At 39.6% G+C, this 72089-nt stretch overlaps 1 non-coding gene across 1 annotated transcript; it reads right to left on the bottom strand.

Moving 5' to 3' along the window:
- Nucleotides 1-43195: 43195 nt before the first annotated feature.
- Nucleotides 43196-43329, bottom strand: LOC119046628 (small nucleolar RNA SNORA51). The gene has a single exon (XR_005082022.2). It is a non-coding gene; the product is annotated as a small nucleolar RNA SNORA51 (small nucleolar RNA).
- Nucleotides 43330-72089: the final 28760 nt, after the last annotated feature.

The following is a 72089-nucleotide window of genomic DNA, read 5'->3' as shown; positions in this document are numbered from 1 at the left end:
AAAGGTGTGGGTTTATTTCTGGGCTCTCTATTCTCTCCCACCAATCTATACGTCTGTTTTTATTTCCACATACCAGACTGTTTTTATTATTATAGCCTTGTAGTATAGTTTGACATTAAGTGGCGTGATTCCTCCAACTTTGTTCTTTGTCAGGATCACTATTGCTATGTGGGGACTTTGGTTATTCCACATAAATTTTTGAAATATTTGTTCTAGCTCTGGGAAATACATCATTGGAATCTTGATAGGAATTGTACTGAATCTATAGGTTGCTTTGTGTAGTGTGGACATTTTAACAATGCTACTTCTTCCTATCTGTGAACACAGCATGTGCTTCCACTTATTTGTATCTTCTTTAATTTCTTTCTTCAGTGTCTTATAATTTTTTGAGTACATGTCTTTTACATCCTTGGTTAGGTTTATTCCTAGGTATTTTATCCATTTTGAAGCAATTGTGATTGGGATTTTTTTTTTTAATTTCCCTTTCTGTTAGTTCATTATTGGCATATAAAATGTAACTAATTCCTGGATGTTAATTTTGTATCCTGCTACTTTGCTGAATTCATTTAGAGTAGTTTCTTGGTGAAATCTTTGGGGTTCTCTCTGTACAGTATCATGGCATCTGCAAATTAAAGACAGTTTTACTTCTTCCTTTCCAATTTGGATGCCTTTTATTTCTTCTTCTTCTCTGGCTACTGTGGCTAGGACTTTCAGTACCACATCGAGTAAGAGTGGTGAAAGCAGACAGCCCAGTCTTGTTCTGGACCTTAAGGGGAACACTTGTAGTTTTTGCCCATTGGGTATGATGCTGGCAGTGTGTTTGCCATATATGGACTTCATTATGTTTAGGTATGTTCCCTCTATTCTGATTTTGCTGAGAATTTTTATCATAAATGGGTGCTGGATTTTATCAAATTTTTTTCACTGCAGTGTCCCTCACAGCTAGAAAAGTTTTTGGTGTATAATAAGTGTATAAGAAATGTATGTTGAATGAGTGAGTGGATGAATTGATGAATGAATGAAAGAAATAATTTATCAAATGGAACTTTGAAAACACTGAGTAAAGTAGCTACCACTTGAGAAGCAAAATGAAGATGAGATTACCTGAAGGATGAGATTGTCAAAGCAGTCTGCTAGGAGTCAGTATCAAGAAATTGTATTCACTATCAAGTTTTATTGGTCATATTAGGGACACGTGTCTACAAGAGAAAAAGATGAGGCAGAGTGAGGTCTAGAATCACTATCACCCCTTTTCGGGTTCTTCTTACCACATCAGAAGCTCTCTGGCTTAGATTCATGTGAGGTCCCTAAGCGATGTGTTAGATTAGATTACTTACAGAGAGTTCCGTCTCCTACACAACACACCCAGTTTTTATTCAGTTTATGTGGTATTTTCCAGGGAACTACACTCCACAAATGCATATATTTCATGTTAGTTTATGATAGGCAATCCTAGGCAAACAGCTACATCCTGCTTAAAACATTCCATAGATAATGATTCTCCTGCCATCAAATACCATTAGGTTGTTTGCCAGGAGGTCTGACTTTACCTGATATATAAGAAAATTAGAATAAGTTATCTGCCTTTCCTTTTTCCTGAAGACATTTACTTTATATATTCCTCATAACTCCCATAGTAAAGTATGGGAGTATCAGATGTATTGAATATTGGATTCAGAATTATTTTCTTGCCAGTTGTAAAAGTAATACAGAATTGTAATTGCTATGAAGCCATCTCGGTTTATTTGAAGTAAGAAAAAATGACACCTGGAACAGCCTAATTATGTCGCATGGGCTTTTTGTATATTCTGCATCCAGCTAGATGTCTTATTTCCCATGGTTCATTCCTGCTTGTTGGGTCCAGTGATTATATGGGTGATCAAGGGTCATTACTCCAAATAATGAGTCAAAGGAATGACTCTGAATTTGTGATTTAGGTCTTGGGCCACAGAACCATTTTGAATTCTTAGGATGTGAGCTTAGGGTAGACCAGCTGTACCATATGCATTCATGTTATACTACAGAATATCTCAAATACTCACATGAAATACCTCTGTCTATTTTTGGAGGGCCTCTCCAAGAGGCTCAAATAGGAAAATTGGTCAGTAGATCATCTAGTCAAGAGTATAGGCCAGAGCAAGTGACAGTCACACCTGAGCACATTTCCCCTGCAAAACTCTGGATGTACCTGCCCAGAAATAAAAGCTTTTTTTCTTCTCTTTAAAATTTTGTGAAATCTGAACAAGCCCTCCCAGCATTTTTCCTCTCAGTATGGGCTGGAATGGCCTCAAAAAATAGGGAAGCAGGGGTTTGTTGTAGGAAAAAGAAGAGAAAAAATGTATTTTTCTGTCTCTGTGTTCAAAGAGGCACATGCAGCTAGTCCCTAGGCATGTCAAAAAGAAATAGAAAAGAAACACTACTGGTTACTCCTTAGCCATTAATTAGCCATTTTTAGAAATGACCGGAGCTCTTTCACACCCCGGAGTAGCCCTGCATGAGTGATTGCTTTTCTGCAGTAGTGGCCTGGAAAAATGCAGCTTCTGAAAAGCTTTCATTTAACCAGGGGCTCTGACGTGAAGTTTGCCGCAACTCTAGTTGCATTAAGGGACATTTGGGGCCAGTCTTGACATGACATGATCTCAAAAATCCTGATCAAACAAACACCCCCCAAGATAAACCCCTGTGTCACAGCAGATGTTCCAAACCAAGCTTCATTCCTGCAGTGTAAAGCTTTGTCAGTTCTTCTCAAGTTTCAATGCCATGCTCTAAGGTAACATTTTTAGCTTAACATTTTAGACTACACTTAGCCCAACATTTAGCCTGTCTTTTTCATCTTCATCATAAAGATTAAAATTTTTCTAGAAATTACACTCCCTAGTTCAACCCCTTTATTGTGTAAATGAGGATGTTGGAGCCCAAAGAGGTGACATGGTTTACCTGACATCTGCTTCAGAGCAAATTGGTAACAAACCAGCACCAGTCCTGTGGCTTTTTATTCTCTCTCCAAGGTTCTTTCTACAGTGAATGTCTTGGCTTCAGTGTAAATAAATTTAATAAGGTATTTCCTAAGAGCTAAGTGAGAGAGAGAAAGTAAGGGGGTATGGATTCCTGAAATAGGCAGAGAGGAGCAGAGAAAATGAGTAGACCCAATTCACAAATTTTGCCTAGGGCTAGACCTTTATACATTTAATATATGATGATAATAATAATAGATCCACTCAGTCGTTCTTTTCTTCTGAGGGACTAAATTTGCCAGTTCTTTTTGATGGTCAGGTAGGAATGATATTCGAGGGCAATGACTTTCCAATACATTATGCCCTTGACGTCCCAAGGTGCACCTTCCTTGAGGGTTAGAATTCTGTAGCTGACTTCTAGTCTACTCCTGGTTCTCACACCAATGACTTACACCCAGGAGTGTATATCTATTATAATTGCTACCTAAAGAGAATAAGAATTACAGATAAGTAATTTTCTTTTTCTAATCTAACCCCCTGGAGGCATTTTAGAAGCTAATACGGGTGATGACAGGCATTTCTGCTAAAATTTATACAATTTCATTTTTCTTAATCATGGATTTTAGTCCTCTTACGTCACCTGCTTGAAATAGCTGCAAAGTTTTTTTAGTCACTGCTTTTACATTTATAGTATCCCTTGGAAAGTGCTTAAAATGTCCACACACTGATGAGAACTTGAAATTAGCATCTTCTCTGAAATATCTTTCCTCTAATTGCTTGCAAACCCTCTTAAGACAATGCATAAAGCATAAATTGAGGTGCTTCAGTGGGACACTATTTTGAGTGTTGAAGAATACACATAACAAGTTACAAAGTGAACCTAAATGTCCATTTACAAATAGCTATTTGCTTTGGCAGAGAAACTGATTATTAAGAATGTATATTTAAAATAATTTGTATCATACCACGTGGAAGAGAATTTAGGGAATGCCTAAGAGTGGGTTTGTATATTCCATTTTTTTGGTTCTCATATCTAATGAGATGTCTGATACATGGTAAAATGTCAGCAAATATTGATAATTTGCATCTAATTTAAGTAATTGTCATATAATATAGTATTCTGATCACACCTCCCCATCAATTACTTCAAAGCCAATTCAGTTTAGCTAGCCAGCCGAAGACAAGCTGATGTTCTCTAATCAAGAGAATATAGACATTCTGATACAGCCCACGATCATCTCAGGTATAAAATTCAGGTGGTAACACCATCACCAGGTCATGCAGATCAGCAAACAGGACTTTGTTGAGGTGATATGCATGGTAAGGAATGGAATGGAACAGAGTGATCTCACATGGGAAGAGAAAAATGTCATTTTGTAAAATTCTTTATTTCCCTGTTTACAATGGGGCTAGGTTATATTGTAAATATATCTTCCAAAGCAAGTTTGAAATCCACTGTGGCAGACTAGAGGAGGCTCCTGAAAGTATATGCCCACGTCCTAATCCCTAGAGAACCTATGACTTATACCCTATTTGGAAAAAGAATATTTAAAGGTGTAATTAAGTAAGAATCTCAAGATGAGGAAGTCACTCTGAATTATACACATAGGCCCAAAATCCAATGACAAGTGTCTTTATAAAAGAAAAATAATGATAAATTTGAGACAGAATGAAGGGGAGGTAATGATGGGACAATGGAGGCAACCACTAAAGTGATATGGCCACACAACCAAGGACAGACACCTGCAGCCACCAGAGGGGGAAGGAATGAATTCTCCCAAGAGCCTCTGGAGGAAATATGGCCCCAGTTGAACATTTATTTCAGACTTCTGGCCTCCAGAGTGTGATAGAGTAAGCCCCTATTGTTTTGAGCTACCAAGTTAGTGGTAATTAGTTATAGCAGCCACAGGAAATGAAAAACAGCCATTGAGCTAGATATCAAAAATCCTACGTGTTTTCAACAACTTAAGAACCAGCTTTATCTCACCCCAGTCTACACTGAAACCCCAAAGTTTCCCAAAGAATTAACTTCATTCTTTGGTTACCCAAAGTTCACCAATATTTTTTAAAAGCTTTTCATAGGAAATATAAATATTCAAGGCCCCACAATTGATATAGCCCCAGGGAATACAAAAACCTGGCACACTCAGTCACCAAACCCCAGTAAAGACAATCTTCAGTCTACACCTCTCTAACAAGAAAATTGTATTAAACTCAGTTTTCTGTGCAGTAGGTATTTTGTTTAATTTTCCTAATATAAATTTAAAGTAATAATTTTGCTTTTTCAAACTTAAAGAATGGATCAGAGAATCACTATTTTAGACTTCTCCTTAGTCACTAAAGCCAGCTAAAAAATAAACTTGGCAAGAATGAGGGAAGACAGCTCACTTAATAACAAAATAATTCTAAATTTTCTCTATATTCTGTCCAAGACTGGCTGAAAGAAGTGCCTCTAGAAATGTCATTATGCAAATTGACATAGAACATGCTACCCATTGCTGGTGTCACCCACGAGCCTTTAGCAACTGTAAGATATCCAAGCCATATGGCTATACTTTAATTAGAACACAATAAAATGAAATTGTAAGAGCTTATATAAACTAATCTACTGTACTATTTGTGTCAGCAGTAATTAATACTATGAATTGCCAAGTATCTGCCATAATTTTAAGCTACTGGTTTTCTTTGGCTCTTCTCCAGCTTTTTAAGTAAATAACACTTATATGAAAAACACAAGAGGCAAGACAGTCCAAATCTCACTCATTCACTTACTACTTGTCATCTTTCCCACTTAATTTACTGTAAAACACCTTGTAAATGATTTGCACATAGTTGTTACTCCATTAATACATCCAACCTAATTGAATTATATACAGGTTGGGAGGAAAGTAGGTTTACAGTTGTTCAAATGACAAATAATGTAATATTAGTAAGTACTAATACACAAATAATCCCTGTGTTTTACACAATCGACTATAAACCTACTTTTGTCCAACCCTGTATTTTTTCTTTTTTATTTTTTAATATTTTTTATTGATTATGCTATTACAGTTGTCCCATTTTCCCCTCCATTACCCTCCACCCTGCTTACCCTCTCCCACCCACATTCCCCCCATTAATTCATGTCCGTGGATCATACTTATAAGTTCTTTGGCTTCTACATTTTCCATACTAACCTTGCCCTTGCCCTCCCCCTGTCTATTTTCTATTTGCCATCTATGTTACTTATTTTCTTTACTTTTTCCCCCTCTCTCCTCCTCCCACTCCCCTGTTGCTAACCCTTCATGTGATCTCCATTTCTGTAGTTCTGTTCTTGTTCTAGTTGTTTGCTTAGTTTGTTTTTGTTTTTTGTTTTAGTGTGGTTGTTAATAATTGTGAGTTTGCTGTCATGTTACTGTACATGTTTTTTAACTTCTTTTTTTAGATAAGTCCCTTTAACATTTCATATAATAGGGGCTTGGCGATGATGAACTCCATTAACTTGACCTTATCTGAGAAGCACTTTATCTGTCTTTCCATTCTAAATGAAAGCTTTGCTGGATAGAGCAATCTTGGATGTGGGTCCTTGCCTTTCATGACTTGGAATACCTCTTTCCAGCCCCTTCTTGCCTATAAGGTGTCTTTTGAGAAATCAGATGACAGTCTGATGGGAACTCCTTTGTAGGCGACTGCTCCCTTATCTCCTGCTGCTTCTAGAATTCTCTCCTTCATTTTGACCTTGAGTAATGTAATTATGATGTGCCTGGGTGTGTGCTTCCTTGGATCCATATTCTTTGGGACTCTCTGACCTTCCTGGACTTCCTGAAAGTCTATTCCCTTTGCCAGGTTGGGGAAGTTATTCTTTATTATTTGTTCAAATAAGTTTTCCACTTGTTGCTGTTCTTCTTCCCCTTCTGGTACCCCTATAATTTGGATGTTGGAACTTTTAAAGATGACCTGGAGGTTCCTAAGCCTCTGCTCATTTTTTTTTTAATTCTTGTTTTTTCATTGTTTTCTGTTTGGTTCTTTCTTTCTTCCTTCTGGTCCACTCCATTGATTCGAGTCCGTTTCCTTCCCATCACTAATGGTTCCCTGTACATTTTCCTTCATTTCACTTAGTGTAGCCTTCATTTTCTCATCTAATTTGTGACCAAATCCAACCAATTCTGTGAGCATCCTCATTACCAGGGTTTTGAACTGTGCATCTGATAGGTTGGCTATCTCTTTGTTGCTTAGTTGTAATTTTTCTGGAACTTTGATCTGTTCTTTCATTTAGGTCATTTTTTTTGTCTTGATGCCCCTGTGACATAGTAAGGGGTGGGGCCTTAGGCGTTCACCAAAGCAGGATAACCCAGTGGCTGAGTTGTGACACTATATGTGGGGCAGGGGTCTGAAAGGGAACCATGGTGTTTGCTTCACTCTCTGCCAGATTTCAATCACTTCCACCACTTCCCCCCAAGCAAATTGGACCCTTCTGGTGCTAATTCCTGTGTGGGTGGGTTTGTGTATGTCTTGGGACCCTGTGGGTCTCTCCAACAAATTCTCCTATGAGGCTGGGAGTCTCTCCTGGCACCTCAACCCTCACAGGTGTTTTCAATTGGTGTTTTGAGGCTTTATTTCCCCATGCTGGGACACAGTCCTTCTGGCTCCCCAATTTTGGCTGGTTTATCTGTGAGCAACTGTGGGACCACCTGGTTTCACAAGCTGCCTTGTGCACTATATCCCTCCACAATCGCCACCTCTCTGGATCCACCCGCTGCTGCCTTGCTCACCTGCCGGGTCAACCAGCCACAACCTGTGCACACAGGGTCCACCAGCTGCTCCCTTCCACACCCTGAGTCCACCAGCAACCACTTTTTTTTTTTTTTTTTGCTGCAACCCTTCTTCTCCCCTTCTCCCGTGGCCACCTGAGTCTGCCCCTCCTACTAGTCTGGATGAATATATCTACTTTGACTCCTTGGTTGTCAGACTTCCATACAGTTCAATTTTCTGTCAGTAGTGGTTGTTATTTTGTTCCTAAATTTTTATTGTCCTTATTTTGGTTGTGCAAGGAGGCACAGTGTGTCTACCTATGCCTCCATCTTGGCCAGAAATCCTCCCACACTGTATTTTTAGAAGGTAGAAAACTAGATGTTAGGGATAATTATCAAGTGAGGAGAAAAATAAAAAGAGATATAAGATAGATGTAACAAAAAATCATCAACTAACTCATTGCATTTCTGGCCAGTATGCCCTTTACATCTAAAAAAAAAATTGAGACAAGATTTTCAAACTAGCATAGGCCTCCCATAATAATGTGTTGGTTGAAGTTCAAAGCCTCTCACCAGCCATAATCCCTCCAACCCCCAGAAAGCCACAGCAAGTTGATTCCCTAGAGACTCTCAGGCCTAGCAAGGACTCATCACCCTTCACCAAGGAAATGTCAGTATTGGTGAATTTTTTTCTTCATACTAACAAGACTATGTGTAAAAGTGATTTCTGTATATTAGGATGGATATGAGATAGCATGAGAAGCCCTTAGGAGTGAACTAATATAAAGAAGAGGAGAGATGGCTGGTAACAGGCAAGGAGCTGGCAGAGTTGGTGGGGGACAAACGTTCACTGGGGTCCAGGAGAAGGCCACCTTCACAAGTGGCAGGACTGAATGAAGCCATTTTTTAAATCATTATGTTTTGGCTTCCTAGGCAAATAGCAAGAGTTAGAAGAGTGAGAAATTAAGGAAACAAACAGTCCTAGATTTGGAGACTGCCTGCCCTTATTTAACTCCAACCTTGAATAAGTAAGTTAACTTCTATAATCCTTGGTTATCCTTTCTGTGAATTTAAGGTAACACCAAACTTCAGGTTGTTATAATTATTTATTGAGATGATGTCTATAACATGTTTAGTATAGTAATTAACCATACATTCAATAAAGTTTTACATTTTTTAAATGTAACCTGTTCACAGCTACCCTGGGTTCACTGGAGCCTAGTAGCATCTAGGAAAAGGTATATAATTAAGTTTTCATCAGACACAAATTAGCACATTTCTTTAGTGAGGATAAAACCACTAAGCCACATTTCTCCAGCCCAGCCCATACACTCCAACCAGTTTCCAGAGCAGAGAACTCTAGTGCTGCCTCTCTTCTGCTCAAGATGTCCTCAGAGGCTCCTTACCTACCATTTCAGTACAATTTCATTCAAGACAGCATGGCGACATGGAAAAAATATGTATTGAAGAATCCATAGGATCTGAATTTAAATTCTAGTGCTGCCTCTAGCACTAGAAGTTTAGGAAGAGGTTACCTCTAGCAAGTTCCTTAATTTCTCTATGCCTCAGATTCCCCATCTGTAGGAAAAGAACAATAACACTTTATAAAAGAGAAATAACACTTATTTGGGGATAGTAGTTTTAGGGATTAAACACTATCATATCCTCAAAAGGAAATATAAGTGCCTGGTATAAAGCGGGCACCAAATGAATTTTAATATTTTCATTCTTTTCCAGCTATATTTCACATCTCCCATTCTTCCATCCCATATTCTACTCAAACTGAGATACCTCCAACCCCCTTTCAATGCCCTAGTCACCTCTTTTTGGCTTTGCTTGTGTGGTCCATTCTGCCTGGAGTGTATTCCCCATCCCTAAATATCCAAATCCTGCCCATTCTTCAAAATATCTTTCCACAAAGGCTCACCTCTGCCAGAAGATATAACTGTCTCCTCTCTCAGCTTGCCTTCCTCTCTGAACTTATAAATGTCAATTTTTTAACTGGTAAATGGAAAACAATACTTTTCCTTCAAGATACCCAAAAACCAAGAAACTGAGCCCATCAGCTCATTTCAACCATCAATGATAGAATGGCATGCCCAACCATCTTGTGTAATTGGAAGCAAACTCTTCCACCTCACTGTATTGTACTGAGTGTGAAAAGCAAACTCCCCACTAAAGGACAAAGCAAAATAAGTCTATTTATCAGGAAAGTACTGCCTCGTACTTTCACCCTGCCTTATATAAGAGTAGAGAAAAAGAAGGTTTATAGCTGTTTGTATGAAAAATAATATAATAATTAATAAATAATAATATAAGAATAAACTGTTTTACATGTACTTACAACTGAAAGAGGCAGAGAAATTATTTGAAGAAGTAATGAATGAAAACCTCCCAAATTTCAGGGAAGCATGTATTTATAAATCCAAGAAGCTCAACAAATTTTAAGTAGGATAGATCAAAAAGACTCATACTGAGACACCTTGCAGTCAAACTACTAACATTCAAAGATAAAAAGAGGACTTGAAAAGAGCAAGAGAAAACCAAATTGTCATGTATAAAAAATGCATAATAAGAATCTTTGCGGATTTTTCACCAGAAACTTGTATACCATAAAGCAGTAGGATGATATATTTAAAGTATTGAAAAAAAATCCATCAATCAAGAATTTTCTACCTGGCCAAAATGTCCTTCAAAAATGAGAGGCAAATTAAAGCATTCCCCAACAAGCAAAAGCTGGAAGAATTTTTATCACTGGACTTGCCCAACAAGAAAAGCTAGAAGAATTCCTTCAAGATGAAAATAAAAGAACACTAGACAGTAATTTGAAACCATATGAAAATATAAAGTTCTCCAGTAAAGATAAATACATGGATAAATATGAACAGCAGTATTGTTGTGAACTGCTCTGCTGCTTCTAGGAATTGTAACTCTACCCCCTAAGGCTAAGGATGAGGGACCCACAACCTCTGGAACGCAAGCTGCAGGAGACAAACCTTGTCTCTGGTAGAAAATGCTGCCTCAGTTTCCTCCCTGCCCCCAAAGCATGGTCAGAAGTCCTTGACGGGTAAGATCCCTCAGAGGAGCAACCTAGTCCAGACATGACCACGTGGGAAGCCATCATGGAATGACTCAGGGGGCTGCAACAAAGAGCAATGGACTCTCGCCCCCCTGCTTTTACATAGCCCAAGTCCCCATGTCCTCTGGGAGAAGCACCTCCTCGCTCTAATCCCCTTAAGCCTGAATACCTGTTGGGGAGGGATACAGCTCCTTACCTTGCTAGAGCATGTCCTAGGAAAATCTGGCATCACAAAGATTTCCTGATAAACCTGTGAAATCTGCTCTGCTAAGAGTGCTTTCATTCATATGTTAAGGGTTCGAGCAGGAAACCCTAAAACTCTGTTCCTGACAAACTCTGACTCATAGTAAGCCCTCAGATTTCTTTGAAATGTTATCTGCTGTTTGATTCTTGCTGCCCTGTGTCCCTGTGTATTGCAACCCAATAAAAGTCCTTGGAGGAAGGACCTCAATGCTATTTTCCCCTGAGAAACCGGCCACTGCTCAAGGCCTTTTTCCTCTAGGAAACTGGCTACCTCTCCTCCCCAAGCAGATCACATCATGTCTCAGTCATGTTTACTCTCATCTGTGGTACTCGGGGGGCTTTTGAGGAAAGTCACCCCCACACAGAATTTTGTAATTTTAATTTGTAACTCTACTTTTTATTTCTACAGGATTTAAAAGAAAATAACCAGAGACATTGAAATTAACAACAAACTGACAGTAACCAGAAGGGAGGGGAGAGGGAAATAACGTGGGAAATAAGGGAAAGGGTCATAAATGAACATGAATGAGAGACCCATGGAGGCAGCCAAAGGGAGATGGGATTGAGGATAGGAGGTGCGGGTGGGTAGGATGGGGGAAAGGGTGGTAAGAAAATGGAAACAACTATATTCAAACACCAGTTTTTTTTTAAAGACAAGTGTGTAAAATATAATTATAAACCCAAAGCTAGAAAGAGGAAGTAAGTAATAAAAATTGGAGCAGAGATCAACAAAATAAAGGATAGAAAAAAAACAGATAATCAAGTAAACTAAGAGCTGAGTCTTCATAAAAATTAACAAAATTGACACAAGTCTAGCTAGATTGATAAAGAGAGGATAGAGAGAGAAGAGACAAATAACTAAAAACAGAATAGAAAGAAGGGAGATTCATCCATTTAACAGAAATAGAAAGAAGTATAAGAGAGCACAATGAATAGTTACACCAACAAACTGCACAATCTAGATGAAATGGACAAATTGCTAGAAACACTCAACATGGAAAGACTTAACCATGAAGAAATAAAAATATCAGAATAGATTTATAACTAGTAAGGAGAATGAATCAGTAATCAAAAACTTCACAACAATGAAAGGCTCAGAAATAAATGGCTTCACTGGTGAATTATACCAAATATTTAAAGAAGAATTAATACTAATCTTTCTCAAGCTTTTCTAATAGTAACTAAAAAAGAGAGAATATTACAAAACTCATTCTATAAGGCCAGCATTACCCTGGCACCAAAACCAAAGACACTACAAGAAAACAAAATGACAGATTAATATCCTTGATCAATGTTGATGTCAAAATCTGTAAGAATATACCAACAAATAGAATAAGAGCACAATAAAAACAATTATGCACCATGAATGAGTCAGATACATTTCTGCAGTACAGAATGGTTCAACATAAGGAAATCAGTAAATGTAATATACCACATTTAAAAAATAAAAGAAACTATGATCGTCTCACTTGATGTAGAAACAGAACTTAAACAAATTCAATATTTCATAATAAAAACACCCAACAAAGTAGGAATAAAGGGAAACTATCTCAACATAACATGTTCTTATGTGGAAAAAGCCATAAGGATTTTATCAAATGAAAAAACCCACTAGACTTAATAAAGGAATTCAGTAAAGTTGCAAGACAAAAAATCAACAACAAAAATTAGTTGTTTCTATACATTAACAATAAGGAATCTGAAAAGGAAATTGAAAAAAAAACAATTCTATTTGCAAAAGCACTGAAAAAAATAAAATGTTCAGAAATAAATTTAACCTAGGAGGCAAACAACTTGTACACTGAAAACCACAAAATATTGCTAATTTTTTTATATACACAAATAAATTTAAAAATCTGTGTTCATTGACTAGAAATATTAACATTGTTAAGATTTCTATACTATTGCCCAAAATGATCTACAGATTCAGAGTAATTCTTATCAAAATCCCAATGAGGTTTTTTGCAGAAATAGAAAATTTCACCCTAAAATTCACATGAAGTCACACACTCTCAAAACTTACTACAAAATCACATGAATCAAAACAGTGTGGCATTGGTATAAAGACAGATATATAGACTAGTAGAATAAAATAATAAAATAGAGAACCCAAAAATAAACTCTCATTTATACAGTTAAAGAATTTTCAACAAAGGAGCCAAGACCATTCAATGGGAAAATGACAGTTTCTTCAACAAATGGTCCTAAGAAAACTGTATATACCTGTGCAAAAGAATGAAGTTGAACTCTTATACTATATAAAAATTAAGTCAAGCCCTGATCAGCATGGTCATCATTCCACAAAGTGAAAAGTCACAGGTTTAATTCCTGAAAAATTAATTCCTGGTCAGGTCATATGTCTGGGTTGCAGGTTTAGTGTAGAGGAGGCAACTAATGGATGTTTCCCACATCGATGTTTCTCCTCCTCTCTTTCTCCCTCCATTCCACTGTCTCTAAAACTAAATAAATAACATTTTTTGCCTTTTTCATTTGTTTGTCAAGTACAGTTGTCTCCAATTTTCCCCATCATGCACCCCTCAACCCCACCCATTCCTGCCTCCTACCCTAGAACTTACCCCCATTGGTTTTGTCTATATGTCCTTTATAGATGTTCCTGAAAACCCTTCCCCCTTTCTTCCCTCATTATCTCCTCCCACCTCTCCTCTGGTTACTGTCAATCTGTTCTTTTTTTAAAATTTATTTAATTATTGTTCAAGTACAGTTTTCTGTCTCATCAGTCTGTTAATTTCAATGTTTCTGGTTATATTCTGCTTGCTTGCTTGTTTTGTTGATTTGTTTCCACTTATAGGTGAGATCATATGGTATTTATCTTTCACCGCTTGGCTTATTTCACTCAGCATAATGCTCTCCAGTTCCATCCACACTATCACAAAGCATAGGAGCTCCTTCTTTCTCTCTGCTGCATAGCATTCCATCATGTAAATGTACCATAGTTTTTGATCCATTCATTTACTGATAGGCATTTAGGTTGCTTCCAGCACTTGGCTATTGTGAATTGTGCTTCTGTGAAGATTGGGGTGCATACGTAAATAACACCTTTATAAAAATTAAGTCAAAATGCATCGAAGATGTAAACACAAGAGCTAAAACTATAAAAATGGTAGGAGGAAACAGAGAAAAATCTTTATGACACTGATCATGGCAATGATTTATTGGATATGACACAGAAAGCATAGGTAACAAAAATAAAGACACAGAAATGGGTTTTTTCCCAAAATTTAAAACGTTTTTGGATTAAAAGATATAATCAACAGAGTGAAAAGGCAATCCATGGGTCAGAGGAAATACTTGAGAATCATACATATATCTGATAAGGGATTAATATTTAGAATATATAAAGTCCAGCAACTCAACAACAAAAACCACTCAATTGAAAAGTGAGAAAAGGGCTTAAATGGGCATATCTCCATGGAATCTATAAAACTGGCCAATAAGGACACGAAAAGATGCTTGACACTAGGGAAATTCAAATCAGAACCACAAAGAAATACAACTTCATATTCATTATGGTGGTTATCATTTAAAAAATAAAATAAACTAGTTTGGGTGAGGATGTGGGGGAAACAGAAGCATTGTACATTGTTGGTAGGAATACAAAATGATGAAAGTTATGTGGGAGATAGCATAGTGGTTGCTCAAAAAATTAAACATAGCATTACCATACGATCCAGTAATTCCAATAGAATTGGAAGCAGGTACTCAAACAGACATTTTTACACCTATGTTTATAACAGCATTATTCATAGTAGCCAAAAGTTTTAGAAAACCCAAGTGCCTATAAAGAGATGAATGGATAAACCAAATGTGATATATGTATACACACACACACACACACACACACACAATGGAATATTATTCAGTCCTAAAAAGGAAGGAAATTCTGACACATGCTATAACATGAATGCCTTGAAGTGAAATTATGCTAAGTGAAACAAACCAGCTACAAAATTACAAATGTTGTGTGATTCCCTTATTTGAGGAACCAAGAGTAGTCAAACACATAGAAACAGAAAGTGGGAGAATAGTTGCTGGAGGCAGGTGCATGGGATATGGGGAGTTATTGTGCAGTGGATACAGAGTTACAGTTTGGAAAGAAGGCGAAAACATTCTGCATATTAATGCTGGTAATGGTAGCACAAGACTGTGAATGTGCTTAAGGCCACTGAACTGTACATTTTAAAATGGTTAAAGTGAACAAACTATGAAAGAAAAATAAATAAAAGATCTGAATCCTTTTCACATTATCAAAAATATTTAATGTAAAATACTACTGCTGAAAGAAATTTTGTGGTATAAACATTAAATATTCCTTAAAAGATGAATGAATGTACCATCTCTTAAACACATTTGTTTAAATTGATCTTGGCTGACTGCAACTCTACCTCATTCTACTCAAACTATGGTCATACCAGCATTTTTCATTTCACCATACTTTCCTCCTTTTTCAAACATCTTTTATGAAACTATTATCCTGAGTTTAAGACTCCAAAACTTAAGAGCTAGGTAGCTCTGAGTTATTAAAATCAAATGAATTTGCAGAATTTTTAGTAAGTGGAATAGTGGGAACTAAGGAAAGTTAAGTCCTAAAATAAAGTTTACAGACTACTCAGTGGAGAAATACCAGAATCAAGTTTTAAAGACTGTGACTATCAAGGGGTAGCACGTGGGAGCTGGGATGGTGATGAAATGTTTCTCATTTGGTTGTAGTGGTTGTTACATGAATCTATGCATGTGTTAAAGTTTGTAAAACTATACACAAAAAGGAGTCCATAAATTTTTTCAGCAACACAGATCCCTATGTTTCATTTCATTATTTCTATCTTTGTCCATTTCCTCCATCATAGAATCTACATCGTAAGATTGGATTCCTAGGAATCCTCTTGGTACTTGTAGAAGCTGAGAGAGAATAGCTAATAACCACCTTCAAGTGTTAAACACGCAACTGTATCTGTAGGCAATTGAAAGAAAGTTCATGTAAATTAAGCATGTGACATGACGCTCCAATCTTGGTCTCTCCCTGGCTGTAGGAGAAGTGTGCAGCCAATAAATATTTACTAACAGACATAGACCAGCACTTCCCTGTTCCAGAATATGCCTCCTGTCAGCCGTCCCTAGCACATAATCAGACCTGCATTTAATAAACTTGGAACAATAGCAAAAGTGCCTCCAGGATACAATGTGAAAAGTATAAGTCAGAAATCATTTTCCTTTACTTATTGTGCTGTCATTTATTGTCATGTGGTAAAAGCCAAAGAATCTAATTCCCTTCACTAGTAGGATTACAGCAGCTTGTCCTTTTTTATGCAGATTTCATGTTTGAAGGATGCTTGCCTGGGCTCCGATTGTTACCTGATCGCTGGCCTGGTCTTTCTGCTGAATTCTCACACGGAGAAGGGGGAGTTCATCCCAAGTCATCCTGCTGTTGCTCAGTTATCTCTTTTGGTGTCTGCCTGAGATAAAAATTAAAATACAGTGGTTTTTATGTGGGGATATGTTTACATCTGCATCCTTCGCTATATGCATTTCTAAACTTAACTTGCATTATTCTGATGTCGACTGAAGTAGTGCCTTGCCAGGCCACACTGAGGCAAAAAGAAAAAAATCAATAATATTGACTGAGTACTTAAAATTTTCATATTATGTTAATCATGGTATTTTTCTTCATTTAAAAAATTTTTTAATATTTCCTCAGAATGTTATTTACTTCAACTACTGAGTTTTGGGCAGCCCCTTAAATTTTGCAGCTGAGGAGAATGTCTCACTCACCTCATCCTAATCCCAGATGATATCACCAAAAAAAGAAAAGTCATCAAATTTCCTTAAGAAAACATTCAAAAGACTGGAAAATAGAATGTTGACTCTGCCCATTCAGGATTATGTTTTACCAACTGTACTGGTTTTACAGGGCTGCCATTACAAAATACCAAAAACAGGATGGCTTAAAACAACATAAATTTATCGCCTCACAGATTTGGAGGCTGGAAGTCTGAGACCATGGTGTCAGCAGGGCAATGCTCCATCTGAAGGATTTATGGGAGGATCTTTCCTTGTCTCTTCTTAGCTTCTAGTACTGGCTACAGGCTTCAGCAGTTCTTGACTCCCAGCTGCACCACTCCACCTTCTCTCTCCATCATCACGTTGCCTTCTCCCTGTGTATCTTCACCTCATGGTCCTCTAAGGACACCAGACGCATAAGATTAAGGTTCCACCCTACTCCAGTATAACTGCTTTTTAACTAATTACATTGCCAATATCTTAATGGCCTCACTGGCCATGTGGTGGCCCCACTTCACTGTCTCAATTACCAAATAATTTCCCATCATGCTCACTCATACTCACTTACTTATTCCTCTTCTCCTTCCTCCCTCCATGGCCACCATCCTCTTTCACTTTGCTCTTACCCACAGCACAGATGCTTTATCCACACATGCCTAACCTCCCATCTCTTCCCAGGTCCACTCCATACTCAAACACCCGTGGATGAAGGCCTATGGCTTATACAGTTGGTCATTCGTTAACCAGCTCGTCCCTGTCCTCCTGCAATTGATCTGAGTCTCCTACTCATTGCACCTGCCTGAATTTGCTAAAGGGGAGTGTGGGAGACCTCATAGACGTGATTCTCAGGCAACATATCTATTTTCTCATGTTTTTTTTTCCTCATTGTTTGGAGGATGTCTGTAAACTTCCTAAGGTGAGCTACCATTACCCTAGGAAGGTAACCTCATCATTCAAGATTCACGGGGGTTGGGGAGAGCAAGAAAAGAGAGAGACTAAGAAATTCAGCATTTGTCTATCAACCCCACACTATGGTTTTTATTCTTCTTGGGCAGCCACCACCTCAGAGCAGTAAACCATTTGTTTAATCACTCTGCTTTTCCCCGACTGCTAGTAATGAAATGCCGCACTCTCTAAAATAATTTCCTGACTATTTGCTAAGATTCATCTCTGACATTTCATTAAATATGATCATTTAACTGTACAAGTACAAATGCATTTTTAATTTAGCTTACTGCAGATATTACAGATGTGGGGAAATGAATTCGTATTGCTCTGGGACAAATATATCATTCACATACGCATGCAACAAAAGAACAAATTATTAAAAATTACTGAAACTTCCATGAAGATTTATATTTAACTTTTCCATTTTCAATCTCCATGTCATTGTGAAAACATATAGCATGTCACTTTGTCAGCCATGACTCTATGAAGAATGTGAGGGTAATTCCAGAAGGATCTTGATCAATAGCCTTCATCCCTGTCATTGACATGCTATGGCACTGAAAGAGATGGAGATCGACTTTCAAATGTTGAGTTATGAAGCCTTATCACTAAAGGAGCAGGTTATTTGCCTTCCTCACCAAAAGAAAACAGCAACAGGAACTGTGTGTTCTATCCTGTGTACTATAAATCCAACCATATTATGCTAAAGTTTTTTTGATAGAACAGTACTCAAAATATCAATGGGCATTCTTGAATGTATTCTTGGTATTTGTTGTAATTGAATTCAAAACTGGCCAGTGAGAGAACATTCTTGGTTTTCGGCCTTGAACTAGGAAACCTAGAACTTACAAGTCATAGGCTACTGGTTATTATCTCATAGCGTATTAAATGTTTCTGCAGAATGTACTTCATAATTGTAGAAAGAAATAAAAATTATTTTTAAAAATCTTTATGGTATCGTTTAAACAGAGGGGAAAACCAAAATAATAGAGGTTTGAGCCAATTGTGTAAAAGACAATTTATTCCAAAAGTGGAAGTTGGAAGCTTGTCATTTTCAGATACCAAAAAGTAAAAGAGCTCAAATATCCTTCCCACTTAATACACCAATAAAATTAGAATAGTAGCTTCCAAGTCATCTACTAATCATTTTCTAACTCATTCACTAATTATGAGATTAGAAGTTTAGAAGGGACCTTTGAGACCATGTGAATTACACCTATTTCTGTTATTTTACAAATAATAAAAATGAGGCTCAAACAATTTGTATGAACACATACGAAGTTGGTGGACAAACCCAAACTAAAAGCCAGGACCCAATTCCTGGCCAGCATGTGATCCTTAAGAATTCTTAAAGTCACATAGTCAGGAATGTAAGACCCACTGTTCTTATGAAGACATTAAGCTTTACAGCAAAAGGGCCAGCATGTAGCTGAGCAATTGGCATCAGCTGAGGGAACTGTGGCTCACCTCTCCACCCTGGACAGAGATAAGAAGGGTTAATGATAACGGGACATTAGAGGAATTTGCCTCATCTGCCTTATGAAAAATAGCTAACCTCACAGATCCTCTGACTCCCAGTTACTACTTTGTCAGTTGACATCTGTGATGGATGATTTTAGGTGTCACTTTGACTGGGCCATGGGATGCTCAGATATTTGGTAGAATATTATTTTGGGTGTGCCTGTGAGGGTGTTTCTGAATGAATTAACATTTAAATCAATAAATTTAAGTAAAGCTCATTGCCCTCCTTAATGTGAGTGGGTCTCATTCAATCAGTTGAAGGCCTGAATAGACTGAAATGACTAATGCTCCCCTGATTTGCAGGAAATTCCTTCTGTCTGGCTGCCTACAGACAAGGATATTTGCTTCTTCTTGCCTTCAGACTCAAACTGGAATAACAGCTCTACCTTCATTCTCAGTCCTGGAACTACACTATAGGCTCTTCTGAGTCTCCAGCTTGACACCTCCAGATCTCAGAACTTGCCATCCTCTATAATCACAAGAGCCAATTTCTTATTATAAAAACTTCTCTGTCTCTCTCTCTCTCTTCCCAGATAGATATAGATGTAGATGATAGATAGAGAGATAGATATAGATATGCTATTGATTGTGTTTCTCTATAGAATCCTAACACAATGTCCCTGGCACATTTAAATTTCACATCAATTACAATCGCTTTTTAAATTGTCAATTCTCCATTGATAAGAAACTTTAGCTCAGGCAAACAATGTAGCCCCAAAGAGTTTGCAGAAATACAAAAATCTGCATGGTAGAGCTATTGGATTATATTCCTAAAATTGATTAATGTAAACACTCCCTGTGTTACAATAAAAAGGCTGTCATTCTTTAAGCATGAAACTGACCAACACAGTCATCTTCTTTTCCCAACGGAGGAGGTTTTGAAATCTCACAGTGAGTGATCATACCATTTGCAAGATTACTGACACGGCCTCACTCACTCACATTTGATTTGTATATTCTCTTCTAGTGAACAAAATGTCTTTCTTCCTCGCCAATCTGTGAAGGGCAGTGTTTCCAGGCACAGTGTATTAAAATACAATTTGAGAGACAAAATTGCCCCCAAAGTCCTCTTCCTTTGAGTTGTAGCATAGGATCGCCTCGCTACTTGGTGAAGCAATTAGGCCAGCCAGTAAGAGCTTTGATTCATGTGCTCCAGGCTCCTGCAGTGCCACCATTTCCTAATGTTATTATTCTGCTCCTGTTACAAGTGATGGCATTGAATGAGGCTGTGTGCCTGCAAGGACTTTGACTACTCTTCAGCAAATAAGGGGGGATGAGGGCTGTGGGGGCATCCCAAAATGTAAGATTGAAGAGAGATTATCACTCACAAAGATTTTTTTAAACCACAGGAACATACATGTCATTTTCATAAACTGAACTATAATCTGCTAATTCAAATATATTTTGACAGTGTTTGTTTGCAAATGCTTCACTGTGCAAGTCTGCTATTGGGGTACAACATTGGGACACATGTGGTGATGTTTTGCATCACACCTTTATTTTAGGAAGACTGGTGGCAGTCTCTTTTGCTTTCTGTGATAACAATAGTATTGTTTCCATTACTTTTAGTGTACAAAAGGCATCAAATTATCTTCTTGTTCAAACAAATACTCTGCTTTGAGTAGGAGCAGCTATATTCTGACAGAGGAGCAGCTATATTTCCTCTGAGAGAGGAAAATAGAAATGATACACTCACTGGAAATGAGACACAGCTTTGGCTTCCTAAAGCAATCATCTAAGAAGACATACTGCATTTCCCTTCTCTCCTCCTAGGAGTCTGGTTGCCAAGCAGAGATTTATATGGTATGTCCAGCTTGACCCCTTCACCAACCCAGTTCAGCAACGAACAAGCCTTGTGTAAAAGGGATGACTATAGTTTCTCAATCTTTATGCAAACTGGCTCAGAATCCCCATATTTACTCAGTTGCAATCCATTCCATATCTTGACTTTACAGATTTCCACATATTTGGCAATTGCCCCTGTGGTGCCCATCCTTCAGCCCCACGTTTTGTGTTCAAAATGGCCACCAATCATCTCCATATAAGACCTCTGAATGCTGATCTCTTTTCTCCCCATCCATGAGCTAAAACTGATAGAAACCTCGCTATCTGGAATCAACTTGCCCACAAGACTACTATGCCTGCAGGTAGCTATCTCCTTTTAGAAATGAGTCACCTGGTCAGAATGGCCATCATGAACAAATCAATGAACAACAACTGCTAGTGACGTTGTGGAGAAAAGGGAACCCTAGTTCACTATTGGTGGAAGTGCAGACTGGTACAACCACTATGGTAAACTGTATGGAATTTTCTAAGAAAACTAAAAATGGATCTGCCTTTTGACTTGGTATTCCACTGTTGGGATTATACCCTAAGAATCTGGAAACACCAGCTTAAAAGAACCTCTGCACCCCAATGTTCATAGCAGCACAATTCACAATAGCCAAGTGCTGGAAGCAACCTAAGTGCCCACCAGTAAATGAGTGGATCAATAAACAACGGTACATTTACACAATGGAATACTACGCAGCAGAAATAAAGAAGAAGCTCCTGCTCTTTGTGACAGCATGGATAGAACTGAAAGCATTGTGCTAAGTGAAACAACTCAGGAAATAAAAGACAAATACCATATGACCTCACCTATAAGTGGAATCTATTCAACAAAACAAGCAAGCATGTAAAATATAACCAGAGACATTGAAATAAAGAGCAAACTGATGGTAACCAGAGGGGAGGGAGGAGGGGGATAATGAGGAAGGGTCATCAAGTAACATGTATAAAGGACCCATGGACAAAGTCAAAGGAGGTCAGGATTAAGTGTAGGAGGTGAGGATGAGTGGGGCGGTGGAGAGTGGGGGGATGGAGACAACTGTACTTGAACAATAATAATAGGAAGGAAAGAAGGAAGGAAGGAAGGAAGGAAGGAAGGAAGGAAGGAAGGAAGGAAGGAAGGAAGGAAGGAAGGAAGGAAGGAAGGAAGGAGGGAAGGAAGGGAAAAGAAAAGAAAGAGAGTCACCCTTTAGACAATAAACATGAGGAATCACAGTTGAAGGCAGTGGACTACTGAAAGGAAATAAGTGAGCTTCTCATCCAAGCATAAATCTACACAAGGTTCTCCCACACATTTAAACTAGCCATACAACCTGGAAAATGTACAGCACCAGCAAGTTCATCTCCATAGGCCCTACCTCCATTTTCTGTGCCCCTATTCATCCTCCAAAGCCCTGCCTTTCCCCATTCCTCTTGCAGCCACCAAGACTCTCATTGTCTTTCTGCTGATTTTTCAACTTTCTATCAGCTTCCACTTTCAGTAAAGAATGTATTTTCAGTTCTTCACACTCCAGTTGTGTTAACTCTAATGAGCAAACAATTATTCAGGGCCCAGTAAGTGCATGGTTCTAACTAATGAGAAAAGGAGCAGGGTGAAGAACAGAGAGCACCTGGATCAGAGTCCAGAAACCCAAGCACAGGCTCAGCTACACTAGCCAGTTCTCTGACTTTCCCTTCAAGGACTTTGGTTCTTGGATCTAAAACAAAAGCATTGGATCAGGTGACATCTGACAGATTTGTAATTTTATGGACCTGTGGACTTATATTTGCACAGTGTATTGTATTTTTAACATATTTTCATGCATTTATTCAATATACAATATAAGATCCTTAGCTACAAAATGGCCTTCTGGAGTGAATCAGGAAGATATTACTATCTCCCATATTAGAGGTGGGGACTTTAAGGTTTGGTGAGATTAAATTAATCCCACCAGGTCATGACTCTCTTGAAGAGACTTAATATGCAGTTAGATAAACAGAAATTAAACAAAAACATAAAGAATACTACAAGATAATGTTAGTTTTGTGAGGTAGTAAATACTATGGGAATCCCATTAGAACCACCCACATTGCCAATGCCCAAATATCACTTGAGACAACTGTATTTGGTAAAAATACTTCTCAACAGAGGTGCAACTTGGGCTGGGCCAGAATGAAAAAGCAGGTTTTAATAAATGATGGTTATCCAGAAAGGCACTTCTGGCAAGGAAAACAACATGAGCTAAAGTCTAGCCAGTAATTTTCAGGTATCAGCAGAGGATCTTGCTTTCAGTTCCACTAGGAAACTCATTGATTTCAGAAAGGTAGTAACTGCTAAATGCTATTTCTGGACCATAAGTAAGAGAAGTGCCCACTGAGTTCTAGAGTACTGTGGTTCTCAGGATAAATGGAAATCAGCAGGAGAAAAAAATTTTTCACTGACCCAAATTAAGTCAAATACCTTGTCATATATAAGGGCTACTCCTGAGGACCAAGGAAATGTCCATCCCAATCTTATCTTAACTGTTGTGCAGGATCAGCAGAAAATAATCCTACTTCTATTAAAACTGCCAAAATAGAAAAGTAATTCTAATAAAGGTATTAGTACACCTGAAATACCCTATCAAGCAAAACATCTATTTCCCTTTTCTTAAAATAATCTCATTTCTTCTATAATTCTCTCTCTGACAAATTAGATGAGGGAGTGAAAATATTCTCCTGACCATGCTCTAGATGAAGTATCCAGCATTTGTAGTTTTCCTTTATGTTTCATATTTTTTAAAAAACTATTATGTGTAAAAGCAATGTTTCAGTTATTTTTGCTCTCTAAGCTCTTGTTTACCTTTTACTCAAATTTTAACATTTTATTGTGAGTGTATGTTTGAATGTTAGTTGCCTTAAATTGCATGACTTAGAGAAGCAGGACTATGTATATTTAATTCCATTTTTAGGGCATTCTAGTACTCCTTCACGGACACTCAAGTACCTGATAGCAGTGAAAACAAGGATAATGCAGGTGAAGGTGACAATTGATTAAGATGATGATAATGATGGTGACAATGATGGTGTTGATCATAACATTGATGTCAAGGATCACAGTGATTAATGATAAATTTTTCTCCTTCAATAACTTCTGCATCAGATATAGCCATTTTCCTCCTCCTTGACACTAAATTTCTTTCCTCTTCAGTGATTTGATGGGATGAAAGAAAATTAGAGGAATTCTAGCTCTATCACAAGGGTAGTCAGTAATAAAACATGTCAAGTAGGATAGAGAAATCACAGAAAAACAGTAAAATCATAATAAGTCTCAGATGCAAGAAAGTTAATTTTTATCACTAAATGTTTGAAACTTGAGCATATCTGAGAAGATGCTGGAGGCAAAAATGCCATTGATAACAATGGTTGGCCTGAGAAGGCAAGGCTAGGCCACCTCTGCCCATCAGGTGGGCCAGACTAATTAGCCATGACAGGTAACTGAATAATTGCCCTAATCACTTCAGTGAGCCCTCTACCTTGCCCCAGCAAAGAAGTGATGCCTTAGCCAGCTTCAGAGACCAGATGCTCCTAACCCTGACATCTCTAACCAAGATGGATTTACCGTAATGGAAGCATTATTTCCATTGTTGTTCATCAGAAGAATAGATGAGAGAGAGTTCAATAGAGACCTCAAAGTTGGCCGTAGGTAAGGACCTCATTAAATGGCTCAGGAGTTTGCATCTGCAGGTTAACGTGATATGATGACCTATTAGTGGAGACTGATAAATAGCAAGAAGGACAAAAATATGTCACCCAGAACTCGTTGTGGATTCAGTTCTTCAAGAGAGTAGGGGACAATTAGAGCAGTGTATCATCAAAACTTTTCATGTCAACTATGCAACACACTTTCTAAATAAGAAACTGTCAGATGTGCTTAAAGCTATGAGCAACAGGGCCTTCTCTCCAGCCTGTACCTCTGCACTGGAGATGCCAGCTTAATTTAGAGTGACACATGGTAAGATGCCTTCCTTGAGTCTTATTCCTTGTGCATTTGTTTTGCTACAAAATAAAACATAAATGATAAAACTTTTTAACCCTTGAGGAAATTAATTTTCTATGACTTCCCATAATACTCAAGCATTTTGCCTCACTACTCAGAATTTTCAAAAAGCCAAAATACTTATTCTGAGCCTGAGCAAACCAATTACCTTAACAGTCCACCAATGGCAAGAAATTTTCATGGCAGAAAAGCAATGCATAAAAATCTCTGTAATGTGCTAGAGACTATAGGAGCTCATGGAGCTTAATATAAGTAATCCTTTTATTGTAACAACATCACCACCCATACACCAACGTGCAGACTTTTCTTTATTACAGAACTTAGCACTTCTTATTAGAGATCATTACTTTTCTGTCAGCTTCCCACACATGAACCTGAGCTTCTAGAGGGGCTGGAATCAGTGTGCTCACCTTTTAATCCCTTAGTACCTTTCCCCATACTTGGCAATTAGTAGGTACTGAATAGATGTTATGCAACCAATTTTTATGTAAAGCCTGAATAATTACTTAGGTTAGCACAGTGCCCAATAATTATTTTAACTAAAATTTTGTTTCTGAACTAATTTTCACTTTATGTTGATACCATTTCTTTACTCTTTTTATTCTCTTTTATTAAATCTCTAAGAGCATATCAGAGAAAAAAAGGTGAAAAGATGGATATTTACTGAGTGACTACCATGTGTCTGATGGGATGTTAATTTTTAATACATTATCTCGTTCAACTCTCACAAACATCTAGAGAGGCAGCTAATATCTCAGTTGAGGAACTGGTGCTCAAAAAGGCAGGAAATTTGCCCTACATCTATTCTAAGTCCAAATTGCATAAACTTTTCCCTGTACCAAACTGCAAAGAAAAAATAGGAAAGTGGGAAAGTTTCTAACTGATGTAAGGTAGATCATGTTCTAAGAAATACTCAAAGTACTAGTGGATTTCTTCAATATTCAAATAATAGAACCAGCCAAATTTTCTGTATCACTCTTCTAAAAAAACTAAATTTTGGACCAACCAAAACTCTCCTCATGTGCCTTAAGCCTACTGACTACATAAATGTGGAAGCTGGCAGAGACTGCTACATAAGAGAATGTTTGGGAAAACATGTACATACCCACACAGCACCTCTGCCCTTCTTCCCAGAGAATATATAAGGTCTGTCCAGAAAACTTCCAGCCATTGTTAATATAATAACAGTTTTTGTGACATCAGTGGAAGCTGGCAACCAAGGAAAGTGGACTGGAATGTGCACACATGAACAATGATGCCTTCAATGTACTAATCAGTGGGGGCAGTGAACGCCATTGAGTGAGTATGTGTACTGTGTGGACATTGCATTCAAAATGCCTGAGCAAGTAGAGCAACCAATCTGCATCAAATATTGTGCTAAGCTCGAATATTCCTCTGTGGAAACTATTTGGATTATTCAGAAAACTGCAGCTATGGGTAACTGGTGATTGGAAGCTTCATCATAATATACCTGCTCATGCGTCACATCTCATGCAGAGTTTTTTTGGCAAAACATCAACATCAAACCACCCAGGTGTCTCAGGCCCCCTAGAGCCCATATTTGGTGCCCTGTGACTTCTGGCTTTTCCAAAAACTAAAGTCACCTTTGAAAGGGAAGAGATTTCAGACAGTGGATGAGAGTCAGGAAAATACAATGGGGCAGCTGATGGCGACTAGGAGAACTGTGTGAGGTCCCAAGGTGCCTACTTTGAAGGGGATTGAGGTGTCATTGTCCTGCGTACAATGTTTCTTGTATCTTGTATCTTCTTCAATAAATGTCTCTATTTTTCATACTACATGGCTAGATACCTTCTGGACAGACCTTGTATAAAGAACCTATTTCCTTTTTATAGAGGGAAGAAGGGGAAAATGAAGGAAACTGTACAATCCATCTGCAAGTTTTTTAAGAAAACCATTTAATTGTAGAAATAACAATTTTAGAGCATAACCCTAAAATGTTGTCAAAGCTACTTTTACAAGTGTAACACACAGTGGAAAATGGATACTGTTTCAGGAATGAAGAAAAACAAGTCATTTTCAAAAGGAAACACGATGGTGATTCAGATCTTCAGCCCAAGGATTGGAAGAGCTCTAAATCACAAAGACTCTGTGCTCACTGGCAGCATGACAAGACTGCTTCCCAGATGAATGAAGCCAGGCCTCAAATCCCATTGGACTAACAAGCAAAACAGAGACAGACTCATAGAGAGCAGGCTGACAGCTGGGGGTGGGGGGAATGGGCTGGTTGGGAACTGGACAGATTGAGCAAAAATAAAAAAAGAAAGAATTCATGAACAGGGATGAGAGTGTGATGATTGCAGGGCTGGGGGGCAAGGGTGGAGGTGGGAGAGGGTATGGGGGACACATGGTGACGGAAAACATAAAAAATAAAAAGAAGAAAATTAAGTATCTCCACTTTCTTTTCCTGAGAGAAAACAATTTTCGGACTCTTTAATAAGCAATAAATCAATGCTAGTTAAAAATTTTTTAAATCCCATTGGAATATTTATCTGATAGTTATGTCAAGAAGTGGATATAAAAACCATAATCTTTAATGAAGTAACTGCATTTTCTCTTCAGCATGGGAAGGCAGCCTAGAGGTCCCCCCACCCAGAAAGAAATACAATAGAAACGAAACCTTGTGCCTCTTCAGCAACCCCAACCTTTTCACTGGGATTTTACTCCAGTGCCTGGTGCTCCAACTTCGACACTGTCCCAAAGAAAACACATGCAGTTGTAAGCTACTTCAACAGAAATTCTGATGAATTAATGGCAAGATAATCTGTCTTTTGAAGGTAGCAATTGGCCTTATTCTTCTGTGGATGATAAGCCTAGACAAATTCCATTAAAATTTAAAAAGATATTAATGTATCTTTTGCACATACACTGAGTGACTAAAGCTGAGCAAGGTAGGCAAGAATCTGAAAAGTTAGGACCTTCACTTACAATTCTTATGCCCATGACCTCACAGGATATTTTTTTTAATCACTTTGACAAATATTCATAAACTGCTTCAAAGAGTTTGGGACAATGAATGAATAAATTAAATATCTAAAAATTTGGAAAATGGAAAGTCAGGTCTCTTGGAGAAAACATGCTTCCCTGTGATACAGGAGAGATGGGACTTGTGAGCCGTGTTCCCCTTTCATAGACTTCCCTGGACACTTCCCTCCAGAGAGCCTACGGAAACCAGATGCATGGGGAGAAGTAAAAGAGCACACTTAGAAGCAAGCACTTTATAATTACCACCAAGGACCAGCTCCCATAAGACAGTAATAAACAGCATGCAGGGAATTTTGTCAAACAGACATCCAAAGCGCATTGATATGGTTAAATACCAGAAACTAACTGTTACAATTCCTTAAATATGACAGAAATACTGACATATTGGTATAAAAAATTCATTTTGTTTGCTTGAGTTTTGCAGACTTTCGCTGAACTTTGTTCAACATTGTCATTTGCACCCCTGTGAAGGATTCAGAGCCTTTCCTGGCAACCCAGGATGGCACAAAGCTTGTAAACTGATCAACTCAAGCTGAGAAGCATCTTAAAGCAAACTGCCCAGGTGCAAAATTCAAGCCAATTCATTTACTGGAAAGTAACAATTAGTGCATTGTAGCATCCACCAGTGCGAGCAACAAATGTCGGAAGCTTTCAGGAGTTTAAGATGGAACTTTATTGGCCAAAGTTTCAAAGTTTTACCTGCGCAGGGGCAAACTCTCAGGGTGTCGGGGACACGGTGCCAAAATGGCTGCAGATGAGAGTTGCGCCTGGCGCTTACAGCCTGGGGTTTTTATTGGGGTGAGCAAGCAAGCAAGCAAGCAAGCAAATACAGAAGCAGACGTAGCTGTTAGCAATTGGCTATCTTGAGAGAACACACACACATGGCTATGCTCTCTGCTTACTACAATGGACACTTTTCTGCAAAGACAAGGCCATGCAAAGACAAGGTCATGCACAGGCGGTTTATCTTGTTCAGCACTCTTTGTACTTTCTTTACTTTTCTATCTTCCTTGCTGAGACAGTCTGGTGCCTGCCTCGGGTTCCTCCTGACTATTTTTATCTAATTCCGGGCCTAACAGCATCATCATGGGAATTCTTCCAACATGGTTCTTGGTAGCTTAACAAGGATTCATACAGGAAGCTGGAGAAAGGAGATGAATGGGGCCACAGGACAAATGGAAGAACACACAAAGGGAAGAAAACACGAAGAGGAAAACCCTGGGCCAGATCTTTGGCTGGAGAATACCATCGCCCCTTTCTCTCCTTGACTGCCTCATCATCCTCAGTTCTTCCAGAAGTTACTTGAGTGCCCACAAAAGCAAAGTAATTACTGTTTTCAGATTTTCCATTTCCATAGAAAATTGAGATACTTTACAATCCTATGTTTGATAGACTCATAAACACAGAGAACAGACTGGCAGTCGTCAGACAACTGGGCAAAAGAGGTAAAGGGATTAAGAAGTACAAATGGGTAGTTACAAAATAGTCATGAGGATGTAAAGTACAGAATAGGAAATACAGTCAATAATATTGTAATAACTATGTATGGTAGCAGGTGGGTATTGTAAATATAGGAATAAACATTTTGTAAAGTATATGATTGTTTAACCACTATGCTGTATACCTGAAACGGATACAAAGTAATATTGCAAGTAAATTGTAATTAAAAGTAAAATTTAAAAATAAAAATTAAAAAAATCCCATGTTTGGTATAAAATTATTCTATGATGTAATAGATTATGTTTATCAGACCAGGTTATGCTAGGATAACAAACTTTCCCCCAAGCCTCTGTGTCATACAGTGTCACATGTAACTTCTGGTCATTTAATTGTCAAAGACATGTCACATGAGCACAGGGAGATTATGACCCTACCCCAGAAGGGCAGTGCATATTTGTGAACAATAGTAAGATACACTACAGTGACAGACCTGTTGACAAGATTTTAAATGTCTGCATTTTACTCTTCTGGTCATTACTCATTGAAGTTTTTTTGTATCATAATTTATTTTTCAGTGGAGTATGTATAGAAAAGAAACCATGAAATATATAGAATTTTCTGTAAGTTAAAATAGGATACTTTTCTGATAATATTTGAGTGCCAGTGTCTTCTATTTAATGACCTTGGATGCCAACCCATGGCATGAAAAGGGAATTTTGCAGTTTGTCATCTTTCTTCTAACAAATATCTGGACCACTTCAATGGACAACTCTAATCATCCTCTATGGTCCAGCCCTTTACACAAGACAGTCACTGTGCTTACAAACTTTCAGTGGCTTCCCACTGCTCTCAGCAGTGGCTGGCTATGGTCACCGTGGTTCCTTCTGATGTGGTACCAGCTTCCTTCTCCAGCCTCATCTTTTGCTGCTCCCAGCTCAACCTACACATACCTGATGCTTACCTTTCCATTTCCTCAATAAGCCTACCACTGGGCCCTTTTACATGCTATTACCTGGATGGAACAAGCAGCCCTCCTTTCCATCCCAGCTCTCAAAACACTCTCTGCCCTTGGACTGGGCAACATCTTCCTACACAACCTGCAGTTACAGTTTGAGAGCAACCTTTCACAGGAAACCTTTCCCAGGAATCAAAGCCAGGGTTCAGTGCTCCTGATTTTCAACCTACATTCCCCATGCTCAGTACATGCTCTATCACAGCACTTATTACACTTTGTTCTAATTCTTGTTTAGTTGTTTGGCTCCTTCAACAAACTCTAGGAGAGAAAGTACTGAGAGAACCAATGGCCCATGGGGTTCTGGAATCAGTTGAAAGAGATGTTGAGTTCAGAGACCACAGATTTTCCCATCAGGACTAAGAGGATGCACTAGGGGAAGGCCCAAGGCCCATGCAGGACCTTTCATTCTTCAGCATATCCCTGTCAAGGCACAAAGTGACCAGGGAGAAACGCCTGTGTCAGCTTCAAGGGAATTCCTGAGCTGACCTGGTGATAAAAACATGGCTGCCCAGATTAACCAAGGCTTGTTAACCACACCTTGTTAACCAAGCCTGGGCTATAACAAATATGCTAATTCATTCAGATGCCATCCTGAAGCGAGTAAGTAAGGGATGAGGAGAAAGACCCTCACAGGGAATCTGAATTTTTTAATTGAACCCATATATCTGAAAAGGGCTATTTTTAAAGAGGAAAAGATCATTATCTTTAGCTGTCTAATTTAAGTGTCTTCTGGCAGCAATGAGTACGAGGGCTCAGGAGTAATGCATGTTCAAGTTAAAAACAATAAGGAAAACTACGGTTTTCTTTTACACATCTCCATTATTGTGTATTGAATCTGACCCTACTTTACCAATGGGCAAATCATCACCCTGACATCTCACACCAAATTGTTGTGTGTGAACACTGCATGTGTGTGAAGATTAATCGAATAACACTTTTAAGAAATACTCACCATCCTTAACATGAGGTTTCTTCATTGTGATCAGTTCATGTGATATACTTAGAATTATACAAATGGTAATATTTACGTAGTGTCTGCTATTTCTTAGTACAAGCACTTTCATGTATAAATGCAGAACTTCAGATGGGGAGGGATTAGTACCTTGTACAAGATCACACAGTAGCACGTGGAGTTGAAGTCCAGTTGTGTCCAACTACAAAGCCTATGCACGGTCCACTTTTTCAAAAGTTTGTAATAGGAGTCTCTGTCTTTAAGGCATGTAGTAAAAAATAATTTTTAAAACCTTTAACACAAGATTTAAAGTTCTATAAATATGGAGTGTCATCTATATAAATAAACAAGCATTGTTTTCTAAAAATAAATGAAAGTTTTGATTTTAGTACTCAAAAGGTTAACTCTTGTATGTGACACCTTGAACAAATGATTTAACCATATTGAGCTCAGTGATTCCTCAGTGGTAAGATGAAAGGAAGAACACCACCACCAAAGGAAGTGCTTGAGGTATAAACATTAAACATACTTGCCCTTAACTCTTCCTTTTCCTGTGGAAGTAAAGAGGAAACAGACATTTCTTTGAGGAGAATGGAGGTGGATGTGCTCTGTGGATGGCTTCCTCCAGCCATTTGTGCTGCTTTGCACAGGTTGTCATACATGGCTGGTGTTGCCGCAGGAAGGGGCTCTTTGATGACCTTCTCTCTCCACCCTCTTCAGCTGCACTATTCCTCCCACCACTGGTCTTCACTGAAGCCCATAGAGCAAGAGCAAAACTTGGCAACATGTCCCTGGACTTAGAATGACAAAAGAAGCCCTTGTACCTGTGCCTGCAAGAATTCCAGAGCGAGGATGCTGCTGCTCACAGTAGGTTCCATTCCATGAGCATCAGAAGGCAGGACCAGAGAGTAAACGCAGCCGCACTTCAACGCAGGAGAGGGCAGCACTGGAATACCGATGTCTTCAGTGATCAAACCTGTTAACAGTGAAAAGATTTTATCTGGTCATTGTTCATTGTTGAGAACATAGTTTTCCAAAACTTCACATTAAATCATGCTGTGGTAAAAGCATGGTTACTTAGATGATAGTACCCAAGCCAATACTACAACACATACAGGGCATGGCTCTTCAGGACAGTGGGCACCGCCTGCTGTAACTTCCAGAGTCCTGTTAGCTGATGGTAGCAGCAAAGAAAAAGGGAAAAATTCTTTTAAAATTAAAAAAAATTACTCTGATGTTTAAGTCCAGAAATCACAATTTTTCTTTAAATTAAATTAATCACCGAGACTTCCGCCAAGATGGAGGCATAGGTGGATGTGCCGTGCCTTCTCACACAACCAAGATTAGAGAAAACTAAATATTAGCAACAGAAAACACAGCCAGAACACGGAAAATTGAACTTTTCGGAAGTCCGTTAACAACAAATTCTTCAGCCTGACCGGTAAGGGGCGACACCAGCGGCTGGCGGAGCAGGGTTGCACAGGAAAACTCAGCCAGACACTCTCAGGCCGGCGGAATCCAGGCGCAGGGTCAGACCTAGTGAGCGACCCAGCGAGCAACCAGGCGAGCGACCGCGGGGGAGACAGCCGGGCCCGGGGCTGCGTGTTGACTGAGGTCACGCATTTGTAAGAACGAGGGTGGACAGGCGAGGGAGTAGGCGGTTGGACCAGGCCGGCAGGTCCCCACGGCAAGCGGCAGTGGAGGGCGCCGCCATTTCCCTGCTCTGACCCCACCTCCACATACAGCATCATAACCCAGCGACTCTGAGTGGCCCGGCCCAGGTGAACCACCTAAGGCACTGCTCCTCCACCCAGCTGTGAGAAGCGGCAGAGGGGGTCGCCAATTCCCCGCTCTGGCCACGCCCCCACATACAGCGTCACACCCAGCGACCTGGGAATCCAAGGCGCCGGCTTCTCACACTTAAAGGGCCCGAACAGACCAAGAATGGCGCAGGAGGATCTCAGAGCCCCAGAGCCAATAAATCTAAGCGATGAAGAAATAGTGAAACTCACAGACACACAGTTTAAAACATTGGTGATCAGGATCCTCACAGAACTGGTTGATTATACCGACAAATTAGACAAATATATGAAGGCGAAACTAATTGAAATGAATGGAATTGCACAGGACACCAGTAGCAATGAAAAGGAAACTGGGACTCAAATCAATGGAGTGGACCAGAAGAAAGCAAATAATGGCCAAACAGAAAAGAGTCAAGAAGCAAGAATTCAAAGAAATGAGGAGAGTCTTAGGAACCTCCAGGACATCTTTAAACACTCCAACATCCGAATTATAGGGGTACCAGAAGGGGGAAAGGAACAACCACCAGTGGAAAACTTATTTGAACAAATAATAAAGGAGAATTTCCCCAATCTGGCAAAGGAAATAGACTTCCAGGAAATCCAGGAAGCTCAGAGAGTCCCAAAGAAGTTGGACCCAAGAAGGAACACACCAAGGCACATCATAATTACATTAGCCAAGATTCAAATGAAGGAGAGAATTCTAGAAGCAGCAAGAGAGAAGGGGACAGTCACCTACAAAGGAGTTCCCATCAGACTGTCAGCTGATTTCTCAAAAGAGACCTTACAGGCAAGAAGGGGCTGGAAAGAGGTATTCCAAGTCATGAAATCTAAAGACCTACAACCAAGATTGCTCTATCCAGCAAAACTTTCATTTAAAATGGAAGGACAGATAAGGTGCTTCTCAGATAAGATCAAATTCAAGGAGTTCATCATCACCAAGCCCTTATTATATGAAATGTTAAAGGGACTTATCTAAGAAAAAGAAGTTAAAGAAACATGAACAGTGAAAGGACAACAAACTCACAGTTATTAACAACCACACCTAAAACAAAAGCAAACTAAAAGGACAGCTAGATCAGGAGTGGAAACATAGAAATGAAGATCTCAAGGAGGGTTAGCAACAGGGGAGTGGGAGGAGCAGAAGGGGGGAGAAGGTACAGAAAATAAGTAGCATAGACAGTAGATAGAAAATAGATGGGGGGCAAGAATAGCATGGGAAATATAGAATCTAAAGGACTTGAGACACATGGTCATAAACTAAAGGGGGGGTGATGGTGGGGATGGGGGGGTAGGGTGGAGGGGAATAAAGGGGGAATAGAACAAATGTAACAGCATAATCAATAAAAAAAATAAATTAAAAAATAAAAATAAAATAAAATAAAATAATAAAATAAATTAATCACCAAACAGGACAATGAAAAGGAGTATAAGTTAAATGCTATTGTATATCTAATATTTTCAGGGGGGGTTTAAATGAGAGCTTCAACACATAGATATTGCCTTGCCATTTAATAAATGTTTGAAAATAAAAGTTAGAAGCAGTTCAAACAAATTAAGTATAAATAAAACTCTCTGGAGTTAGAATCAAGGTCCTCACTGTTAAGAATTAAAGAGCAAATTTTCCCTGAAAATGTATTTAAGTTTGAGGGATGTTTGATAAATAATTTACTTATTTGTAGTATAAAATAAATAGAATAACAATAACAATGAGAGTTTCCCAAAGTAGACCCAACCTTCCTGGAAGATGAAGTAGTAAGTGTAACTCTGGTGGTTTCAGTTTTCCCACTGGCTTCTGAGTGAGGAGGGGGTGGTGGTGGAGACCAAGTTTTTCTTTCATGATCATAACCTAAAATCCATTGTAAAAAACATCATTTATCATCTCAAACCACTGATCCAATATTAAAAACAATGCATTTGGTAAGAGTTATACCTTGAGATTTTTATCAGTCATTTATCACTTAGTACAAGTTATCTCCTAAAAGAAAGTTGGAAGTGAAGGGCCTGTTTGTCCAGGAAGATCCAGTACTGAACCCCAAGCAACTTCAGCAAGAAGCATCAAAAATCCATTTAATAGTGTCCATTTATTTATTTCAAACACAGCTTAAACAAATGGTGAAAAATTGTCACATCCTTTCTGACACCCTCTGCATAGCTTTGTACTAGTTGGGAAGGGGAAGCAGAAGGAACTGGAAGAGGCCCCCTGGGAAGGTAGGGGAAAACTGGGTTGGCACTCCATCAAATAGTACCTCTGTCGGGGCACAACATCTCCTCCTTCTTCAATGCTACACTCCAATACAAAGCAGACCTGGGGCATGGTCCTTAGTGACTGACTACATGAATGAATATCATATGACCATCATCAAACCCCTATGAAATATGCAGGGCAGGCACCACTTGGCCAATGAGGACACTGAGGCTGAGAGAAGTTAAGACATTTCCCCAAAGTCACACAGGACAAAAATACAGGTGTTCCTTGTTCCTCCTGAAAACCACTTCTATCCAACCAGGAGTCTCTCCTAATGGACTGAATGGTTGCATTTTTTCTAAAATTCATACATTAAAGCTCTAAACCCCAACATGATGTATTTGGAGGTGGAGTCTTTGGGGAAATATTAAGTTTACATACGGCCTTAAGAATAGAGCTCCCATGATGGAATTATTAACCCAAACATTCTCATTCTCCCTCTTTCTCTCTCTCTCTCTCTTCCTCCTTCCCTGTCTTAGACACAGGAAATATGCAGCCTTTTGATTGCCAGGAAGAGGATCCTCCTTACCAATAAATAACCAAATCTATAGGCATCTTCATCTGCACTTTAGCCTCAGAATTGTGAGAAATAAACGCTTGTGATTTAAGCCACTCAGTCTATGGTATTAGCAGACTAATACAGCTTCTATATTTACCTTAAATTTATTTGAATCACTCATCACCTGATATAGCATCATATTTCCTAGAATCTAAAACACTATATATTGTGATACATACAAGTATTTTATGTGTACCATTAAGAGAAAAACTACTTCGATTCCACTAGAACACAATGCTTCTTTATCACATAGAAAATCATTTTATACTTATTAAGAGCACTTTTAAAGAGCTAATCAGGCATAGATTTTTATCATGAATACCCCTGAACATACATTTTTTTAAATAAAATAAATCAGTTAAAACATTTCTAGAACATTTTCAGACTCCAACTCTTGAACTATTTTTTGAGCCAGAACCATCTTATGCTTGCTGTGCCACATGGTGCCATCTTTGGTGCCTTAAGATCACTGGTCATGCAGCATTTCTTAAAATAAATCCATAAGAGACCTTAGACCCACCAGCGCTGGGCTCCCGCCCAGCTTTGCATCTTGTGGCATGTGCCTATTTGGACTCCACCTTCCAGGATGCTACTACATTCCTCTGATTTGTCAGTGCCCCCCTCCCACCCAAAACCATTTGCTCATAAAGGTTAAAGAGTGATATACATTGTCTCTAGAATTTTCTTCCAAGTTCTTGACACCCACTGTGAAATCTTTGAAGCCACATGTTTCCAGGAGTGACTAATACAGACCAGTGACTATACAATGCATCTCAGTATCAGAGATGTTTTTAAAATATGTATGCATTTAGAATCAATAACATGCAGCTTTTTATGAATTTGCTATTTGCTCCACTAGAATGTGAGATCAGGGGTTCTGACTAATTGTTTATAGCTTTGTCTCCAGTCCTAGAATGGTCCTGGCATGCACTGTGCTCAATAAACATTTATTGAAGACATGACAGTATTAATTCATTCATGAATTCCATTAAGTTACCCCTGTGAGAGAGGTTTCTTCTTTTCAGTTAAACTTGTTCTCTTTGTTGAAAAACAGTATTTATACCATGATTTTTCTGAAGAAAAATAAATGACCTGATGTTAAGAGTTACAGTTAAATTTTCTTTCTTTTATTTATCTATACTTTCTAAATTTTCTAACAAGACATTATTATGTTATTAATTTTATAATAAAGTATAATATCTACACATTATTTTAATTTATGCTGCTTTATTTTTTGTAGTAAATGGTTAAAGCCATCCATACTGCATAGCAAAAGCACAACCCCAATTCAATTGTTTTTGCATTAACTTTATTTTCAATACTTGAACTTTTAGAGCATCATGGTACAGTGTTTCTTAAAAATGCATATCTACAGCCTGAGGATAAATGGAAGGAGACCAAGTTAAGTTACTTTTGGATCAACCAAAACCTCTTTATAAACCCCAGGCTTGGGCCCTGGCTCCTATGGGCTTGAGCAGATCCTTCTGTTCTCCCAGGTTCCGTGGGCTTCAGGGATGCTTCCTGAACACCAGAAGTTCCCTACGATCTCAAGGTTCTGAAGAAAATTGCAGGCTATTAGCAAGCTTATAGCATGCTACTCAAAGAGACATAAAAAAGTTCATGGAGATTACTTCAACGACAATAAAAATGCAAAAAAATAAAGAAAGAAGTTGAGAAAATATTTCAATCAAATACTCAGCATCCCAGACTGGTCAATTTCAATCTACATAATGAGGGAGTAGAAGGGGTTCTATGGATTGAACTGGACGCTCCCCACACACACCCATTTTGTGTGTTGAAGCCCTAATCCCAGGATCCTAGAATATGACTATATTTGAAGATAGGAACTTTATAGAAGTGAATGGATTAAAATGAGCCCCTTAGAGTGGGTCCTAATTCAGTCTGACTAGTGTTCTCATAAGAAGAAGAAATCTGAACACCCATGAGAGACACCAGGACTGCACAGCTGCCCAGAGGGGTGGCTGTGTGAGGCACAGGAAGACAGCCATCTACATGCTGAGCAGAAAAACCTAAGAAGGAACCCACTTCTTAATCTTGAACCTCCAGCCTCCAGAACTGGGAGGAAATTAATTTCAGTTTCTTAGGCCACCAGTCCATGGAATTTTGTCACAGCAGCCTGGACAGACTAACGTGGGTTGTGCAGTCAGTGACCCTGAGCCAGCAGTACTCTTCTCCTTACACAGTTTTAAACTCATAATGTTTTGTCCATTCCCCTGTGTCCCCTGAGAATGTGTGCATGATTTGTGGGGGGGGATAGGGAGTGGTGAAATAAATGTCCTATACTTATAGATAATTCCAAACCTCTTATTAGGTCTAACTCTCAACTTTCCTCCACACCCACCTTCATGATCTGCTAAAACTTTGTGACCAAGAGACTAATTTGAAATTCCAAGTCCATTTGGGTCTCTGTGATGGTCCAAACAGGTCAAGGGTAGGCACTGGAAAGGATACAGGAAATAAATCTAGAAAAATACATCACCCAGTTAATCAGCTCCTTTATAGACAGTTCTAAGTTAGTTGTATCTAAAAAGAGGGAAATGAAAGTGTACAGCATAGGAAAAGAAACTGAAGAACTATTAGCCCGATACTCTGCATTTGCTAAACTTATGCCATAGATTCATTGTCTCACCTCCACCCACCCCACTCCTTAACAGTATGCACTTGATTGCCCTCTTACCTATAGGTAATTCTCCATCAAAATCAAATTTGTCAACTATTTCTCAATTTTATAAAATATGAAGGCAAGAGGAGAGAGAAGGACAGCAGAGGCTGTGCTGAGTTGGAGTGAGGCTATTTTTCCCAGGGCTGCTAAAACGCCAATTCAAAACTTCTCCCAGCAAGGGTCTTGAAATATGCATGCATTCACGGTGCAATGGTGACATCAGCTGGTCAGTTTCCAAACAACACCCAAGCCAGGGAGTAAGGGGCTCAGAAAAACATTTAAAAGTCAAGGATAACCAAGAACCACTGAGTAAATATTATTTTTAGCACCTGCAGTGCACATCAGCTTGATGTTTTTAAGTGCTTTTTAGAGTGGTTCTTCCAAATACATAATATTAATAGCTGGTGAAGTAAGCTTTTAGACATGGGAACTTAAAACATTCCAGTGGCAATAAGTATGATAGTAAATATAATAAACACAAATACAGTACATAAATTTTAGATCATAAATAGATTTTAGTTTTACAAGATAAGGTGGAAACTAAACCCAGTTTGGATGGCTTCTCATGTGATATTAAGCCATAAAGTGACTCCTCGCAGAGAATTACACAGCTCTGCCAATTGGCCAGACCAAATGTGAAATACAAGAAAATGAACAGTACAAGGGTGTGAGCATAAGAAAATAGAGCACAATCTATCTTAGTCAGACTTCTTTGACTGGGTCATCAGATGTAAGACTTTCAGTGGTAATTTTGGCACTGTGCTACTAGTTTCTTAACCCTGTGGTTCGCACTTATTTGTAGCAATACCAGAGATCCCATGGTTGGAGCAGAACAAGAATACAGGAGTGGAGGATGAAGAAAGTGATGGAGGCAGGCACTAGAGCACCATGCCTGTAATTCATGGTGGGAAGCACAGAGAAGATTAAGAAACATTCTTGGAATCCACAAAACACAGTTTAAAAATAACTGTCTGAAATGTAATAGTGTTCTAAGGGGAAGAAATCAGATGAACACGTTTTAAATAAAATAACCTAGAAACTAAAGAAATGAATTTGTAATTCAAGGTCAATTCTTTTTAAAGGCAAAGGAAAGGTATTGGTAAAGAAAGCATAAGTATTGGGTTGGCCAAAAAGTTTGTATGGTTTTTTTTCCACAAAATAAGAGACACATTTTTCATTTTCACCAATAATTTTATTGACTAGGATATTTTGAGTATGTCATCTATCTCCCACATGGTATGTTATTGAATTCTCTCAATTAATGTCTTCATTTACTTGCTATCAACTTCAACTGGTCCACCAACCATGGGGCATCGTTCAGCAAGAAATCTTCAGCACGAAACTTCGCAAACCATTTTTGACACATTCAATCAGTCACAGCACCTTCTCCATACACTGCATAAATCCTTTTTGCATTTCAGTGTGTGTTTACTTTTCCTGACATAATAAAACATAATATGATGAAAATGTTGCATATTTTCTCCCATCTTCAATATTTAAATGGCTACACAAAAATTCACCGATTTTAATAAGTTTTTTTAATACACACTGGTATGACAGCTGTCACAGTACAATCTAACAAAATTGTATGTCCTATATGATAATATTTAGACAATGTTTAACAACAGGAAAAACTAATCTTCAGTGATCAGCATAGGTCGTGCCTAGACGGATTACAAATGTTGCTTTAAGTTAGAGTTACGAAGAGTGTTCCATTGGTCAAATTTAATCAAGCTATATATTTATGATTAGTACACTTTTCTGTAGGCAAGTTATGCTGCATGAAAAGTTTTTAAATGTGCTGCTAGTTTTAGAACAAGTATCAACCATTTTTTAAAATACCAAAGAAAGCCATCCTCGTAAAGAATTTATTTATGGGACTTCCACCAAGATGGAGGCATAGGTGGAGACGCCGTGCTTCCTCACACAACCAAGTTTAGAGACAACTAAATATTAGCAATAGAAAACACAGCCAGAACACAGAAAATTGAACTTTTCAGAAGTCCGTTAACAACAAATTCTTCAGCCTGACCGGTAAGGGGCGAAACCAGCAGCTGGTGGAGCGGGGTTGCACAGGAAAACTCGGTCAGACGGACTCAGGCACGCGGAATCCAGGCACAGGGTTGGACCTGGTGAGCAACTCAGCAAGCAATCGCGGGGAAACAGCAAGGAAGCAGGGCTGCGGGTTGACTGTGGTCGCGCATCCCTGCGTGGATAGACAAGCGAGAGAGTGGGTGATTGGATGAGAGCCAGCAGCCCCAGTGGCAAGCAGTGGAGGGCACTGCCATTTCCCCACTGTAACCCCGCCTCCACATACAGCATCATAATCCAACGACGTAAGTGGCCCTGCCCCGGTGAACAACCTAAGGCTCTGCTCTTCACCCAGCTGCCACAAACAGCAGAGGGGGCTGCCATTTCCCCGCTCTGACCCCACCTCCACATACAGAGTCACAACCCAGCAACCTGGGAGTCTAAGGCTCCACTCCTCAGACTTAACAGGCACAAACAGACCAAAAATGGCTCAAGAAGATCTCAAAGCCCCAGAGCCTATAAATCTAAGTGATGAAGAAATAGCAAAACTCTCAGACGCACAGTTTAAAACACTGGTGATCAGGATCCTCACAGAACTGGTTGACTATAGCCACAAATTAGACAAACATATGAAAGTGAAACTAATTGAAATGAATGGAATTGCACAGGAAACCAATAGTGATGAAAAGGAAACTGGGACTCAAATCAATGGAGTGGACCAGAAGAAAGCAAATAATGGCCAAACAGAAAACAGTCAAGAAGCAAGAATTCAAAAAAATGAGGAGAGGCTTAGGAACCTCCAGGACATCTTTAAAGGTTCCAACATCCGAATTATAGGGGTACCCGAAGGGGGAAAGGAACAGCCACCAGTGGAAAACTTATTTGAACAAATAATAAAGGAGAATTTCCCCAATCTGGCAAAGGAAATAGACTTCCAGGAAACCCAGGAAGCTCAGAGAGTCCCAAAGAAGTTGGACCCAAGAAGGAACACACCAAGGTACATCATTATTATATTAGCCAAGATTCAAATGAAGGAGAGAATCCTAGAAGCAGCAAGCACTAAGGGGACAGTCACCTACAAAGGAGTCCCCATCAGACTGTCAGCTGATTTCTCTAAAGAGAAAAGAAGGGGCTTACAGACAAGAAGGGGCTGGAAAAAGGTATTCCAAGTCATGAAATCCAAAGACCTACAACCAAGATTGCTCTATCCAGCAAAGCTTTCATTTAGAATGGAAGGGCAGATAAAGTGCTTCTCAGATAAGATCAAATTCAAGGAGTTCATCATCACCAAGCCCTTAGTATATGAAATGTTAAAGGGACTTATCTAAGAAAAAGAAGATAAAAAAGATGAACAGTGAAAGGACAACAAACTCACAGTTATTAACAACCACACCTAAAACAAAAGCAAACTAAAAGGACAGCTAGATCAGGAGTGGAAACATAGAAATGAAGATCTCAAGGAGGGTTAGCAACAGGGGAGTGGGAGGAGGAGAAGGGGGGAGAAGGTACAGAAAATAAGTAGCATAGACAGTAGATAGAAAATAGATGGGGGGCAAGAATAGTATGGGAAATATAGAATCTAAAGAACTTGAGACACATGGTCATAAACTAAAGGGGGGGGTAATGGTGGGGACAGGGGGTAGGGTGGAGGGGAATGAAGGGGGGGAATAGAACAACTGTAACAGCATAATCAATACAAAATAAATTTAAAAAAAGAATTTATTTATGACAGTGAATAATAGTTTTGTGATTGCACTCATTTCCCACCTACTTTTGAAATTTGAGGGCTATAAGTGCAATTTTTTTCCTGCATGCCTCCGTGACTGAGGACAGACCACCAAGCCTTGTAGGCTAGACCCTGGGAGTGAGCAGTCATGGAGACTAGTGGGGGAAATGTACCTGCATGGGGACATGCTGCCAAGATCTGTTCCCCACAGTGTGCAGATGCTGGTGCTTCTGCTCTCTTGTGTCCCCAACTTGCATTATTGTTACCTGCCCTATCTGCTTATGCAGGGACACAAGGGGAAGCCACAGGTGATGCACACACACCCACACAACTCCCAAAGCAAGCAAGCTCACACACTCCCGCAGCTGGGATGATGCCATCATTACAAACAGCTAAGATAAGAAATGAAAACTCCGAGACATTTTTACCATTTTAATATATTTTAAAAATGTATTCCCACTGCATAATTACTTTAATAAATAAATATAATGTGCAGCCAATGATTTGATAGTTGAAGTGGATTAAATTTCTCTTGTTGGAGACAATGGTCTTTTTAAAATAAATGTCTTTTGTTTATTTATATATTTATTTATCTAAGTATCTATTTTTATTACTTTTTTACATGTCCCCCCATTCACAATACTGACCAGGCAACAGGCCTGGGCCAAGGTGTGTATATGGGGTGGGTTTACTCTGTCTCCTCCTTCTGTACAGGCGGTGTAAGAACGCAGCCTGTGCTAAGCACTGGGAGGCCCAGCTATCTATCTTTAGATAGAGGGGAAGAGAGGGAGAAAAAGGGAGAGACATCAATGTGTGGCTGCCTCTCGTGCACCCCTTACTGGAGACCTCCTCGCAACCCAGGCATGTGCCCTGACTGGGAATCAAACCACTGACTCTTTGGTTCACAGCCTGGCACTCAATTCACTCAAACACACACCAGCCAGGGTGGCAAGAATGGTCTTAAATTGAAATGAGTTGAAAGTTCATCATTTCCATCAATCCCACACTCCCAGTCCCCCAAAATAGAAAATCAAGCTAATTTTCAAATGACTTTGATCTTTGTGTTTGCTTTATAAACTATTACCTGGTCCCATTAATGCCTCTGTGGAGTGAAAGTAAATAACACAGTCTCAAACTGTGTACTTAAGTAATTTTAAAAGAAAACTTTTCAAAATGCCATTGATCTGTTGAAGAAATGACTACTCTCCTCTCATTCATATAACTTTAAGATTCTCATACAATAAAAGAAAAATGAAAATAACCATAACCACATATGATCATCATTTACAATATGAAAAATATAAAAATAACTGAAAATCCAATTCCACATCCAATGTCCTCTACGTACTTACTAGATGTCGTGCTATGGACTACATAGATAATAAAAGCCAGAGTCTGGCATCTGGAGGGCGGGGTGATGCCCTAACAGACTCCTAGAACCTGTGCTAGTTTCCAGAATCAAGCGGCTGGTAGTCCCGGGGCCTTCAAAAGACTGTTAGCAGAATGTTGGTGATCATCCCCAAAAGGCTGCCAGTGAGAGCTCAAAGGAAAAGGATGAAAATGTCCCAGGAAGCTAGAGAAAAGGGGAGGCTTGTGATGTAGTAAAAGAAAATTTAGTAACACTGTTGCTGTGAGAACATGGTAATAGAATATGCACTTCGGAAAGAAATAATCCAGCTAAGATTTCCAAACAGTGCATTGAAAGTGCTGCCTGCCTCTGTTAGCTGCTTGTAGTAAACTGTGAGTAGAGAAATAAAGTAAACCAAAGAACTGCTAAACGTGAAGGAACCAGGACTTACTAAGTTCATAAATAGAACTTTTTCTCATGCCCAGCCTTTCCAGATAGCAAGCAATGCTCATGTTAGAAAACACCATCCAAGCTGTGATCAGAGAAACCTGTCTAAAGATGAAACCAAGGGTATAACTGTAAAACCCTTGGTTAAGATCTCAGAAGGTAGCACCCCTTCCAAATAGAAAATAGTCTCTCTAAGGATCTTAAAATTATTGTGCCTCACCTGCGTTACAGAGAACCAGAGCTGCAGAAGTATTTATTCAAGAAATTTCAGGTGTTGCTTTTGTCTAATGGAATGGATTACAAAGTAAAGCACAATAAAACCTGTGATGTTTTAAAGAATTATATTAGTTTGAATTAAGAGGGATAAACAGTACAAAATAAAATAATGCCTTTGCATGCTATAGTTTCTATGGTTAGGAAGTAGGCTGAGATATTACTCTGCTTGACACAGGACCACAGTAGACTGAGATATTACTCTGCTTCAAACAGGACCACATCTCCAGAAGATGGAACCAAGAGCCATGGCAGCTCATTCCCAGGCGATAGGATTGAGCCCTAATCATGGAGCAGGCAGCAAACAGCACGTGCCCATGTGAATTTCATAATTGGTAAGACCCATAACTGCTGTACGCCTTGTCTATAATGGTTCTCCCATGCCCACCCCATCATTACATGTCAGGCAACTGGGGTCCAGATGATTTAGCATGTTAGTTCACAGTCCTTTCAATCAAAAGGAACAGTTTTGAAGGTGTTGTTCCAGAGGAGTAATGTTCAAAAAGCCTCATCCTGACCTTGACCCTTCAGCAAGGTAAGGAAACAAATGAAGAGTGCAGAAATGGATGTGGGGTCTGCCCTTCTCCATCTCTCCACAGACTCGTGGAGAGGGAGCAATATTCACCCAGCAGAGAAAGGAGCAGTTGTCCACAGAAAAGCTGAGGGTGGAGATGAAGAGAACCAGTGGCCAAGAGAACAGGTCAGGAAGGGGCACAAATTAAAATTTTCTCTTTCAATTTATACCAAGAAAAAGGCCCTTCGAGACAGAAAAGCTTATGTTGCCTATAAACTGGAATTGTGGGGACTTCAGATATCATCTAATCAAGCCATTCCTCAGAAAAGGAAATTTTGTAATTGTCGAAATTGGGTGATCAGTAATAAGAATTCATTATATTATTCTCTCTAGGTGTATGTATGTCTTTAGTTATGTGTATGTTTGAAACATTCTGTAACAAATATTTTTCAACAAACATTGCATTGAAGTTTAATATATGAAACAGATTAAATGCATGCAGTTTAAACATATCTGAAGTATTTTTCAATATTCTGCATACTTACTAAGAATCATTTCCAAGGAATTCTTGGCAGATGATCAGCCATTGCTTAAATACTTGTAATTACAAGGAGCACGCTCATTTTGAGGCCATCAGAGCTGGATGGCTCTGCTTTTGAGAAAATGATCTTGATATTCATCCAAATACGACCCCTTCTAACTTCTAGTGAGAACCTTACAATTCCTCCACCAAGAAAATATATTTATCCTTTTTATTTTCTTCAGCTCATTTTCAAATAACTGGCAAAGTTTGGTATTCTGCCTCACAACTAATATATGCTACAAAGTCTGCTATAGAGGTGCTAAAGGCTATGTTTCCATCCTCTGAGTTAAAAAGATGTGAACAAAATATTTAAGTTAAATTAAGATACCTACAGGCAAAACCTGACAAAGTGTTGCACATTGTGCTACATAATAGATTGAGATTTTTTTTAATATCACGGTACCCTCCATTTTCACCTACCTGTCATCTCGACATCATTTGTTATTAATTTAACACCAGAGAGGCTGGAAAGTGCTGCAAGCTACTGAGAGCACACAAATCAGGAGCAAAGACAGCAAAATCTCCTTGGAGATTCTTGTTCACAAACTTTAAGGGAATTTGAAAAATGCCCCTCAATTTGGAGGAAACTTGATGTAAAAATCTAATAAAGCATGGAACACAAGTTTCAGATGCCTAAGTTAAATGCAAAACCCAAGACTAAGATACAGGCAGCCAGTTCATCTGTGGAATTTCAAGCAGCATCTCCTCCTAATTACATGGACTAATCCCCAGCATAAGATGATGCTAAGATGGGGAGGTGTAAGCGTGCCTCAGCAGAATGTGCTGTAGGGAAAAAAAATGTGTGTAGTTTGCAGGCTAAGTTTTACAGTAGTGCTCCATCACTAATAATCACATTGGGCTTTACAATGAAGAATTATATAAAACTTGCTTGTCCCACATTAGCCAAAGTCCAGTCTCAAGTGAGTATTCTTTATCCCAACACATGTCCAAATGTCACCCTACTCTTCAAAAATGTTTTAGAGCAAATGCCACTTTAATGTCCACTACATGTAAAAGACCCTCCTCTACTGAAGTTCTTAATCAAATCCCATTTACTGAGATAGGTACCCATATACCTGAATATCTGTTGCAAAACAGTGATAAAATCTGAAGTTTCACACTGTCTGCACTATGAAAGCAACTGACTGACTGCTCACCAAACCTGTTTCTTCCTCTTCTGTTATCAGTCAGGTTTGTTGCAGAAAATAAAATCCAACTCTGATGACTCAAGAAACTTCAGTGAAAGGACTATTTTCAGGGGCATAGAAAGGAATAAGAAAATCCCTAAGAATTCCGAGGCCCCCAGACACCAGCAAGAAGAGTCAGTCATTACCACCCCAGGCATTCCAACTACTCTCGGATAACGTTGCCTGTCTTTGGGTCATCCCAGGCTTAGGAGATGGACTCCTCTCAATTAATCGGATGAGTGTCTTGACTGATGACACTTCATGTACCAAAGGGTTTGAAAGAAAGGTTATTGCTCACACACAAGGAGCTTCAGGGGAGCAAGGCAGTCTGGAATGGCAGAGCAAAGAGCAGAGAGTGGGTTTGGCCTTCATCGGGCATGGGGGATCAGAGTGGAGAAGGTGTTTGTAACCGGGTGCAGCCAAGAGGGGAGCCCCAGACAGGGATTTGTAACAGGGTCCAGAAAAGCTTAGAGATGATTGGCTCCACGCAACAGGGCCACATGTGCCCGGAATGCTAGCAGCTGTGGCCAGTTGTGGGAGGAGCTAGAAATGAGGCTGCAGAAGAAGATTGGTGCTGGGATTTAAATGGAGGCGAGGTAGCCATTGGCATCTCTATTTTTGGAAGCACGCATCTCTTTCCAGAAGCACACAGCTTCGGTGTCTTGGTTGGAACCACAGGGCTTGGGTGAGAGTCAGGACCACGAGGCTTTGGAAGTGCTCCCTTTTGCCACGTGGAAGGTACTGGGAGGACTATGTGCATTTGTGGAGAACTTCCGTTTGTATTATTTCAAATAAATAATAAGTTCCTTTCCTCTTCACTGATCTCTGATATTAAGAGACATCTTTCCTCCGGTGGTGGGCACAACGAATCCAGTAGTTAGGGGGGAACCCCGGAGAAAAAGGGGGGAGTCTTTTATATCATTCAGCGCCCCCTGCCCCACCTCTGCCTTGAAACAGGTTCCCATGTCTGGGCTAGGACTGAGAGATCCAAACCTCCCATTGGTGTCAGGAACTCAGAAGGTGTGGGGGGTTTCCTTATGTAAAGCAGCAGAAATGATGTGGTGGAAAGGACAGTGGTGGATGCCTAAATGTTGTCACCCATCAAGCACCAAAATAGAGTCAGACTCTTTTACACAGTGAAATGTAGCAGGGTAGGGGACTAAAACCCCCAAACTCTAGCTCTCCGATCTCTTGCCTGTGCCTCCCACATTGAACCTATCTGCAAGTAAGAGATCCTGGGTGATGGTTTCTACAGGTGATGTCAGTCTTCTGAGGCCCAAAGCAGGGCCAAAGACAGTGGAGAATTGAACGTGGGGACAAAGGCAGAACAAGCAGCAGATAGATTCCAGGACTCAGCCTCCCTTCAGTCAGGTTTGGTTCATGGCTGAGTTCGGGCCAGTGGCATGGGACAGAAGTGAGCTGCGACCTTTTCAGACCCAGTCCCTAGTACTGGGCATGGCCCCCAAGGTTCCCCCTCTCTCTTCATCTACAGTCCAGATTGAAAAGGTCCAGAGGAGGACTTTGAGGCCCTAGAAGGGAGTGGAGCCACTAAACCATGCGTTTAGGCCGTGTTCCTAAATGACCGTGGCCATGAAAGATCCACATTGAATACTTACATGAGTAAGAAATCAGTTTTTATGTTCTAAACTTCTGAGGTTGTAAAATTACTTGTTATGTAAAGAACTATAACCAGTATACACATAAATATTGTTGGGAAAGAAAAAGTCTTAAATGAGCTGAAGTTAGCAAATGATTCTGAGAAAAAAAATGTTTAAAAGCCAGTAAAAACAACTTACGGTATTAGCAGAGAAGGACTATGAAATAATAGGTTTCCTACTATTTGGGACCAAACCTTTGTTTCACATATTCTGTGCCAGTGTTTTCTAGCTGTCTTATTATGGAAGAGGTGCTCTGTTGTGTGGAAGAAAGGGGAGGAAAACAGCTTTGGGGAAAGAACCCAACAGTATCTGCAATAGCTGGGGACAGGTGCAGCCCTTCGACACCAGCATGTGGGTTGCTAGTCCTTGTGTGTGTGTGTGTGTGTAGTTTGGACCCCCATGAGGTCCACCCTCTTCCTTCAGTGCTATTCTGCCTCCCTAAGATTTCACTCCTATAATTACTAACCATTTAATCTTCATTCATTTATTCTAGAAACATTTATTGAATGGCTATTCCATGCCAGTCACCTGTCAAATGACTTAGAGTCTACTGGGAAAAATATGAAGAAATAAGTGCTTTGTTGTAAGTATATTTGAGGTTCAGTGGGACCCAAAAGGTGTCAAAGCTGGCTCTCCTGGATTAAGGGGGAGAACAGGAAGATTAGAAAAGTCTTCATAGAGAAAGTGAGCCTGAGCAGGGTCTGAAAGGAAGGAGCTGTGTGAGCACACATCCTTCCAATAGCCTGTCCTCAAACAGAGGGAACTGACCTGTCCCAGTGGAAGGATCTGTAGTGTGTGCTGGTGACTGGCTAACTCTTCACTTTAAGGACAGCACAGAGGACATGCTTCACCCCTGGCCCTTCCTCCAGAGAGGTTGGGAAGATAGTCGGCTGCTAAAAGTCCTGTGATTATCTGCCATTGCCACCCCCAGGGCTGAGGTTAAAGTTGTGCCAACAGCTCTTCCCTCACACATCCTCAACTCAGCGGCAATCCTGGTGCTAGCAGCTGCTGCTGGCAGGAGAGCCACCACATGCAGCAGTGACCCTTGGATGGCCCTCGGGCCAAGCTCTACTCAGACTCTGATGAACTAGTGTCCCTAAGAAGAGCCTGGAACTTCTGAGTTGCCACTGAGTCTGAGAGCTAGGAGGCTGCCGAGGACATGTCAGACTGGGGCAGACCTCAAAACATGGGGGAAATCAGATCCTTTTATTCTTCCAAGGTACTTTGCTTTCTGCAATGCTCTGAAAATTCATTTTCTTGCCCTTCTTTAAGACTCAGTTTCCTTATTTCTAAAATGGGAATAATAATAATAGTATTCGCTTTAAAGGTTGTAAGGATCCACAAGTTAATACAAGTAAAGACCTTAGAACAGAATGCAGCACACAACAATGATCAATAAAGGTTTGACTGGCAGATGATGATGAGGATGAGGATGATCCTAAGATAATAAATAACTACTTCCTGAGACCAAAGAACATGGTTCAGGAGATCAATGAATGAGTGGTGGGGGACTGGTGAAAGGAAATGATTTTTACTTTAGTAAACTGGTTGCCAAATATGCATCATTTCCATTTGCACTGGCCTACCCAGCAGACATGATTTGCTTCTTTATAGTTCTAATATAACTTAAAGGCAAATTACAATACACTCCCAATTTGGATGTTAGTTGTTTTGACCCACGGGCCTGGCTTTCACCCTCATTTTGTATCTTTGTGTATTCACTTATTTATTCAATAAATGAATCCCTTGCATGCCCCTCTGTTCTGACCCTCATGCCAGGTGCTAAACAGGGCATAGTCTATGTTCTCAGTGAGCCTGCCAGTGTGGGGCAGAGAGACAAGAAGACTGTTTCAATATAGTGCTTTCCATGGGGTGCTTCTTGTGCAGGGGGCATTGCCCTGGCTGCCATGAGAGCTCAGAGTCTCAGCCCTAAGTAAGGACTAAAGTAAGAGGATGGGGGCATCCTGATGGAGAGAATAATAAATGCAAAGGCCCAAAGGTAAGAGAGACCATGGGACTTTCAGGAGTTTTAAGGACACAGGCAGGGGGAACACAGAACACCAGGCAGGAAGTGCAAAGGTGAGTCTGAAGAAGTCAGCAAGGGTCAGGTTATTAAGGACCTTAGTTGCTGGGCTAAGGAGTCTGGAGTCAATTCTAAGTTCTATGAGAGACCACAGGTATTTTTTCAGCAGAAGTATGACAAAACAAATTGGCAGCTCAGATCTTTAGAGCTGCAGGATGGAGGACAGATTGGAAGGAGGCAAAATGGATATCAGGATCCTATCCAGGAGACTACTGAAATATTTCAGATGGTCTATGACAGTGTTTGTGCTAAGACATAAGTGGTGAGGGTAGGGAGAAAGGCACATAAAGAGCAGCTTCCAAGGGGTAGGCAGTCTGAGCCCAAATACAAATGCAGTGAAAAGACATGTATCCAGTCTTCCCATGGGGCTTCAGTTCACTGTCGGTGGCCTGCATGTGGGATGTGAATGGGAGGGAAGAGTCAAGAACCTAGACCTGGGACTTGGGCAAATGTTTGAATGTCCTTCAGTGAGATGGACACTAGGAGAGAAAGGCCAGATCTGGGGAAAGGGCATAGGAAAATATAGTGAGTTCAGCTCAGACATGTTGAGTTTGAGATGTTTAAGAGACTTTGGAGTAAAGAACCCTTAATGCACATTACTGACCTCCTCTGATCCAGAATCTGCTTACCTGTCCTGCCTTTCCTCTCACCTTCTCAGCCTGAGTGCCTCCTGCACAGAATCATGTTTTCTGTTGGGAACCGCTCTACCTGATTTCAGGAGTTGTAATTACCCCTCATGGCTGAGGCTGAGTGAGAGACCTCCAGAATGTGAGCCACTGAGGAGACAAAGCTTGTCTCTGGTAGCAAACGCTGCCTCTGCTTCATCCCCTGCCCCCAATGCATGATCCGTTAGTCCATGACGGGTAAGACTCCTCAAAGGAGGGGCAACCTAGGCCAGACACAATCACTTGGGAGGCCATCATGAAAGGACTCAGGGGGCTGCAACAAAGGGGGAGTGATGGACCCTTGCCCCCCCCCAGCTATTCTGACATAGCCCAAATCCTCATGTCCTCTGGGAGAAGCACTTCCTGGCTCTAACCCACTTAAGCCTGAAAACCTGTGATGGGAAAGCAGTGCAGCCCCTTGCCTGGCTAGAGTGAGATCCGGGGTAGTCAGGCAAAAGAAAGAATTCCTAAAAGTCCTGTGAAGCCTGCTTTGCTAAGAGTGCTTTCATTCATATGTTAAGGGTCTGAGCAGAAAATGAGTATGTCTCCCAAAGTTTCTGCAACCCCCTTTCCTTACAGACACTGACTCAGACTAAGCCCTCAGATTTCTTTGAAATGTTATCTACTGTTTGATCCTTGCCGCCTATATTCCTGTGTATTACAACCCAATAAAAGCCCCTAGAGGAAGGAGCTCCTAGCCTTTTTCCTCTGAGAAACTGGCCACCTCTCCTCCCCAAGCAGATCATGTCTTGGTAGTGTTACTTTCATCCATGGTAGATGGAGGGACTTGCAGGCAAAGTCGCCCCACAGTTCTCCTCACTTTATAGCCTTTGCACATGCATTTCCAACTCAAACCCGCACCCCAGCCCCCTCCAACACCACTCTTGTACCTCTCACCTGACCAACTTCTTTTCATCCTTGAAAGTTCAGCTTCTCTTTCACCCTTGAAAGAGAAGATTCTGAAAACCTTCTCTTACCTCCCCCAGTTCCAGATTAAGTGCCCCTCTGTGTGTTCTTGTCATTGTATTTCTTGATTATTACCTCTCACACAATTCTACTTGTCTGTTTTCAAGTTTCTCCCTAAAAACACTATAACTGGATGGGGGGTTGCTCATCAATATGTCCATGGTGCTCAGTTCAGTGCCTGGCCCAGAACATGTGGGGTACATTCAGGACATATGTTGATGTGAGAAGGCTGTGGCATAGCATAAGTACACCTAGTACCTGCATCACCTTATTTACCACACAGCTGATGTCACTTAAACATGGGTTCAACCCCAACGTATTTTGAAGTAGAAAGTTGAGCTCTCCTAAAATTGAAAATTTTCAGATAGGCACTGCTAAGAGCGATCTGATACAGTAACAGTTTCTGGCATATGCAGCTCATGTTAACAGTTGTCCATATGACATACAGAAAGCTGTCAAGCCTTCTCCCAAAAGCAAAGTCAGTCAGTTCACGTTCCACTTGCCAAATTAATTTCATTTGATGTTTAATTTGTATCCTAAGGTGCTGTGGATTTAAATCTTGACTATGATAATAGAAGATTACAGAAGTGTTCCATTAGACAAAATCAAATCATCAAGCTATTTTTATTATGAGTAAGGCTGTCTTGATAAGGATATCTCCAAAGCACATATACAGATCACCTAAAATACATGTATTAATTATTTTAATTTAAGTACCTTTCCCCTCTTTCTTATGCCAGCTGTTGAGTAAAGAAGAGCATGCATCGGCTCAGCATGACCACAAAGAAAGGGGACAGCAGGGAGTTGGAGGTGTGTGAGCTTGAGAACCAGAAAGCTGAGTTGAACTCTTATGTCCTCCATCTATTAAAGGGGGCATCAACCCTGGCTACACGTTAGAATCACCTGGGGATTTTTATTTTTAATACCAATGCCTGGCCCCACCCAGACAAAATAAATCAGAATCTCCAGGAGTAGTACATGGCATCTGTCTTTTTTAAGTGATTCCTGCTTATATCTATTAACTACATGATTATGGGCAGGTTACTTAATACCCCTGATATACAAAATGGAGTGTGGTAGATATGGGCCACTCTCACAGCTGACCTTGACCTTTTTTTTTTATTTAATAGCTTATTGCTAGATTAGGCTTGAAAAAAATTATACACTACAATTGGTTGATATGTCCTTATAACTCCTTAAATTTATATGTCCCACTTTCCCTCTCCTTTTTTCTTTTTAATTTATTTATTGAAACAAATTATTTGTTCTATACTTTTCTATGGTCTAGAATTTGCTGATTGCCTCTTCATGGTGGTACTTAACATGTTCCTCTTTCCTGCTTTTATTTGCTGTAAATTGGATTTTTAGATCAGAAGTCTTAATAAGATTCAGGATCAATTGGGGAGAGCACTCCACAGATAATGATGTATACCTCTCTCAGAATCACATTATGTCAATTCTTGCCTACTTTTACAATGTGAACAATGATTAGTAATCATTGCCTAGATCCATATTTCACTGGGGCCTGCAAAATAGTGATATCTTATTGTTTTGTCTTCATTATGAGCTGGAGCACTTTCATAATGAGAAACTTTACTCTCACCAGTGTGGGATTTCCTGAGATAGAGTATCTAAAGGATAATCAGGAAAAAATGTTTATTTGTTCCCTTTACCATTTTTCAAAACAATGAATTGGATCTGTAGAATCCTCCAAAGGTAACTGGTGAAGGTTGTTTTGATTTTGTTCTTGTTTTTGTTTTTTAGTATAGTTATGAACTCATAGATTTAAATATATTTAAATTGTTTTAATGCATTGCAATTATTATTGACCTTCAAATGATTCTAACCTATCCTCCAACACTCCTCATCACTCTCTGATAACCCCTTTGCTTTCTGCTTGGACAAGACGACCCAGCTTATCTTTTGCACATATCCTTCGCAGACCTGGAATCAGCCAGTTCTCCAAACTGATGCATGGAGTTGCCCTTGTTTCTGACTTTTAAGTAAACAAACTAAATAGGAAATACTTTTTTTTTAAGATAAAAATCATCATGAGTGTGTATTGATATTTTAATTCCAATTCAGAGCTGAGGAGTGTTGATTTAAGGTCATCTACCTCGAGTTTGCTTCTCTTTCCCGCGACACCCCAGCCGCTAGTTCCCAGCATCACCACACAATTGCTGCTTTCCTTTGTGCCACAGTGCACAGCCTTTGCACAGAGCAAGTGTCCTGGCTTTCCTAGAGGCAGAAGAACAATACCAACACTAACGCCAGTAAGATGGTAACCGAACGAAAAAAATACATTTTCCACAAATCTTTGTCCTGAGAGTATGTCCCACTAGGAATGTATAATTAAATTATTGTTATAAAGGCACTTAAGAGTTCCACCCTATGTCACCAAGTCACCAAGTTGATGTACATTTTGTTTTATTTTTCTTTGAATTCTTTAAGGATTTCTTTTTAAATTTAATATGCTATAATTATGTAAAAATATATATCCCATTCCAAAGTCCAATCTATATGAAAAGGTAGAGTTACAAAAGTCTGGTTTCTATTTCTGTCCTCTCCATAACATCTCCCTCACAGATAATTGCTTTTTTGTTTTTCAAGTTTTGATTTATAATTCCATTTTTAATAAAAGAAAAAATGTGTGTATATTTCTACCACCCCATCTTTATTAATAAATGGTAGCATGCCATAAACAGTTTCTCTCCCTTGTTTATTTCACTCAATGATTTGTCTGGAGATTATTCTATACCACTACATGGGTACGTCCCTTCTTCCTCCTTAAAGCTGCATAGTACTCCACCATGTAATCAGACCAAGATTATTTCAACCGGTCCCCTATTCAAGAACATTTGAGTGGTTATGATTGTTGCTATCATAAACAGGATAACAGTCTACAGCCCTGTACATATATTTTTTTCACCAGTATCCTATGAGATTCCTGGAAGTGGCATTTCTGGGTCAAATGGTAAATGTGTTTGTAATCGTGCTGGACATCACCCAGCTCCTCTGATAAAGATCAGGGACTGTATCATTTTGATGTCCCCTGAAATGTATGACAGTATCTATTTCTTCACAGCAGCCTGCCAGGGTGTTTTTTCAAACCTTTGGATCATTACCAATCTCTTAGATGAAAAATGGTACCTGGGTGATTAAAATTTACATTTCTCTTAGAACAAGTAAATTTACCACCTTTTTGTAGCTCCAATGGACATTTATATAAATTTTTTTGTGAAATGTCTATTCATATTTCTACCCATTTTGTTATATAATTAGTCTGGTCTTTCTCTTCTCTTTTTTTTTTTTTTTAGTTCCTTTATACTTCGAGGTTACTAAACTTTTACAATGATATAAGTTGAAAATGTTTCCCAGTTGTTCATATGTTCTTTTTACTTTGTGTGTGACTTTTTTTCCAATCAAAACTTTCTTTATTGTTATGCAGTTAAATATATGGATCTTTTCTCTTAATGCATTTGGATTTGGCATAATGATTAAGACTGTTTTCCCCTTCCCAGAGTATAGGATAATTTACCCATGTTTTCTTCTGATATCTGTATGCTTTTAATTTTCACATTTAATCTCTAATGCATTTGGAATTTATCAGTATACATGATGCAGGCTATTGAACACCATTTATTAAAAAGTTCATCTTTCCTTGCATTAATTTGAGATGCTGCCTGTATTGCATATTAACAAATGCAACTAACTGGGTCTATATCTGGATTTTCTATTCTGTGTCATTGATCTGTCTATTCATATGTTAATACTACCCTCTTTTGATTATAGAGAATGTACTACAGTGTTTTAAGATCTTAAAGAGCTCTCCAAGCCAACACCTTATGTTGCTCTCTTTGAATCCGTAGAATTTCTGTGGCTTTTCTTGCTTGTCTGTTCTTCCAAGTGAACTTTTTGTTGTCTCTATCTCCAGATTAACACACACACACACACACACACACACACACAACCTATGGCTTTTTATTAAAATTTGCTAATTTATAAATTAATTTAGGATCAACATCATGTCTCTGCATTTGTTCAAATATACTTTGCAGCCTTTTGCTTTTATGTAATTACTTGTATAACTTATACTTTCTATTGTTTAGTCTAGATTTTTAAATATTTAGTATAATGGGGCTTTTCTCTAACTATAACTTCTGTTGATTTTTTGATGTTATTGTAATCTGCTACTGTGATAAATTCCTGTATTGTTTATAGTTCTTTCATTGATTCTTTTGAGTTTTCAAGATATAAAATCATATTATCTACAAACAGAAATACCTGACCTCTCATTTCCATTGGGTGCCTTTAATTACTTTCTCTCATCTAAGTGCATTGCCTAAAACCTAACACAATGTCACCAAATAGTGGTGATGGTGAGCATTCTTACCTCATTCCTTACTGTAACAGGAAAACCTCCAACGTTTTCTCATTAAATAAAAAATAAACCACCACCTTTTAGATTCTGGAACACATGCACTATATCAATTGCTATTTTGTTGAGTATTCTTAGTGTGAATGAGTATTAAATAATGTTAAATGACTTTTCTGAACCTATAGAGATGATTATATAATTTTTCTCCCTAGCTTCATTAACATGATGGATTATGTTAATAGATTTCCTAATGTTGAACCTCCATAGCATTATTGAAATAAATTCCACTTATTCATGATGTATTATTTTTAACATGCTATTGGATTCTATTTGCTAATACTTTATTTATAATTTTTACATTTATATTTAGAACCGAGATTGTTCTGTGGGTTTACTTGTTTAGAGAAATCATTGACAGAGTTAGGGATCAATGTTTTACTCTCCTTGTAAAACAAATTTTCAAGTTTTTCTTCCTCTTCTATGCTCTGGAACAGTTTTACCAGAGATAATTAGATCTTTAAGTTTGATATACTCCCCCTGTGAACACATCTGGAGTTGATACTTTTTTGTGGAAAAGACCTTTTACTACTTCTTCTATTTCTTCCATAGCAATTATTAGTCTATTTAAGAATTTCTGTTCCACTACTAGTGTCAATTTTATTGTCATCCTTGAAAATGAAATAGCCAGTTGTTTGCCAGTAAAATGAGTTTATTTGGCAATAGCAGAGGACTTGTAACTTGGGAATTGAAAACTATGGCAAAACCATACTCGAGTTAGGAGAACAGAGGAGAGGGGCTTGCTCTTGCAGAGGAAGGAAGGACTGGGGTGGGAGGTTTCAAATGAAAGTCTAGTAGAGGAGAGAGAGAGTTGCATGGGTTCAGGTGGGTTATTGTGGCTTCTCCTTGACTGAGTTGTTGCTGGGCAAGGAGAAATTCTCCTCCCTCCTGCTGGGGTAGTGAAACAAGGTTCTTCCTGGAGCCTTCTCTCAACAAGGAGCAGTAGAAGTGCATGAGAGCTCCCCCTCATGTCTTCCCAGCTCCATTTCAAAGGAAGTTTTCCTTCACATGTGTTCACATTAAGTTGCTTTTCTAGAAAATAATTAAGAAAAAATTTTTTGAAAACTTCATATAAGCTTACACATTTATTTGTAGACACTTGTTGAAAATAAGTCTCATGATTTTTAAAATTCTGTTATGGTACATTTTTCCCTCTTGCTACTTCTGATTTTGCATGATTATGATTTTTACCTTTTTCACTACATATAGTAGCCTGGGGGTTTTTTTCAACATTCATAATTTGAATTTATTTATGTTTCTACTCTTGTATTGTTATTGTTGTTTTCTTACACATTTATCTTTATTACTTCTGTCCTTCTGCTTTCTTTTGGCTTATTTTTAAATTATTTACCTAAATTTATTTACCTAAATTTTAGGTTATTTTTCCTTTTTGTTAATATAAGTATTTCACTGTATAAATTTTCTTTTTCTAACTGTCTTTAACATTTTTTAATCTGCAATTTCAGCCTCTGTTTGCTCTTTGACCCAAGTTATTTATTAGAATATTTTTACATTTCTAAAAAATCCTTTTCAAATCTTTTGTATTAGTTTCTGATTTTGTTTCATTCTAGTAATAAAAAATCATGTTTTAGCTATTTTTATTCTTTAGAATTTATTTACTTTTAAAATATATTTTCTTTATAACCTAAGACACAATCAATTTTCACAAATAGTCATGTGCACTCAAAACGAAGGTATGGCTGGCTGACATGTCCCCCAGATACATCAGGTGCTAATCCCTAGAACTGGAAATGTGACTTTATAAGGAAAAGGGGTCTTCTCAGATATGACTAAGTTAAGAATTTGTAGATGATAAGATTACTCAGTTGAACTCTAAATGCAATCACCTTATGAGAGAGAGTCTGAGGCAGATTTGACACACACAAAGAAAGCCGTGCAAAGAGGGAACAGATAGGTTTGAAGATGCAGCCTTGCTGTATCTTGATTTTGGCCCAATGAAACTAATTTTGGATTTCAATCTCTGGAAGATGACAGAATAAACTTCTATTTCTTTAGGCCACCAAGATTGTAGGAATTCATTGTAGCAACTCTAGGAAACTAATACAGAAGATGTTCCCTCTATTAATTAGATTTCAGAGATTTGCATGTAGGTATATGTTCTATACTATTGATTATCCTGTCTAGATTTTTTACAGTGCTCCTATATTTTTGTTCATTTGCTCTCTTTGATTCAGATATGTTAAAGTTTCTATTATTACTGGCATTCTATTTCTCCTGCATCCTACATCCTGTTGTATCTGCTTTATTGAAAACTTTGTCGTATTATTGAGTATATAATATTAATCACTGTTTTATCTTCACTCCATATTGTAGTCTTTTGCATTATAAAGTGCCCTTGTATTGCTTGGGGTATGCTCTTATAAACAACATTAAGTGAATTTGTTAGCCAACTCAAAAACCCTTTTCTTTTTATAGAAGATTTAAACCTATATATGTATTTATTCATATAATCTATATGCTTGGCATTAGTTTTTTCATAATGTTTCATGCTATATAAATTATACATACTCACACAGACAAACATATAGTCTTCCTCATGTGTAGTCTGTTTTATTTGTTTGCATTCTCTCTTTTGATGCTTAGGGAAGTTCATATTTTTTGTTCTAAGCTTACCTTTAGAATAATGCTTTTGTATAATAATCTTAATCCCTTCTTTTTTTGGATACTGCCTATCAGTTACATATAATAAACAATATTGGAATTAGCTAGTATTGTTTTTTCTCCTTCCATCCTGTTCCCTCAGTATCTAATTTGAAAAATCAGATTTTTTCCTACTTAAAACCCATAGGGCCATCAGCAAGCTGTTTTCACTTCCATATGCTCTTCATCTTATCTCCCCAATATTTCATAGTTACTCAAATACTTACCATTTTTTATAGTTATACATTGATAGTTATATTGTTTCTACAATGCAAAGCAGACAAGCAATGCATAATGAGCAACTCCTTTATTGCAATCATTCAGTCATGGTGCTAAAGGTAAATACACACTCAAGGTCCCTCAAATCTAAAAGTCAAAACCCAGTTTCCCAGGTTAACTTACAAACAGGACACAAGCCAGTGACTACATTGTGGCAATCATACCTTTCATTCAGAACTGAGCAATGGTAAGAAACACCCTGTCTATGGAGCTGCCATTTGTGCTGAAATAGCTGGCACTCCAGGACATCCAGCTCCCAAAGACACCAGAGGGAGAGAGCAGTTTCCCAAAGATTTTAAGGTCATGTTCCTGATGCAGAAATGGTAGTAGTAGTAGTACTAGTAGTTACGGTAAAATCTAATTTCTGGTGTTTGTACTTGGTAGTCATGACATCAGTGATAGGGGTTTCCTAAGCAAATCAATTCTCCAGTTTGGTTTGGGAACCCTGGGTTTGAGATGGTTTCCACAGCCATTCTAACATTATTGTGATCTTACTAAAATTATTTAATATATTCCTGCTTTGCTTAATCAGAGGAGATACTATCACTTGCATTCAAAGTCCTCAGTGATACTTGGAGGCCATATATGTCCCCTTACTGCAATGAAAACTAAACGATATGCTAAAATTCTTTTTTTAATTTTTATTGAATTTATTGGGGTGATGTATAATAAAATTTTTCAGGTGTACCATTCTATATACCTCATCTGTACACTGTATTGTCTGTTCACAATCCAAAGGCAAGTCTCCTTCCACCACCATTCATCCCACCTGCATTCTCTTCAGTCTCCCCCACACCCATTTCCCCCTAGCAATCATCATACTGCTATACTGTTATCTGTGTCTAGAGGGTTTTTTTTTTTTTTGCTTTAATTCCTTCACTTTTTTCACCCAGTCCCCCAACCACCCTCCACGCTGACATCTGTCAGTCTGTTCTATGAGTCTGTTTCTATTTTGTTTATCTCTTTTTTTCATCAGATTCTACATATAACTGAAATCATATGGTACTTGTCTTTCTCTGAATGGCTTATTTCACATGGCATAATACTCTCCAAGTCCATCCATGCTGTTGCAAAAGGTAAGATTTTCTTCTTTTCTATAGCTGAGTAGTATTCCATGTGTAAATATACCACAGCTTTTTTATCCACACATGTACTGATGGACACTTGGCCTGCTTCCAAATCGTGGCAATTATAAATAACATTGCAATGAACATAGGGGTGCATATATTCTTTCAAATCACTGTTTCAGGTTTCTTCAGATATATTCCCAGGATTGGAGTCTCTGGGTCACAAGACAGTTCCACTTTTAACTTTTTGAGGAATCTCTGTAATTTGTTTACATAGTGGTTCCACCAATCTGCATTCCTACCAATAGGGAGCGAAGATTCCCTTTTCTCCATATCCTCACCAACACACTGTGGCCTGGGTTCTCTATTCTGTTCCATTGAGCTACATATCTGCTTTATGCAAGTACCATGCTGTTTTGATTACTATAACCTTCTAGCATATTTGTTCATTGATTTATGGATGATAGCTATTATGGCAGGTGAGAGGTAATAACTCATTGTGGGAAACACTTCCAGCCAAAATGGAGGCATATGTAGACATACTGTGCTTCCTTGCACAACCAAAATAAGGACAACAAAAATTTAGAAACAAGAAAACAACCAGAACGGACAGAAAATTGAACTGCACGGAAAGCCAACAACCAAAGAGTTAAAATAGACACATTCATCCAGACTGGTAGGAGGGGTGGAGTTGGGCACCGGGCAGAGAGGGATCTTGGCCAAAAAAAAAGCAATGGCTTGTGGATCCTGGGTGCACAGGCAGCAGCTGACAGACCCCGGGTGCGCAAGACAGCAGTGGGTGGACCCTGGGCATGCAGGTGGTGGCTGGCAGACCCAGCAAGGCGTGCAAGGCAGCTGGCTGACCAGGCGGTCCCACATTCATGCACAGATAAACCAGGCAAAACTGGGGAGCCAGACAGACCATGCAACACAGGGTCCCAGCTAGGGGAAATAAAGCCTCAAAACATGGATTGAAAATACCTGTGGGGGGTGAGGCAGTGGGAGAGACTCCTAGCCTCAAAGGAGAGTTTGTTGGAGAGACCCACAGGATCCTAGAATGTACACAAACCCACCCACACAGAAATTAGCACTAGAAGGGCCCAGTTTGGTTGGGAGAAGCGGTGGAATAAACTGAAATACAGCAAAGAGTGGAGCAAGTGCCATTGTTTCCTCTCTGACCCCTCCCCCACATGCAGCATCACAACCCAGTGACTTGGTTGCCCCGCCCTGGGGAACACCTAAGGCTCTGCCCCTTACTACTGTAATGGATGCACCAAGATAAAAAAAAAAAGGCCCAAACAGAAGAACAAATTAGAGCTCCGGAATAAATACAACTAAGTGATAAAGAGATAGTCAACCTATCAGATGCACAGTTCAAAGCACTGGTGATCAGGATGCTCACAGAAATGGTTGAATTTGGTTGCAAATTAGATGAACAAATAAAGGCTACACTAACTGAAATAAAGGAAAATGTACAGGGAACCAATAGTAACGGGGGAAAAAACTGGGACTCAAATCAATGGAGTGAACCAGAAGGAAGAAAGAAACAACCAAACAGAAAAGAATGAAGAAACAAGAATTCAGAAAAATGAGAAGAGACTTAGGAACATCCAGGGCATGTTTAAATGTTACAACATCCAAATTATAGAGGTGCCAGAAGGGGAAGAGGAAGAGCAACAAGTAGAAAACTTATTTGAACAAATAATAAAGAACTTCCCCAATCTGGCAAAGGAAATAGACTTTCAGTAAGTCCAGGAAGCTCAGAGAGTCTCAAAGAAGTTGGACTCAAGGAGGAACACACCAAGGCACATCATAATTATATTACTCAAGATAAAAATGAAGGAGAGAATCCTAGAAACATCAAGAGGAAAGGAGAGACCTACAAAGGAGTTCCCATTAGACTATCAGCTGATTTCTCAGAAGAAACCTTGCAGGCAAGAAGGGGCTGGAAAAAAATATTCGAAGTCATGAAAAGGCAAGGACCTACATCCAAGATTGCTCTATCCAGCAAAGGTATCACTTTGAATGGAAGGTATCACTTCATTTCTATGTTTCCACTCCTGAGTGCTTCTCAGATAAGGTCAAATTCAAGGAGTTCATCATCACCAAGCCCTTATTATATGAAATGTTAAAGGGACTTATCTAAGAAAAAGAAGATAAAAAACACATACAGTAAAATGACAGCAAACTCACAGTTATTCACAACCACACCTAAAACAAAAGCAAAAGCAAACTAAGCAAACAACTAGAACAGGAACAGAACCACAGAAATGGAGATCACATGGAGGGTTAGCAACAAGGGAGTGGGAGGAGGAGAGAGGGGGACAAGGTACAGAGAATAAGTAGCATAGATGATAGATAGAAAATAGACAGGGGGAAGGCAGGAATACTATGGCCAATGTATAAGCTAAAAAACTTATGACCCATGAACATGAACTAAAGGGGAAGAATGTGAGTTAGAGAGGGTGCGTCAAGGGTGGAGGGGGATGAAGGGAAAATAAGACAATTTTAATACCATAATCAATAAAATATATTTAAAAATAACTCGTTGTGGTTTTAATTGGCATTTCTCTGGTGATTAGTGACAGTGAACACGTTTCCGTATGCCTACTGGCCACCTGTATGTCTTCTTTGAAGAAGTGTTTATTCATGTCTTTTGTCCATTTTTAAAATTAAATTTATTTATTTTTTATTGATTATGCCATTACAGTTGTTCTATTCCCCCCCTTCATTCCCCTCCATCCTACCTCCCCGTCCCCATTACCCCCCCTTTAGTTTATGACCATGTGTCTCAAGTTCTTTAGATTCTATATTTCCCATATTATTCTTGCCCCCCATCTATTTTCTATCTACTGTCTATGCTACTTATTTTCTGTACCTTCTCCCCCCTTCTCCTCCTCCCACTCCCCTGTTGCTAACCCTCCTTGAGATCTTCATTTCTATGTTTCCACTCCTGATCTAGCTGTCCTTTTAGTTTGCTTTTCTTTTAGGTGTGGTTGTTAATAACTGTGAGTGTGCTGTCCTTTCACTGTTCATGTTTTTTTTAACTTCTTTTTCTTAGATAAGTCCCTTTAACATTTCAAATAATAAGGGCTTGGTGATGATGAACTCTTTGAATTTGATCTTATCTGAGAAGCACCTTATCTGCCCTTCCATTCTAAATGAAAGCTTTGCTGGATAGAGCAATCTTGGTTGTAGGTCTTTGGATTTCATGACTTGGAATACCTCTTTCCAGCCCCTTCTTGCCTGTAAGGTCTCTTTTGAGAAATCCGCTGACAGTCTGATGGGGAAGTCCTTTGTAGGTGACTGTCCCCTTATCTCTTGCTGCTTCTAGGATTTTCTCCTTCATTTGAATCTTGGCTAATATAATAATGATGTGCCTTGGTGTGTTCCTTCCTGGGTCCAACTTCTTTGGGACTCTCTGAGCTTCCTGGGTTTCCTGGAAGTCTATTTCCTTTGCCAGATTGGGGAAATTCTCCTTTATTATTTGTTCAAATAATTCAAATTATTTGTTCAAATTATTTGTTCAAATAATAATTTTGTTCAAATTTATTATTTGTTCCACTGGTGGCTGTTCCTTTCCTTCTTCTGGTACCCCTATAATTTGGATGTTGGAACCTTTAAAGATGTCCTGGAGGTTCCTAAGCCTCTCCTCATTTTTTTGAATTCTTGCTTCTTCACTCTTTTCTGTTTGGCCATTATTTGCTTTCTTCTGGTCCACTCCATTGATTTGAGTCCCAGTTTCCTTTTCATCGCTATTGGTTTCCTGTGCAATTCCATTCATTTCAATTAGTTTCGCCTTCATATGTTTGTCTAATTTGTGGCTATAATCAACCAGTTCTATGAGGATCCTGATCACCAGTGTTTTAAACTGTGCGTCTGAGAGTTTTGCTATTTCTTCATCACTTAGATTTATAGGCTCTGGGGCTTTGAGATCTTCTTGAGCCATTTTTGGTCTGTTTGCGCCCATTAAGTCTGAGGAGCGGAGCCTTGGACTCCCAGGTCGCTGGGTTGTGACTCCGTATGTGGGGGCGTGGTCAGAGTGGGGAAATGGTGGCACCCTCTGCTGTTTCGAGCCACTGGGTGAGGAGCAGCGCCTTAGGTGGTTCACCTGGGCCTGGCCACTCAGAGTCGCTGGGTTATGACGCTGCATGTGGAGGCGGGGTCAGAGCGGGAGGCAGCGCCCTCCACAGCCGCTTGCTGCGGGGACCTGCTGGGTCCCAGTCCAATCGCTCACTCCCTCGCTTGTCTATCCGTGCACAAATGCGCAACCACAGTCAACCTGCAGCCCTGCTCCCTCGCTGTTTTCCCAAGGTTGCTCGCTGAGTTGCCCACCAGGTCCAACCCTGCACCTGGATTCTGCGTGCCTGAGTCCCTCTGACCGAGTTTTCCTGTGCTGCCGTGCTCTGCCAGCTGCTGGTTTCGCCCCTCTTACCGGTCAGGCTGAAGAATTTGTTGTTAACAGACTTCTGAAAAGTTCAATTTTCTGTGTTCTGGCTATGTTTTCTGTTGCTAATATTTAATTGTCTCTAAACTTGGTTGTGTGAGAAGGCACGGCGTCTCCACCTATGCCTCCATCTTGGCAGAAGTCTCTTTTGTCCATTTTTTAAATTAATTTTTTTTGGTGTGGAGTTGTTTGAGTTTTTTATAAATTTTGGATATCAATCCACTGTGAGATGTAACATTGGCAAATATGGCCTCTTATTCAGCGGGTTGTTTTTTTTTTTATCTTATTGATGTTTTCCTGTGCTGTGCAAAAAAAATTTTAGTGCGACATAGTCCCATTTATTCATTTTTTGTTTTGTTTCTCTTGCTTAAAAAGACATATCAGAAAAAAATATTGCTATAAGAAATATTTCAGATTTTACTGCCTACGTTTTCTTCTAGGACTTTTATGGTTTTAAGTCTTACATTTAAGTTTTTAATCCATACTGAATCTATTCTTGTGTATGGTATAAGAAATTGGTCTAATTTGATTACTGCATGTATCTGTCCAATTTTCCCATCACTTATTGAATAAACTATCTTTACCCCATTCTATGTTCTTGCCACCCCTTAACTAACATAAAGGTGTGGGTTTATTTCTGAGTTCTCTATTCTGTTCCATTGATCTATATGTCTATTTCTAGGCCAATACCATGTTGTTTTGATTACCATGGACTGGTAACATAATTTGATATTAGGTAGCATGATCCTTCCAACAATGTGCTTCTTTATCAAGATTGCTGAGGCTATTTAAAGTTTTTTGTGGTTCCTTATACATTTTTGGAATATTCATTCTAGTTCTGTGAAAAAAGACATTTTTGGAATATTCATTCTAGTTCTGTGAAAAAAGACATTGGTAACTTGATAGAAATTGCATTGGCTCTACAGAGTGCTTTGGGTGCTATGAACATGTTAATGATGTTAATTCTTCCTTTCCAAGAACACAGGGTATGCTTCCACTTATTTGTATCTTCTTCAGTTTCTTTCTTTAGTGTGTTAGTTTTCTGAGTACAGGTCTTTTTAAATCCTTGGTTAAATTTATTCCAAGATATTTTTCATGCAATTGTAAGTAAGATTATTTTCTTAATTTCACTTTCTGATAGTTCACTATTGGCATGTGAAAATAAAACTGATTTCTGGATATTTATTTTATATCCTGCTACATTATTAAATTCATTTATTATTTCTAGTAGATTTTTTTTGGTGGAATCTTAGGGTTCTCTATATACAGTAATGTATTAGGTAGATCTGCTATGGCTCCCAGTGTTGTTAAGATAGTCTTATGTAGTAGGTGTCCTGTGGAACCCAGCAATGCAGTCTACTTGATTACCTTATCTGGTGCTCCAGGAACATCTGTGTGTGTTATGTGGACCCTCCTGTTGTAATTGAGTTTCTATTGCTATTGTCTCATTTTTGCATATGATCATCTGTGAGGACTGACCTTGACCACAGGGTATGACCTTCTCTGCAGATAATCACATAAAGCAAAATTCACCTCAGCCAGGTCTGGTGCCTTCCCAGCTCTTCCTCTGGATATTACACTTCTGAAACTAATTGGATGTTGTCTGAAGGTGGCCATTGGGTGTGTTGGTTCTGGGCCTTCTTGGGAGGGACTCTGGTGTAGGACAATGTCAGATGCTGCCTGTGGCTGGCCCTGAAAAACCTGTTTAGAGCTACAAAGTGATCCACAGTTCATGGCTGCCTCTGGGAGGCATGGGTGTGCATGGGAAGGACCAAACTGCATGTCAGTGCTTGTTTTTACCATCACTGGGCCCAGGGACAGGTCAGCAAAAGTCTCAAAACACCCCAAGATCTACTTCTGCCCACCTCCACCTGCCAGTTCTGTGTTAGGCTCAGTCACTAAAAGTACTCGAATTGTATGAGGCAGGTTCTCAGTGAGTCACCAGGTAGGGGTGAACGGTGTTCCCTAGATTGATACAGGTTCAAGTTCAGTGCCAGTGCTGGGTCTGCAGCCACTTGGCAAGGCCATACAAAGGTAGCTGACACTCACCAGGTGCCCACAGACCTTTGTGGTGGGGCAGGGCTCAGGGAGTCATCAGAATGAGGACAGCACAGTTTATTAGGCCCAAACATACCAAAATTTGGCAGTGCAAATGGAGGGCTCTGCATAGTAGGGCAACTCAAGGGAAAAATGGCCCCTGTCCTAGAGTCACACAGCTCAGTCTGTCTAAAATTGTGCTGGAAACCCAAGCTCAATAAAATAGGTTAGCAGGAGTCGGGGGGGGGGGGGCAAATAGGTCTTCCATGAAGGGGAGGTGCCAGTTAGGATTAGGGGAATGTGGAAAAAGTGGCCTCTGTCCCAGACTCATACAACTCAGTCTGTTCCAGATTCTGCCCAGATCTTGGCAGGATAGGGCCCCCAGGAGTTGAAAGTGTGGGATCAACTGGAGTCCAGAAGGTGGGGCTAGAGAAATAGGCACCAGTAAGGTTCACAGGAAAGTGTAAAGAATGACTCCTGCCCCAAAACTAAACCAGTCACTGACACCTCTGGCATCTGCCCAGACCTCTACACCCAGGCCTAGGCAGCTGATTCCTCAGCAGGGCACTAGCTCTGCAGGCTATGAGCTCTGGAGGGGGTAGTGACAGGAGTCCTGAGGATGGGAGTCCTGCATTCCCCCCGGCTGATGCCATGTGGAGAGGCGTGCTCCCCCCAAAAAAGATGGTGTCTGCAGTGTGGGATGGGTACTCAGCACAGGGGTTCTGGTGGCTGTCTTCTCAGCTCTTCCTAAGAGCCACAAACCCCAGTCTGTCCTCTCACAACTCCAGTCTACTTCATCCTCCTTCTGCTGGAGCCCAGGATGAGTGGTGCCAACAAAAAATGTGTTTTGGCACTTTAAGAGGACACCAGTGTCTCTAGCAGACTCTTGTCTCTCTCTGATGGACAGACTCTCTGCTGATTTTTACAGCCAGATTTTATGTGGGTGCCTCTTCCCAGTTCAGATGCTCTGGGCTGGGAATACCAGTGTGTAGTTCAGACCTCTCACTCTTCAGGGAAAACCTTTACAGCTGATATATCCCTCTGGTATCTCAGCTGCCACCCATGGTGTTACAAAAAAAACAACTCAGCCACTTTCGGGTGTACAGAGTGGAAGTTTATTTTCACGCACGTGGACACAGAGAAGTCAGTCTCCAAATTCTGGGCCCCGAAAAAAGGGTTCTTGGGGTTTATATAGTCTGCAGGGTCTTCCTGTCTATGTGGCAAAGCGAGATACAGAAGCGGAATGCAGAAGTTAGTTCTGACTGTGGAGGGGGGGCTAATCTTAGTCCTTGAGAACATCCTGTTGTTTGCTTTCCCAAACGGCTTTATTGCTCTTCCCAGGGTGCTTGGGGTTTAGGTAAACAAAGTTTCTTCAAAGCTTCCCGTATCATTCGCCCCTTTTATGCTAAACAGCACAAGTGCTTGTTTCAGCATCACCATCTACGTCTGAATGTTCACCCTCGGAAAAATCTATCCTTTGGTAATGATGCCTCTGTAAGGAGAGGATCTTTGCGGTGGCTTTTCTGGTTACAGTAGCTTCTAGCTGCTGTACTATTGTCCGCACTAAGCTTGGCCCTAAGGTTAAGGCTAGGAACAGGATAAAGAGGGGCCCTAGAATCAGGGCTAGCATGAAAGGCAGATTGCCACCAGTTGCGGCCCTCAGTAAGATTATTGGTATTTCCTAATCTCCTATGGATTTCTTTTAATTTGTTAATGTTTTCATTTACTATCCTACTTTCATTTATATAGTAACAACATTCTTCTTGTAGGAATAAACAAGTCCCCCCTTTTGATCCTTGACAGTGCTGTTGTCTGTTTTAGCATCACTTTGTGGTTATTCTTGTACGTCAGGGGGCTGTTGTAATATCTGATAACGGTATCACTGGAGGGACAGGATCCTGGCAGTTGCTCTGTGGGTAACTGTTGCTTCTAAGTTCTGGACTATGATCTGCAGGATACAGGGGCCGAAGCTTAAACCTAAGAAGATAATTATTAGGGGTCCTAGAAAGGGAAATAGCTACTGGAGCCAGGCTTGAAGATTTATTTCTCAATTTCTCTAATCCTAACTTTCTGTTTCTTTGGTGCTCCAGTTTATATTCTCTCTGATTTCTTTAACTTTCTTAGCTATGATCCCTGACTGATTTACATAGTAGTAATATTCCTCTCTTAGGAACGTACAGGTCCTCCCTTTCCCTGGATTCAGAGTATTAATGAGGTTTCTTTCCCTTCTGGAATTATATACAGGACAATGGACGAAGGTCTCATCTACTTGTAACTGCTTCCAGCTGGACATGGATGTCATCCTACCTACCCTTGGGTCAGGGGTACCCTGAAAGAGGGGGTGGGTGCAGCACAGAGGAAGTCCTTCCTGCAAGGGGAAGGACCTTACAGGGTCCTGGTCAGTTGGCTGTCACCAGGAAGTTGCAGGCTTGGCGTCTAAAGGCTGGCATTACTGGACCATTGCCATCCTGGTCAGGTTGTATTCTGGAGGTGACAGATTAGGCAAGAAATTGGTAGTACAATTAAATTATAACTATTAAATGACAAAGGCAGGGACTTCAGTAAAGAATGGCTTATCTGGAGGAAGGTGTACAAGGCATGCTACACCTATCCCAGACTCATGGCCTACTATACTTTACTCGGGCTGAGGGGAATACATTAGGATTTGCCTCCTTTTAGATTTCCGAGCCCTTTCTGTCCAAGCTATCAAGACAGAAAAGGGAAAATCAGTTCTAAAGTGAAGCCCACAGACTGCCCCAACCCTTTATCAACTTAACTACTTAGTTCAATCTAACTGTTGAGTCTCAGGGGGCGATGACAATGATGGGCTCCTTAAGTGAGTCCTATATTGTAACTAATCACTCATAGGTATAGGCAGGTCATAGGCATATACCCTATGAAAAGAGAAGAACACACAGGTTAATTCACACAACAATCTCTAAATCAGTCTCTGAACCTGTGAGACTGTCTTTTGGAAAGATATTCCATTGCAAGGTCCTTCCTGCAATGACATTTAACAGTGGCAATTTGACAAGTTCTTTGCACCTATAAATTGTACATCTTTGGTGACATCACAAACCTGGTTTCAACTCTTTAATGAAAACAAACTTTCAAGACAGCTGCACCATTCTGATGTCCAATACTGAGCATAGTGATTTTCCTTGAACTACAGTTTTTCTCCTTAAGATCACCCTCACTGTTATTACAGGGACTACTCTGGGTCCCGCTTTTGATTTTTGATTGTTTGTTTGCATAAACACACTAAGAGCAGCCTGGATCACTTATGATCCTTAAGTCTGCTTTGCTGGAACTCACACAGGGAACCCTTAGACTGACTTCTCAGTCCGCCCCTCAGGGCACAGAAGCAGAACCACACACCTGCCATCAGGCTTCGCCTGTACCAGTTGTTTCACTCAAGTCCTTGAGCCTCCATTGTGCCTTCAGGTTCCTTTTTAACCATCTTTCAGGAAAGCAACCCTCGTTCCTTCCCTGGAAAGACTGGCACGAACCGCACAACCAACCAAAGTACCAGGCTTTTCTTGTGGGCTTTTGCTAGCTTCACAGGTCAATCCCGGTTCCTTGGGGCTTTCTGGCAACAACCAGACCCATACATGCCTCCTTCAGGTGTGACATTACAGTCAAAGTCCTGGTTAACAAAACTACTATTAATGACTGGTCTTACTGGTTTTATGCAAAGAAACCTTATGTCATCACTCATTTCTTCAGAGTGCCAAATTCTGGAGGGATCGGGTAGGGAGAAAAATACAAAACGTGATGGAAAATCCTTTTCCTTCTGATACCCACTAAGATTGCATCTCCATGCCTTATACCTTCCATTACTAACCCCACATAATTTCTCTCCAAAATTTTCACAAACTTCTATAACCATTTACACACCCTCTTCTATCTGCACAGCTTTCCACAGACCTTCAGCAACATCCAAAAAACTTTTACATCTTTTCATATACTTCTTTATTTACAAATCTTATACTTTCTATGGTTCATTTTCTTACAGAGTATGAAGTTTTAAACTTTTCTGGAATCCTCAATTTTCTTTCTCAGAGTAGATACAGATCAAAACTCAAAACACAGAGTTCTGAAACAATACACAGGTAGAGGCATTCTCTTGCACCAATGCATCCACTGGTGCCTGGCAGAGACGTGCTCCTTCAGGCCTGGTCTCATGGCAGGGACATGCTGCTTTGCCTCAGGCTGAAATACTTATCAGCCCTAAATTACCCTTCCTGGGTCCCGGGTGGCAAAGGCATCCTCTCCAACCGGCTACAGTGACCTTTTCTAGGTCTTCAGGTACACAGGGTTTCTGATCAGAAACAACCAGTGGCAGAGAAATTCACTCTTTTCCCATAAAACCAGAAAACAAGTAGTTGAGGTTTCCTTCACTCTGGGTTTAAAACGTTCATATCCTTTATACATGTTTCTACTCATCTAGATTTAACCATCATTCTCTTTTACTCTTGTTCCCTTTCCCACACTGGGAAGGACTATACTTAAACTCAGTATGTGGCAGCTAAAAGTCCTTAGCACTATAGGTACCTTCCACTAAAAGTCCCTAGATTCACAGGGACATTTTGCACCTTTCTGAAGCTTAGACCTTGAAAATACCCTATAAGTCAGGTGGTCACTCTTGGACCTCAGTTCATGACCTTCAAAACCAGAGCCATTACTATTAGAACCAGTTACACAGAGAACCTGACTGCTGCAGTGCCCACACAGCAGTAGCATGCAGCCTATAATCTGAAGAGAAGCCTTATCCAGGTCCAAGATGGTGACGCCCATGCATACTCTGTCCTCCAGGTGGGGCACTCACGTGGCTCATCAATTTTCACGTGGCTCATCCATTCTA

The sequence above is a fragment of the Artibeus jamaicensis genome, unplaced genomic scaffold (assembly GCF_021234435.1).
Source record: "Artibeus jamaicensis isolate MK-2021 breed Jamaican fruit bat unplaced genomic scaffold, CSHL_Jam_final contig_335, whole genome shotgun sequence".
Taxonomy (NCBI): Eukaryota; Metazoa; Chordata; class Mammalia; order Chiroptera; family Phyllostomidae; genus Artibeus; species Artibeus jamaicensis.
This window is presented reverse-complemented; position numbering and strand designations above follow the sequence as displayed.